Source organism: Pristis pectinata, chromosome 18 (genome assembly GCF_009764475.1).
Source record: "Pristis pectinata isolate sPriPec2 chromosome 18, sPriPec2.1.pri, whole genome shotgun sequence".
Lineage (NCBI taxonomy): Eukaryota > Metazoa > Chordata > Chondrichthyes > Rhinopristiformes > Pristidae > Pristis > Pristis pectinata.
The window spans coordinates 26,108,553-26,180,641 of record NC_067422.1 but is presented as its reverse complement, the minus strand read 5'-3'; positions in this window follow the sequence as shown (position 1 = coordinate 26,180,641).

Here is a 72,089-nt window from a genome sequence, read left to right as displayed (position 1 = left end):
ACGCTCATAACAATGCTGTCATGGATGTACCACAATATGTTTAACTAGCTGTCAGGCTGTGCCAGCCAAATAAGGAGATGAAAAAGAGCATGGAGGAATCTATCTTCACATTTTCACAGGAGGTTGTGTGGAGCTGGGAGATCAAAAGCTCCACTCTGGATGTTGTATGCAGTTCTATAGTGGAGATCGGCAGCAATCCCATTACACAGCACTTATAAACAGTCATGGCAGTGCAGACAGAGGTTACATAACATCTTACTGCTTCTATGCAGTCTGACCTTGATTGAGTTAGAGGTCTGTATTCTCCATCATGCGATATACCATCAGCAAGCAACTTTATGTCTTTAAGGAGCAGCAAGATGTCATTCATGAGCAGATGGTTAGAATCATGGAGTAATACAGCATGGAAACAGGCCCTTCAGTCCAACTCACCCATGATGACCCAGTTAGTCCTGTTTGCTTGCATTTGGCCTGTATCCCTCTAAAACTTTCTTATCTGCATACTTATCCAAATGTCTTTTAAATTTTGTTATTGTGCCTGCCTCAACTACTTTCTCTGGCAGCTCATTCCATATACTGGCCATTCCATATATGGACATAGGAATGCCAGCCACGAACAGCACACAGGTCTGCAGGAGGAAAAGGGCTTTGCAGGTGAGTATCAAGGTGTTCTCCTTGATTGGAGAGAAGATGCACATCAGCAAATTGCTGCCCTGGGAATTTGCTTCTCTTCTGCTGGAGCTGCGAAATGCTCCCCCCCACCCCCCCGCCCCCCACACTCGCACACCTCTTCACTGTGTGCAAAGTCTGCTCAGATTGCACGGAGCTAACTCTGCTTCCAGCAGATGCTTAAAACACGATGTCTGTCTGTCGGCTCAGCTCCAGGTCTGGCGGTTGAAGCAATTGGACAGATCCAAGTGCCGACGGGTCCATGCATCATTATCTACCCAGTCCTCTGACAGCTCAGCTTGTGTGCAGATTCAGCACGAGCTTGTGTCACCTCCCACATGGCCCACAACCATGGACAGCCATCTGAAGACAATTTAAGGTTAGAGTTTCTCATCGATTATCAAGGATGTATGTGTGGATTCCAAGGGAATGAGAGCTGTCTTCCAGCAGCCAAAGTGCAGCCACAAAAAAGGACTCTGAGAATCAATAATAGTACTTGGAGACCCACACACAATGTTGACAGTTGCGGCAGTCACTAAGTGTGAAATGTTGGAGTCAAATCTCATGATTTTATATTTATGAATTATTTTATGTTGCCTTGTTGTTAATGATTCCCAATACTGTTTAAATGCATCATAATTTAGGGCAAATTACCTCCGTCTTTGTGCAGAGATAAGTGATGCCATTGTGGCAACTGCTGACATTTCTGCCGACCTTCATGAAGAAAGATTGCTAATGTCATGGATGTCTAGTTACTGTGCTCAAAAAGAGTATTTAAGATTAAGATTTCCTTGTTAGTCACATGTACATTGAAACATACAGTGAAATGCATCTTTTGCGTAGAATGTTCTGGGGGCAGCCCGCAAGTGTCGCTACGTTTCCTGTGCCAACATAGCATGCCCACAATTTCCTAACCTGTACATCTTTGGAATGTGGGAGGAAACCAGAGTACCCAGAGGAAACCCATGCAGTCACGAGGAGAACATGCAAGCTCCTTACAGACAGCAGCCGGAATTGAAGCCGGGTCACTGGTGCTGTAATTGTGTCACACTAACTGCTACACTACCGTGCCTTTTTGCCACTTGCTTGCCACCAGGCACTGGGTGATGCTTTATCCCCATAAATTAGAGCCTCACTGCAATGAAACATGTGTCTATGAAATATTCAGACTCAGGTTTTAGTTGCCATGTCATTATGGCAATGATTGTATACAGCCTCTGATTCGGAAAATATCTCACTATTAGCGAATGCCTTACAAGTCATAGAAACAATGCCTTACTCCTCTAATGGAAAAGGAGGCTATTGCTGTCTATCTGAGAGTTCCCCTGATTGTCTTCCTCTTACTCCAGCTACTCTGCAGGCTTGGCATCTTGACCCTGATACTCTGCATCTGCATGTTGCTTTTCCCTGGCACTGTCTGCTGTCTTCAGTTGGCTCAGTTTGCAGCATGCAACACATTGCAGTGAAGTCTCTGCAACTGGTGATGTACAAAATGCAGGCAATGAAATCTCATATTTAGAAGATTAATTATGTGTTTTCAACAACAATAACGGCATAGTATCAGGGTCCAGCTGTTGCAGTAGACATGAATATTGTTGTGAGAAGCCAAAAAAGTAGAAGTTCCCCCAGAATCCTTCTAGTGAAGTGTTGCCAGGTGTCACAACTGAGGAAGCCATGGAATGAGTATCTAAGAAAATACAGTCTGTCTGTTCATCTCTGTGGTGTTTGAAAGGTGATTGAACATTCAGCATTTAGCTATGTAACTACTGCACTCAGGTCTCCTGGTAACAAAAGAGTTTTCCTTTAAGCAAAAAAATCAGTAAACTAGAGTGGTGTACTTCGAGTTGTACTGAGATTGTGCCACAATGGTCTTGGTGCACCTTTCTGCCCAGGAAGGCCTGCAATGGAATGGAAATGGTTGCTGTACAGGTGGTGACAACACTACATGTAGGTCTGACATTCTGGCATGAAGTAATATCCAGAAATGCATGGTTCAATTTCACAATGATCAGTGGCTCAATCTTCTCAGGTAAAATAGTCTTCTTGTGATTAGCACAGATCTGAATCAAACAAGTTTCTCAGCTATAGAAATCAATACACAAGTTATTTTCTGAGACTTAGCTTTCAAAATAAGTGGAATGTGAGATTAAAGGATGACATAGAAAAGCAAGAAGCTCTACTATCTGAGTGCATTAGAAAGAGCATGTTAGGTAACACGATAGTTAATTTCAAAGAGGAGACAGAAACTGTGGTGTCCTGACAGCTGAAAGGTTTGAGAATACATTTAAATCTAAGCCTTTTCAGATATGAATGGACAAGGTTTATTGGTGGGGTTGAAATGGGGAAACCCAATGTCAGGATACTTATTGCACACATAAAACCAGTCCATGCAAGATTATACTGATGTCCATGTGCAGCACTGACAACTTCCTCGAACAATTTAGTTGTGGATGGTCTGAAGATAAAGATAAATGTGAGCAAGTTGCTCATGAGCGAAGTAACTGCTTCCTTTTACAAGTCAACATTAAGCTCACTGTCTGGAACAGGCCTCCCACATGTTTAAGTAGATGCAAGCACAAGCCTTAGATACACTGTCTGTAGTATACCAAGTTGTTTACATGTGTTGCAGATGTTGCTATATTTTATGCTGCGTCAAACTGTGTCTAACCAAAGCTCACTGGAAAGAGTCAACATGAAGTGTTTACATTTGGTTAAATGTTATAAAGATACTTTGCATTTATAAAAGTGTAATGCAAGCTCTCTGCATAAACATAGCCGTCACCTTCAGGAAAAACAAAATACTGCTGGTTATAAATAGCTTTTAAATGTTCAGCATTGGCATGAAGTGAAAAGCCATATCTGTGTTTTGTGTATGAATAAATTTAAAGCTTTCGGTATGAGGTCAGATTAACAAGTAAGGGTGATACACTCTTTCCAGGACTTGTGTGCACTCCCTGAATATGCTTTATAGTTGGGGCATCATCATATTCTAAGGCAAGAAGCAATACCAACCCTGCCTCTTTGATGTAATAAATGTGATTAGCAATATAAATCCAATCATTTGATCTCTTTCACTGCGCTGAATTAATTCATCTCAACAATTAAATCCCACAACTGGATGGGACAAGATTAGCTAAAATTTCTAATTCTGATCATTGACTGGTGATTGACTGTATTCAAAAAATGATTTTGTGTCCAATTTAGTTAAGGACCAGATTGCATTAGATTGTGATGTGCAACATGAATTAACAGCCCATCAGCATGACTCAAATGCAAATGAGTCAGTGAGATTATCAAATATATTAGTTAGCCTTTGCCCTTCTATTCCCTTGAAAGCATATGAACAACAAAAATGAATATTAGCAATCAAACTTTGTCTAGCAAACATTTCACTTATTGGTTTCAACTGTTTATTGATTTTGTAGTGCACTATTATTCTTTCTCCTTATCTGTACTCCATTCTTTACATATAACACACTATCTTATTTTGCTTTAGAGGGATGTTTTGTCTCTTGATGATAACTGATTAGTACTCTGCACTCATAGTTTGTATCATCATCTGATTCTCCATTATTCCGAGCAAACTAGTTTGTGGTCCATGTTCTGTAATAACATTGCAGCATTGTCACTCGCATCCATTGATGCCTTTAGAAAATGATCAACATCTGAGTGAATTCAATGGGAGCATTGCATTATCAAGAATAGTCATTTTTAAGGCAATAATAATTGTAGAATTATTCAAAGTATCATAAGGCTATTTTCACAAAATTAACTATTTTATTTCATAAATTTATACACACAGCTCATAAGAGGACAGAGTCTCAGGCAATGTGGTTTCAACTAATGCATTCCTGACTGTAGACAGTATCATCTCATTTTAAAAAATCAAAATAGAGACTATATAATATGCAAAACAAAATTATATTGGGTAATGTGTGGAGGTCCTACAGCAGATTAACATGCAAGTGCGGTGTGCATTTAGGAAGGCAAATGGTTTGTTGGCAATGTAGAGTCATAGAGATGTACAGCACAGAAACAGGCCCTTGCAGTATAAGAATAAAGGAGACATTGCAATTACATCGATTCTTGGTGAAGCTACACATGGAGGATTGTATATTTGCCTCTAGTACACAGTAGTACACTGAAGGTTCACTAGATTGATTTCTGGGACCGTTAGATTGTCCAATAAGGAGGGTTTGAGAAGATCATGTCTGGAATTAGAATGAGATGTTATCTCTTTGAAATATGCATAATTCTTATTGGGGAAACACTGGGAGGAAGTGAGCCTCGATGAACGAGGGTTAAAGATCATTGACCTCTTAGAACCAAGCTGAGGGGAATTGTCTTCACTCAAAGTGTTGTTCATCCCTGTATTTTCTGCTACAGACAGAATCATCGTTAAGTATATTCAGTTCGGTGACTGATAGTTTTTTGGATACAAAGTGATTTCAAGAGATTTGGGGATATTGTGGGAAGGTAGAGTTAAGGCAGATCTGTCATGTTCTAATTGAATGCCAATGCAGGCTCAAAGGTATACCAGGCATATTTCTGCTCCTATGTCTTATGTTCTTCATGTGTTGTGATGTACAGAAAGTATAGATCAATCATATGTTTAGCTCCATAACTGAATATCATAGTAAGTTCTAAAAATCCAATGGTTTAAATAATACAAAAGAAACACATGTATATTTTTACACATTTTGCTCCCTGGTTTCTGAATACAATAGTGATCTTTAAGAGAAAGTTATGATGGAAATGGAAAGCACTTTTTTTTGGGTAACTGTCAACTGATTTCACTAAGAGAACATGTGAAATGGTTTGGACAGGAACTCCAGTCAATAAACAAATACAATAGTCTTACATGAGTGCAAACATGTTAGTGAGTCGCTACAGTAAAGATCACTCTTGTTTATCCATTGTCATCACAGACAGAGTAAGTCATTGGGTCAAGTGTTGTGTGTAAATGGAGGTCCCTTGAGCTTCGCAGTATAAAAGAATGGAGGAAGCTATTCAAACTGAAACATCAAATCCTCATTTCCTGTAGAACTTTAAATAAAAGAGTCTCATTGGTAAGAACAAACAAGTGAAGAGTTAAACTAAGAAAGCAATTGCAACAACTGTTTATATTTAAAAAGACAGAGCTACTATTGATTTGAACTTAGTAAATACCTGACTTGACAAGGATTCCCTTCCAAGGACAGAATTGAACACCACTCTCTCTGTCACATGGTTACAATAGAATTCAGATTCCAACACAAAATAGTCTCCATTTATTCATACTCTCATTTTTTTATCAGTCAGAAATTGCTATTTGACAGCTCACAGAATTCTTCGTAAAATGTATTAAAACCATATAAATTTGTAAATTTCATTAAGAAATTATTAGCTGTTCTCATCCAACAACCAGTTAGGTAGAAGTATCGCTAGATCATCATCCAGAGGCCTGAACCTTTGATCCATCGACATGAATCTCAATCAGCTAGAGAATTTGAATTCATGTACTTAAATCTGGAATAAAAATGCTGGTATCTGTCATCATAACTGTGAAACTAACTAATAGTTGCAAAAGTCCATCTGGTTTACGAATCACCTTCAGAGAATTAAACCTGGCCTCTGTACCCAGTCTGACCCATACACAACTCCAGACACACCAACACACTTTTAACTGCCTCCTGAGGGACTGTTAAGGATGGACAATAAAAGTCAGTTTTGCCAGCGATGCTAATAGGCCGTAAGTGAACGAGTAATTATTTCTATTTATGTAATGCTTTTAACATACAAATATCCATAGTGTTTCAGAGGAGCATTAACAATTAAACAAATGATAGTGACTTGTTTTAGAGTAGACAGCCATAAGCTGGGTCAAACCAGAACTGCTTTAAGAGGAAACAGCAAAATAAAGAAGTGAAAACATTCAGACAAATAGTTGCAGAGCATAGGGACTTGGCAGCAGTGGAGAGATTATATTGGGAATGAGCAGGAGGCTAGAAATAGAGGGAGCACAGATAACTTAGTTAGAGGAGGAATTTAGAGAGTGGGAGAGGTAAGATCAATGAGTAATTTGAAAATAAGGATGACAATTTTAAATTTGAAACATTCCTTATCAGGGAGCCAAAGTTGATCAGTACGTATAGGATATGTATTTCAAACATATTCTGTGACAAAACCTCTGGAGCATATGGCTGCTTTTCTTTTTCCATCTTGGTTTCTTGTAACAAATTGTTAAGATACATAAATCTCTCGATTTGACTTAAGCACTTCAATAATATAATTTAAACATTTTATTTAAAGTAAAAGTTGATCCCAACTTATCAAAATGTATTTTAATTATTTAACAAATGCTATTGTGTTATGTTTCAATTGCAACATATTTAAGCACTGGGAGAATCCATTTTTAATTGCATTGTTCTGGTATTCTACAGCTGTGCTGTCCAAACATGTAAATGAAGCAACATTTAATTTAATAGGTAGTATTGAGTACATGGGAATGCAATGATGTCAACTAACTTGTAACATCCATAAACTGATTCACAAGGCGTTGCTATGGCAGCTCAAGTCCACTATCAATAAATAAAATGTTTTAAAACTGTCAGTGCTAGTTGTAAATAATAGAATAAATTGACTTCTTGTATGTAATAAACTTTGATTTTTTAAAAGGTAAGCCACTGAGGATGTGTTCCTCTGTGTAACGGTGTCCCTATGTTATACAGCACATTGTAACTTCATCACATTTGCTTACCTTCACAAAAAGGTAGAAAGGAGGAGGTGACGATATACTGACTGAGTGTGAGAATAGCTGGGGGAAGAGAAGGTCTCGTGTGACATCCTGTGCTAAACACTGTGAATTTCTACACTTGCTGTGAGTAATTCAGTTCGCAAGCCCGAGTATTTAGGTTGTGCTTAAATAGGTTAGTTAAAACAAAGTTAAATAACAGGAGGGAAGCTCTGGTCAGCTTTTAAGCACTTGCAACAAATTACACACATTTAGCAATAACTTGAAGAATCTAAGTTCTAAGAATGGCTGTCAAGCTCATAAAATTACTCCACCTTTTACTTTGTTCCATTATATATTCCCTGAATGTCTACTGGTCACCAGACTCCTGGGTCATTGGTGAGCTTTTCCACCATAGCTTGCAGTCTAATCAGATGCTGTCAGTAGATTGAGTTCACAAGCTGCTTTCCATGTAAAAGATAACAATCAAGGAAGAAAACCCAGCTTTATTTTCTCTGACCCTCACCCAAGTACAGAGGCCATTACGCCCTTGTAATAATTGTCAAGATTAGGAATTTTAAAAAATAGCTTTTCTTTTTCTAGGGGACAGAGGTCTAAAAATTCTTAGTGCCATTTCCTTAATATGTAAATTAATTATTTCTAGAATGGAATGCAAGTTCTGAATCTAATCTCAGCCTTCTGGAAGTTTGTGTGTAAATTGTACTTGTGCTAAATTTGCAATTTCTGTACCAGACATGTAAGGAATAGTGCAACCAGCTTTTCAAAACTGAATAGTGAGACACAAAATATTTTAAGAGAGTTGGGTTGTAGTTCTACAGATTTGGTTTGGGTTAACCATAGCCACACAGGCGTTCTAGGACACAGGAGGTTCTGTAAACATAGAGGGCCTCACAGAAAGGAATTGACACAACCCTGGACAACAAGTTCTATGAAATACTAATTTGTGGGCAGGAAAATGGAGCAGCTAGTAGAATTGCTGTCTCACAGCTCCAGTGATCTGGTTCAATCCTGACCTTTGGTACTGTGTGGAGTTTGCACATTCTCCCTATGACCACATAGGTTTTGCCCTGGTGGTCTGTTTTTTTCCACATCCCAAAGATGTGTGGGTCGGTAGATTAATTAGCCATTGTACATTTCTCCAAGTAGATGCAGAGTAGAATCTGGGAGGAGTTGATGGGAATGTGTAGAGAGTAGATTATAGGGAAGTTTAGAAGGTTATGGGCCAAATGCTGGCAAATAGGACTAGCCTGGATTGGCATCTTGGTCAGCATGGACCCGTTGGGCTGAAGGGCCCGTTTCTGTGCTGTATGACTCTCAGATTCTATGGGGGAAATGCAATTGTAGAGAAGCAGGAATTGATCCTGGAGTAGGTATAGACACAATGGGCCTCCAATGTTGCAAGGAAATTTGAAACTATGTTTAAAAATAATAGTACTTTTTCCTCAAACTCTACTGAAAATGATGATTAAAACTGGCCGGGTAGAGGCAGTTACTTATGTTGCAGGATGACCAGGTTTCATACTCTAGAGATGAGTGATTGGATCCCAATAGTTTTGACAGAAGAAAAGTTTCAACCAACGCTGCTTACAGTGAGTGACCAGCCACAATATCAAAGCAGACTGGGCATTCATTTAAAGACAGAAGTGAGCTCTTCCCTGCAACCTGGAACAAATCCAAAAGCTGTTGATATCTCCCCAGCATTTATGCCAGGAAAATCTCAACAGGATGGAGTTCCATCTGTGGACAACATGGAGTGTCTGGTGGTAGAGTGCATTGAAAAATATGGTGTCAGTTGTCAGTGAATATGTTCAGGACTCATGTTTGACTATGTACGTACAAACTTGTGGGCATTTTAACAATGATGACTCTGTTTGGAGTTGCCAGAATTGACCAGTAAAGGCTGGGTCAATACGTTGCTTCAGGAATGTCTGTGGGTCATGGATTAATGCAGTACAGGATGCCCATTCAGTTTATATTTGCCCTTAGAACCAGAAGGAGACCACAACAACTCTTTTGTTGCTTCCATTCCTTGTACAGGGTATATAGAACTTATACCCTATGAGGTATAAGTTCTATTATTTATTTCTTAAATAATAGAACTTATACCTCATCTACACAATTCAGGACTATTAAATAGGTTCCTCTTAACATTCCCTGCATCTAATTTACGAACCTCTTCCCTCTGAGTCCGATATTTGTAGTTTAGTTAAAATAAATTTTAACATTTTCCTTTTTAGCCTCTTCGGCATTTTGTATGTCTCTAGAAAATTGCTTCCTACGTGGCTCCATTTAAAAGCTGTAAACCCCACATTCCTCTGGTCTTTTCTCACAGTTGTCAAAGTCTCCTTTGAACTAGTTTGAATGACTGCCTCTGTCTTGCATCATCTTCCTTTACAAGCCAGCTGAGCCGAGAGACAGCCTGAAGCCAAAAAGTCAGGACGTTTTATGAGTGAGGTCTATTGCATGCTAGAATGCACCTTGGACACAAATATAACTTGATCGCTGAGAAAGATTATTTTACCCCTCTTACTTCTTCATTGGGAGCTTAAAACTTCAATACTTTATGGTTCCAAGCAGGAAATCAGGTAGCTCTATTTCACTCCTTAGACTCCAGCTTCGCATTATTAAAACATTAACTCATGATTTCTTTCTAAAAGGGAAATCTATTCCCTTAAAATACTTTACATTATTCAATGCATGCCATTACATTTTAATAATAAATTGCAAAATAATCAGAGAAATGAAAAAAGGTGGTAGGATTCAGGCATGCATACATTGAATGGGAACTGTAGATGTAGTGCTCACACTCATGACAGTGAAGTTCCAGATGAAGGCTATGGTACAGAGTGGGTTGAAAGTCACCTAATCACATCCTGTAATCCAGATATAGCTGCTCCAGTCCAAACTGATTTAGATTATTGACCCCCATTAAGCATGCCTGAACTAAATTAACTGGAGGCACAAACATTCATTAAAAATGAATGATCATACTTACATCTGCAATCACTACCACACCATCCAGAGTAGTTCAAGCTGCAATGAATTAAACCATGAAAGATTGCTGTGCAAATTTTAGTTCTGCATTGGAGCAAAGTAATCAGTTTCCAAGCTTTGCTGCACTAAGTAAGGGTGAATTGTATTATCGTTATAACACAACTCTATAGATCCACCCTTTAAATAGTAAGCTGCCGAATATGTTGAATGTCCTGTAGCATGGTGTAGCAGTTATTATGGACAAGAAAATAATGGCCCAAATTTGTAATAGAAAAACCAACAGGAGGGTTAGCACTCAGTCTTATTGAAGAGTGAGTGATAGTATCTTCCTGCAACTGTACCTGAGCAGTTAACTGGAGAAACTATTGTGTTATGATATGAAATACAAGCAGTAAATTCTGGAAATATTCAATAGGTCAGGCAGCATTTGTGGGAGGAGAACCAGTTAATGTTTCTAGTCCAGGGCCCTTCATTAGAACTGGGAAAGAGAGAAAAATAAGTTAATTTTCAGCAGTTGACAGAGAATTGGGTAGAACAAAGGGAATATCTCTGGTGGAGTGAGTCCAAATGGTTAATGAGGGCAGATACAAGCACATTATGCGTCTTTCGCTGTGTAACATGTTGTTGATGACAAGGCTGTTGAACATGTCCAGGAGGCCTGACTATACAGAAAGAATAAGAAAAATTGAACCAAAATGATGATAAGCAGAAATGGTCAGTTCTGATACAGACAGAAATAAAGAGTGAGTTACTTGGGCAGGCTCGGTAGTATAGCAGTTAGCGTAACGCTATTACAGCACCAGCGACCCGGGTTCAATTCCAACTGCTGTCTATAAGGAGTTTGCATGTTCTCTCCGTGTTTGTGTAGATTTCCTTTGGGTGCTCTGGCTCCATCCCACATTCCAAAGACATACGGGTTAGGAAGGTGTGGGCATGCCGTGTCGTTGCCGGAAGCATGGTGACACTTGTGGGCTGCCCCCAGAACACTCTAAGCAAAGATGCATTTCATTGTGTGTTTCGATGTACGTGTGATTAATAAAGATATCTTATCTTATCTTATCTTATCTTATCTTATCTTATCTTATCTTAATGTTGGAGAACTTGATATTAAGTCTGGAAGACAGCAACATTATAAGAATTGAGCCTTGTTGTAATAGTACAGGAGGTCACAGATAGATAGGTCAAAGTGGGAGTGGGATGGTCAATTAAAGTGGCAGGCAACAAAAAGCTCAGCATCACTCCACCAGACTGAATGCATGTGAAGTGCTCCACAAAGTGATTCCCCCAATTAATGTTGGATTTTTTAATTTGGAGGAGACCACATTGTGAAAATTGAATGCAGCTCACTAGATTGGAATTAGTGCAAGTAAATCAGAGCTTAACCCGGAAGGACTGTTTGGGTCCCTGAATGGTGGGAGGGAAGAGGTGAAAGGACACACATTGCATCTCCTAAGCTTGCATGGGAAAGTGCCATAAGATGGGTATTGGTTGAGGGTGGAAGAGCAGACTAGGAAGTCACGAAGAGAACAATGTCTTTGAAATGCTGAATAGGGAGGGGAGGGAATTATGTGTCTGGTGATGGAATCTTGTTGAATCTGGCAGTAATTGTAAAGGATGATCCACTGATTGTGAAGGCTGGTGGGATGGAAGGTAAGGACCAGGGGAACTCTGTTCTTGCTCTGTCCAAGAAAAGAGGTGGTGAGAACAGAGGTGCAGGAAATAGATGAGATACTTCCTCCCAACCTACCTCTTGTAAGGATTACATTCCATTATCCCAATTCCCCTGCCTCCATCAAAGCGTCTTCCTTCTTCCTTCCTTCCTACCATGGTGGACAGAACCATTGGATGCATCTCATCTATTTCCTGCACCTCTGTTCTCACCACCTCTCTTCTTGGACAGAGCAAGAACAGAGTTCCCCTGGTCCTTACCTTCCATCCCACCAGCCTCCACAATCAGTGGATCATCCTTTACAATTACATTTTGGTGTCAGTCTCAGGATTTGCTGAATCTTGGTCAAGACAGCTGTGGGCTTATAATGGATGTTTGGGGCTAACCTATTCCCTGTGATTGAAACAGAGAGATCCAGAAAGGGAAGGGAAGAATCAGAATTGGACCATGTCAAAGTGAGAGTAAGGTGGAAATTGACAGCAAATGTAGTGAAATTTTCAAATTATGAGCAAGTGCAGGAAGCAGTATTGATGTAGTCATTGATGTACCATAGAAAGAATTCAGGGACTAGGCCTGAATTGTACTGAAAATGAAGACTGTTCCATGTATTCCACAAAAAGACAGATGTGGCTTGGGCCCATGTGAGTGCCCATAGCTATATCTTTATAATTATACAGTTAGCAAACGTGACAAAGAAATTTTAAGTTCACCCACTCCAATGAATTTGAATTTTTATCTGAATTATGCATCTTAATTTCTGATGAACAACTTTTCTAGTGCAAAAAATAACATTTACTAGTTTCACATTTTTCACTGTACCTTAGTACAGGTAACAATAATAACCAATTTACCAATTTACTAATATCATTTCCTCCCTTCTGAATTACTGTTGGAAGTTTTAAAAGATTAAAACATTGCTTTTAACTCATCTCTTTTATATCTCTCTTAATCTGATCTTTCACTACCTCTTTTACATTCTCTGCAGATCTTACATTGAACACTCTAGACATAGCTTACATTCTTTTTTTGGCCCCATACACCTCATTAGATAAGATAAGATATCGTTATTAGTCACATGTATATTGAAACACACAGTGAAATACATCTTTTGCATAGAATGTTCTGGGGGCAGCCCGCAAGTGTCGCCACGTTTCCGGCGCCAACATAGCATTCCCACAACTTCCTAACCCGTATGTCTTTGGAATATGGGAGGAAATCCGAGCACCCAGAGGAAACCCATGCAGACACGGGGAGAACGTACAAACTGCTTACAGACAATGGCCAGAATTAAGCCCGGGTCACAGGCGCTGTAATAGTGTTACGGATCCTTCAATCTGTTCAATTAAGTGGGTACACAGTTGCTTGTCTTGTGCACGTAGATCCCAGATCATCTGTAGATCTGTAGTTGTGAAGTGGATTTTTATCACTGAACCCTCCAGAGCAAAACCCAACAAAAAGTCCATGAGCACACATAATAATAACATATAGCTAATTTCATTCATCATTGATCACAAAATCCAAGTCAAATTTCTTTAGAACAAAGATAGAAATGAGCAGGGCCTTTATTGTTGTTTAAATGTTGGTATGATTCAAGGGAGGTCAATGCTATTTTTCAAAAAGAGAGCAGCTCCCCTAAATGATTGCCACCCATTTGCCACAAGGAATCCAATGACAACCGATCTTTCATGAGAACGCAGAATAAGATAAAACCTTTGGACTTGTTACAGAGTCTAGGAGAGTCGGACTTCATCACCCAATCTGGTGATTTTGTAGCTAATTTCCCTGCAGTTCCGGCAACTGTGTTCCGATCATAAATATAAACTGAAGGTTTGGCAGGGGTTCTGGTTTCTGCGACCATATATTTCATTCATAGGTCAATTGGAGCCATTCCTGTCCAGGCCCTGGGTCAATTCCTCATCAGAACACACACCACCTACATTATCAACTTTCTCATCAGTGCTGGACTGGCATGCCCACTGATTTGAACCATGGGCCTTACTGCAAGAGGCAAATCTTCCCTAATTAAAGGACAATGAAACTGAAACTTCCTGGAACATGTCACAGCAAAGAGTCGACAGCTTTACAACACCACTGAAGGGAGCAGCTGAAAAATTCAACATTTTGATCTGATCAGTGGTGACAGACGTGGGTGACAGCTTCTTTTATGGCAGAGGAAATGTATTAAATGTGGGAAATTACACATAAAGTTGATAAGGATCTTAGCTTGACACAGACAATTAGTTGGTGTTTACAGGAATACAAATTGATAGATCAAAGACCCTCAATTTATATGTTGTGGCAGCTTTTCTAATCACTGAGAGTATTTGTATTCTATGCTTGTGAAATGGATCACTTATAGTTCTGAATAATTGTCCATTGGAGTATCCACTTGGTATCTTAATTTCTGCTTCATCAGGAACATATCTACTAGAGAACTTTATTAATCCAATGTTTTTATTTTGAGGTTGTCCAAGAGAAACTTTGATGGAAATTCTGGCAAAACAAAATCTGCAAGAGTGGAGAAAGTAGTGGCAGCCAAATGCTGTTATGGTGTGCTCAATGTACCAGAGCAAATCTTTGTATATTACAGTCAACAAAATTGGGTATTATTATTGCAGCACCTTAATGTAATAGACATGCTAAGGTGCATCAGGCTAAGCAATTAGTTCAGATATCCAACAGGCTGACCAACAAGATGCCTTATGGAGGTTCTTAAACTTGGTGATAAAGTAGTTAAGACTGATGTTTACAAAGTAAAGGTTTGGAGGTTCACAAGAATGATCCTGGGAATGAAAGGCTTACCTTATGAGGAGCATTTGATTGCTCTGGACCTGTATTTGATGGAGTTCAGAAGGATGAAGGGGAAAACCTATTGAATCCTGAAAGGCCTGGATTGAGTGGATGTGGAGAGGATGTTTCCATTAGTAGGAGAATCTAGAATCTGGGGGGCACAACCTCAAAATAAAGGGATGTACCTTTAGAAGTGAGATGAAGAGGATTTTTTCAGCCAGAAGGTAGTGAGTCTGTGGAATTCTTTGCCACAGAAGGCTGCGGAGGCCAAGTCATTGGGTGTATTTAAAGCAGAGATTGATAGATTCTTGATTGGTAAGGGGACTAATGGTTACAGGAAGAAGGCGGGAGAATGGGTTTGAGGAAAAAAACAGCCATGATTGAATGGTGGAGAAGATCTTGTTGCAGAATTATAAAGGAGCCGAATCAAATCATTGATCTTTCTGTTGTTCAGTTAGAAAAAAGTGTTTGCTTATCCTTGACTTGATTTTAGACAAGGAATCACAGTGTCTGTCCTGGAGTCAGGGGTACTGATGTTTGGCTGGAGCTCTGATTAATGTCCCATACATGAAGTCTGACTGAATGAAAAACATAATGTACCCTTGGAGCAGCAGGGTAAAAGATAGGGTGGGAGATGGATTATGGAGGCCTTTATGGGTAAAAGACCCTTGTTAGGGATATACTTGTAATATTAACTCTTGTGTGAGATTCACAAGGACTGTAACTGTTATTAAAACAACATTGTGATTAGAATTTCAGCTTTCCCGTTAATTCTGCATATTATCATCCAATAATTCTACACATGCATCAAAGATATTGAGAGTGACTATTGCAATAGCTGATAGAGACTTGCAAGTTCAACTTTAATCTGAAGTCTTTAGATAAATATGGTCTTACTTGTATCATTGGTGAAGAAAGCATGTGTGGGATTGTGTTTCCAACTTGTGACAGGAACAGCTTTAAAGTTTGCTTTTGTACCACTTATAATAGAACAATGTAGACAGCTTCAGATAAATTAAAACAGAGAGAGCCATTGGTCCAACAGCTGAAATGACTTGTTAAAGCTTTTGTAGCGTTGAAGAATTTTGGCTTGTAGCAACAAATCCTTGCTGACAGTCCTCTTGAAGTGATGCTCTTGGCTGTTTTTCACTTGAACTCGGTGATAACAGTGAAATGGCAGCAGCAACAATGATGTTCCCCCGAACACTCCCAAGAAAAAGTTATATAATTACTGTTATTCATAACAAAATTTCCCTCAAAACCTATCTGGCACATTTCCAATATGGTGTTAAATAGCCTTCTTCCTTCTCATGCTACAGTAACAATTCTTAAAAAGCTTATGGTTGATGAAATTTCACCCAACAAAAATATTTCCTTGTGCTTTTTAAAAGTTAATTTCTTCTCATCTGTTTCTTATACCCATTCCAGGCCCCAAGAACTTCTTGAGAAATTGTCCAGGGAAGTAGCATGAGTTCATTTATTCTCCGTTTAGGAGCCAAAGTGTTTCTGGTTGGGACCTCCCTAACTGATACAGTTGATATTGTGAGTTGTTGAACTAATCTCCTGGCCCAGATGTGCACAGTATGATGCACCCACACTTAAAACATTGCTGTGTCCCACCAAAGTAAAATGCTCCTTCTTCAAGTCCAGATTCGCCAAGAAAAGATCAGTCCAGTGTGCTTTTCCTCTAATTTGATTCCTGTTAAATTGATGGTTGAAGTTTACCTTCTATAAATGTATTTTTAACTTTCATGAAAGTGTTAGATTATTGGGCATAAACCACAGAGCAGAAAATAGATAGTAAGAAACATAAAAGATAATTCCAGCTTCCATTAATCATAATTCTCAGTAACAAATTGGAACCCAATCTGAGCTTCTGAACTTCATTGTGATAATAAGAAATAATAAATGATCTTTCATTTTAGGATGTAATTGATGACATGATAATATCTTATGATACAAGTCTCTGCACAAAACCAAGTCTACTAAATGCTCAGACATTGACTCAACCAATGTTCACACAGTTGGAAAAAAAAGACTAAAAGATGAATTGCCACAATACTATTTATGACCCTCTAGTACCTCTGAATCCTTATGCCCAGCCACACAGCTTGTTAAATAAATCATAGATTTGTGAACTAGTTTCAGATTTTTATGCATTTTTGTGAGGGGTATTGGCTCAAATCACCCTTACCAGATATGGAGTGTAATGATGGGTCTCAGGCAGTTGTATGAGCACAAACAATTTAAAGAAAATGATAGCTTTGAGTTCAGGCTAGAAATCTTCTATCTCCACCTCAAAATTGAAGTGGATTATAATTGCAGTTTATGTTAGAGCTGTTCCTTTGGTGAATAATATTGATTTCAACAGTAAATTATAGGGCTAGGATGCAGCTTTAATGTGTTAGGTCTCCTTCAAAGGCTATTAAAATAACTTAAATGATTTAATATTATTTCTTCATAAATACAAAGATCATACTCCCATTATTATTGTCCTATGCATGATGAGAGCAAATCTTTTTTAAAGACACAAACAACAATGTAAAATAGAAAGAACAAAGTGGTGTAGAAAATGGACAGCAGAAAGGTAAGAAGCTGCAAGTGGTCACTGGATAAAATGCTCAACTTCAAAGCTCCTGACTAAAGGGCATTTGGTAGCAATCATGTGAAACACAGTCTGTTGACTGCTATTTATGGCTTGGGTTTCAATCCTGCTATCTGATACCTTTTTAGCAATGCTGGTATTGGTGATAACATACAGCTGTTACAGACTGCACTGGCCTGCAACAAGCAGCATCTCAGTGGAACAGGAAATACAGTAGACCCACTTCATAAGGCTGCCTTTGGGAGTCATTCATAAAGTGTGTTATAGAGGGACTGTTTTATATGGCTTCTTGTTAGTGTGGGAAGAATATCAATGCATGCTATTAAAGGCCATGGTATATGAGAGAATTTTAGAAAAGGGGATTCACTAGGTGTAAATATATACCTTCTGTGAGAACTCTTGAATAAAAGTTTTTTATTTTCATCAGCAATTAGTTATTTTCTTAACAATGCTGTTCAAATTGTCTCTGCTTTTTTAATTGTTCAGGATAAGGGCCATCAGTTTGCATTCCAGCTTGTCTTTCATGAGCTGAGCATGATCTTTTCCTTTCCTCTTGTGTGGAAAACCTTGGGCTGTTATGACCTTATGACCAGAGCTTGAAGTTTTCATTTTTGATTTTGGTTCATTTCAGGGTTTATTTTTCAGTTTTTATTATTACTGGCTAAAATCAGATAATTTCATTTTTTAAAAAAGAGATGGATTGACATTTGGTCTCAATGCAGCACCATTAAATCAAAATTGTTTATAACGACAACACATGTGGATTATGAGGTGATAATAATGTGTATTTATTTCATTGTTTTATCTTATAAACACTTTAATGCTTAAAACATATAAAAGCTAAAATATAGATATAATAATATGAAAATAAATACCTAACATACACCCAAATATAAAAACCACCATTAAAGTGCAGATGTCACATTTAAGATTCAAAGGCTCCATTGTAGTAAATTGTGGAAGATATAAAGACATGAAAAATAGGAACAGGTAAAGACCATACAGCCCTTGATCCTGATCCTCCATCCAATTATATCTAATCTTGTCTTCAAATCTATTTTCCTATCTGTAACCTGTAAACTTTGGTTCTTTAACATTGGGAACGAATCTGCACACATCGAACTCCTTGTTTTGCAGTCCCTAGAGTTATTTCCAAACTCTCCCACTTGTTCAATTTGTGATTATATGCTGAAGAATGTTGCTCGAAGGAAGAGGACTGCCCTGAGATTTCTAGAATGGGGACAATCTTCTTATGAGGAGAGATTGAGCAGATTGGGCTATAGTCTCTAGAGGTTAGAAAAATGATAGGTAAACTTGATAAAACATTATAAAATTTTTAGTCTCTTGAGAAAATAGATACAGGAATGATGTTTCTCCTAGCTCAGAGACCTAGAATGAAAACCCACAGTCTCAAAGTAAGAAGACAACCATTTAGGATTGTGATGAGAAGCATCTTCTTCACCTAGAAGGTGGTGAATCTTTGGAATTCTTTACAGAAGAGGACTGTGGAGACTGAGTCACTGAGTATATTCAATGAGTATCAAGTAGCACTGGGTCGCTGGATGTACATTGACCTGAGTATACACACAGGAAAGGTCAAGTTTAATGAAGATTCTCACACCTGCCAACTCTGCATATAAGTCTTCAGGTGTAGCTGGTGCTACTGTTCACAGTTTCCTGAATACCCCTTTCCAGTAATTTTATAGTTCCCATAGAGGTGGATGATCTTGTCCTATTTGTGACTGACCATTAAGGTGTCACCCAGTCTTCACGTTACAATACTGCTTTAACATTCATGATTTTCCAATTTCTTCAGCTCTTTTTCTGCTTGTGTTTTGAGGACATATGGAACAGGTTTAGATCTACAATATGTTGGTTTTGTATCTGGCTTGATGTGAATATGGGCCTTGTGTCCCTTAATGTTGCTGCAAAAATTTTTGACCAAACCTGTGATACACATCAGGAGTCTGCTCAAACCTGGGCACACTGTGTTAAGGCTGAATATTTGTTTCCGGTCAAGCTTGAGTGCTGTCATTCAATCTCTTCCTAAAAAGTTGATTCAGCATGTGTAATCAGCCACAGTTTTAGATCATTTAACTTGTGGACTGTTGTGCAGTGATTGTACTCATTTCAAGGTAATGACCATTTGCTATTATATTCTCCATGGTGTATATAGTATTTAAAGCATATCCTTTGTGGCTGATGGGACAATTATGGACTGCCACCGTTTGCACTCATTATGCTTCAATAACATGTAGCTGAGCTTACAGCTGTTATAAAAAAACTATCCTGAACTGATATGGTTGAGCTGAACAGTTAACCTGATAACAATGGCAGATGTTCCCACTAAAATCACTATTAGTGCCTTCATGTCTCAGGCCCAATGAAGAATACATTGCCACTGCTGTTGACTTGCACTGATGGAAATGCTCTCGTGTCTGTTGATGCCATTACCATACTAATAATGACTTTACATGCCAGGTCAACTAAATAGTTGCTGATCATTCAGGCAGTTGGCTGTGAGTGCCAAACTTATAGCTTTCAGACAACTCCCATTAAAACATCATTCAATGAGACATTGATTGTGTTGTGAGATGCTAGCAAGTAAACTAATGTTGATTAGGGATCTGACTTTATCACTACCAACAGAATGGCCTTTTTACATTCCCAAGTAGCCTTGCTTTGTGCACTGTCACCTTGAGCCACAATATCTATGATATTTTTAGCACAGGAAATGTTGTCATTTACACCAAACAAACGTAGGACATCTCCCATATTTTGTCACATTCATACATTTTGTCAATATACCCAGATTGGCCTACAATTTTCTATGTGCTGTATTTCACCTTCTGAGCTGTTGGCTCACCCTTCAGACTTGGTATGGTTTCCTTATGTGAGGTTTCTGACACACCCAATGATATGGTCATATTGTTTCCACCCAATCATTTTGCTTCGTACAGTCTGAATTCCACAGGATCCCATGCAAGTCATCAATATGAAGTCTGGTTCCTGGTGAAACCATAGTATGGTGCACTTTATTCAAGGATGCTGGAACTTAAACAAGGTGAGACAGTTTATTCAACCCACTGTTAGCTACAGATGGTACAGCCCATATAACAATAACACCATCAAGGACATAATAGATAACATTTGCATCCACTGCAGTTTTCCAACATCTTTTATCCAATTTCCACTTTAAAGTAGGAATCTCATTGAAGTGAGAAATGGAATCGGTATTGCAAAAGAGTATATTACTCTTAAGAATATTGAGTATTGGTATTGGTTTATTATTGTCACTTGTACCGAGGTACAGTGAAAAACTTGTCTTGCATACCGATCGTACAGGTCCATTCATTGCACAGTGCAGTTACATTGAGTTAGTACAGAGTGCATTGAGGTAATGCAGGTAAAAACAATAACAGTACAGAGTAAAGTGTCACAAGTACAGAGGAAGTGCAGTGCAGGCAAACAATAAGGTTCAAGATCACAAGGTAGATCGTGAGGCCAGAGTCCATCTCATCATATAAGGAAACCATTCAGTAGTCTTATCACAGTGGGATAGAAGCTGTCCTTGAGCCTGGTGGTTTGTGCCCTCAGGCTCCTGTATCTTCTACCTGATGGAAGAGGAGAGAAGAGAGAATGACCGGGTGGGTGGGGTCTTTGATTATACTGGCTGCTTCACCAAGGCAACAAGAGGTAAAGACAGAGTCCAAGGAGGGGAGGCTGATTTCCATGACGCACAGGGCTGTGTCCACAACTCTCTGCAGTTTCTTGCGGTCCTGGGCAGAGCAGTTGCCATACCAAGCCATGATGCATCCAGATATGATGCTTTCTATGGTGCATCAATAAAAGTTGGTGAGTGTCAAAGGGGACATACCTTTGCATTGTTTATTAGTGATTTCGAACCACATCCCTAAGACCTTCATTGAATTCATGATCTCATGCTATGTGTGACACATTATTTTCTTGCATGCAAGAAGAAACGTTGAGCCCGGTTTTCAGCCCTGTGTAAAATAATGGATTGGATTTAATTGATACTATTAAAAATGCACATTGACTCCAATATTAGAAGCAAACAGGCTTGACCTGTATTTATATGCATATTCACCTGTAGTTGAAATATTATTAATCAAATGAGATGCTTGTGCATTGAAGCATTCTTAGTGCCCAATTAAAAAAATTCTATTTGTATAGCTGCTTGACCCCAGTGTATTGCAACCTGAAGAATTTCATTGGTAAAGTTTTCCATTTGGTTCGACAGACTCGGTCAAAAGTTAACCAGTGCTTCCTTGGCATACAATCCCCATGAGACCAAGTTCTGAGTGTGATCTATTCAGAATATTTTCCACTTAAATATTCATCTATGTTCTATAGCTGGAATAGCCCATTAAAATACTGTTTTCTTTCTCATTGGGAAACTGAATCAATACTGAATCAAGTACAGCAGGAAGTCTGAAAAATTCTCACAACGCTGTGGCTAAGGTGGAGATATTTCACCTTAATTATCTACATTTTGCATGTTGTGAAGAGCAGGAAAGAGGATTATATTGCTGATTAACTGCATGCTGGTCACAATTGCACAAAAATCTTCTGATTGGTATTTTGTTCCAGGTAGCTCTGCCCAGTGTCAGATCAGACACAAGCTTTATTCCTTCGGTGCTTCCAAATAGTATGTGGCAGATTGCCATGAAATAAAGAATATTATTCAAATTAATTTATGCTGAAGTGAAAACTAAATTGAATGGAAGATTATGATAATATTTATAAAAGATGTCTGTTTTAACCATGCAATGATATTATGGGAGCTTTAGTTTAAGGAACTGCATGGAAATATTGTGTATTACTCAAAATAACTGGCTGTATGTACCCTGCTGGAAAGCATGTGGATTATGAATTTGAAACAAGGAAAAGCTAAACAGAATAAGCTTAGTTCCTTCTTCCAAAATCTCACTCACAAGGAATAGCATACTACATCTGAGTTAAAATAAAAGGAATAACTTTTTCCTTCCTGAAATAATTTTTTTTGTGCATTAAACTACTAAAACATACAATTTCTATTGTGTGCATCAAAAATATAGCATGATTGTCAGACTGCATCTGTGACAGACGGTGGGACAATCAATGCAAGGAGGTAAACTCACATTCTCACTACCCTACCAGACGCTGACCTATAATGGATGAGTAACTGTTGAGTTGTTCTTGTAGAGGCTAAGTTCTGTTGTGTGGTACTACCATTGATCTGAATAAAATGACCCATAACTGATCTACCAGTTCAATACTGGATATCTATGATATGATATGGGCCATTCCACTACATTCAGTACTTCATAATCAGACATATTCATCACTCTACAATTAACATCAATCCAGAAGACTAGTAATAAAAACTCAAATCACTGTGGGTGCTGGAAGTAAAAAAAAATAGAAATGCTCCCCAGGTCAGGCAGCATCTTAGAGGAAAGGAACAAAGTAACATTTGAGATCAAAGACCTTTCGTTCAGCCTGGAAAAAGTTAAAAGGTAAGACATGTTTTAAGATGCAACAAAGGGGAAATGGGAAGGAGAGAATACAAGAGAATATCTGTGTTAAGGTGGAAGGCAGTAGATATTAAATGATACAAGAGGTAACAGTGAATGAGAAGTAGTAACAGAACAAAACAGGGGACAACAGATCAGTCTGGAGTGATGTAAATGCAGAATAATTAACTAAAATCACCAGAGGAAGTTGACATGAATGTGGAAATATGAAATAAAATCGCTGGAAATGCTAGTCTTCAAAAAGTGTTGAACTTTACATTGAGTAGGAAAGGCTGCTTGTTGAGCCAAGGGATGAAGTACTGTTCCCTGAGCTTACATTAGGCTTCATTGGAACAGTGTAGAAAGCTAACGGTAGAGGAGTCAAAGGGAACGTGAAACAGAGAATTAAAGTAACAGGTTACTGAAAGGTCAGGGTCACACAGGGTTTTTATGTAAACTAGTCACCCATCTGCATTTAGTCTCCTCCATGTAGAAGAAGTCACAGCAGTGAAACCAAAATATAAAGTACAAGTAAATGGCGACCTGATGTGGAAAAAGTGTTTGGGACACTGGGTAGTGATAATGATGACCACCAAAATTCACTCATGGTGTCTTCCCACACAAACAGGAAATGTAGCACCTACCCTTTTATCTTCTTCCTTCCCAGTGTCGAGGCCCCAAATTTTCACTTGCCATAGCCTTGCAGATGTTTCTCCTTCAAGTCTGAAAGGAGAAACATTTCATAACTTTCAAAACAGCACAGTTTTGAAAATTATCAATGAAAACTGAATGGGGAGGCCTCCACTGTCTCAGAAAATGTCGCTGCAGGGCAGGGCAGGGCTTCAGGTAAGACTGAAGCTCAGGGTCCTAAGGCCCCCTCTCCCTTGCATCCTTCTTGACCTATTCCTGCTCCCCCTACCAGGAACACTTGGCAGTGAAGTGCCAACCATTCGACTTTCTGCAGGAATTCTCCACCGTCATTCTGACTGCAGTCTACATCTCACCTCAGGCAGAAATCAAGCTAGCACTTGAGGAACTAAGTGCTGTAGTCAACAAGAATGAAAGGGGCATACCCCGACGCCTGCCACATCATGGCAGGAGACTTTAATCAGGCTAGCTGGATTCTGAATACTGGAGGATTCAACACACTTGACCATTGCTATGCCACCAACAAAATGCCTCCCCCTCCCCTCCCCCTTCCCCCTTCCCCCTTCTCCCCTCCCCTCCACACCCTCACTCCTGCCACTCCCTCCTCCATCCCCTCCACCCCACTCCTCCTCACCTCCTCCCCCTCCCCTCCACCCCTCCTCACCCCCTCCACCTCCACATCCCTCCCCCTGTCACACCCTCCTCCTCCTCATCTCTCCCCTCTCACTCCCTCCCCCCTCCCCTACCCCATCCTCCACCTCCCTCCCCCTCCCCCTCCCTCTCCCCTCCTCCTCCTCCCCCTCCCCTTCCCCCTCCCCACTTCCCCTTCCTGTCCCCCTTCCCCCTCCTCTCCTCCTCCCCCTCACCTTCCCTTCCTCACCCCTCCCACCCTTCCTCCAACCAGATGCTCCCCAACCAGAAACCCTCCACTGAGGGGAGATCTGATAGTTCAAGGGTTCGTCATTGGACCTAAATGAATATGCCACAATCATCACCGACTTCCTAAGGACATGCACGACGATTGCATACCCACAAAAACATTCCAAGTCTTCCCCAACTGGAAGCCCTGGATGAACCAGGAGATTTGTAATCTACTGAGGGCTAGATCTGTGGCATTTAGGACTGGTGACCCAGAGTCATACAAGAAGCCCAGGTACAACCTCCGGAAGGCCATTGTGGGTGCAAAGAGGAAATTTCAGACTAAACTGGAATCACGGATGGACACTCAACAGCTTGCATAATAGAAGTTCCTACAAGACAAGATCAGGTAGCATAAATGGCAATGACCCAGATGACCTCAATGCCTTTTATGCACATTTTGATAGAGAGGACTATGACACACCCTCACAAGCCCCCACACCTCTGGACGGCCCTGTAATTTCAATCTCTGAGGCCGACATCCAGGAATCCTTCAAGAGGGTGAATCCACGAAAGGCATCTTGATTCATCTCTTGAAGGATGCCTGGATGCCTGGTGATCTGCCTCCATGACTACCATCCGGTAGTGCTTACATCAACCGTAATGAAGTGCTTCGAGAAGTTGGTTATGGTACGAATCAGCTCCTGTGCCAGACATAACCTGGATCCACTCCAATTTTCCTGCCACCACAACAGGTCAACAGCAGATGTAATTTCTTTGGCTCTTCACTCTACTCTGGATCATCTGGACAACAGGAACTAATATGTCAGGCTGCTGTTCATTGACTACAGCTTGGTGTTCAACACAATCATCCCATCCAAACATCATCAAGCTTCAAGACCTGGACTTCTGTACCTTCCTCTGCAACTGGATCCTCAAATTCCTCATTGGCAGAACTCAAACAGTGAGGATTGGTAACAACCTCTCCTCCTTGCTGATCATCAACATAGGTGCACCTCAAGGCTGTGAGATTAGTCCCCTGCTCTTCTCTCCATACACACATGACTATGTGGTTAAGTGTAGCTCCAATGCCATCTTCCAGTTTGCCAACAATACTTGAATCCGATTATCAGAACAAGATAGGACACCTGGGTGAGAGGTGCCGCAACGACAACTTCTCACTCAACTTCAACAGAACTAAAGAGCTGATTGATGACTTCAGGAAAGGGAAGGAGAGCAAACATGCACCAGTCCACATTGGGGGATTGCCAGTGGAGAGAGTCAGCAGCTTTAAATTCCTGGATGTTAACATATCAGATGACCTGTCCTGGGCCCAGCACGTAGATGCAATCACAAGGAAAGCACACCAGAGTCTTTACTTTTGTCGGAGGTTAAGGAGGTTCAGCTTGTCACCAAACACTCCAACAAACTTCTACTAATGTACTGTTGAAAGTGTCCTGACTGGTTGCATCATGGTCTGGTGTGACAATTCAAATGCGCAAGAACGTAAGAAGCTGCAGAGAGTCATGGACACTATCCAGTACATCACGGGCACATCCCTCCCCACCATCGGGAGTATCTACAGGAGGCACAGCCTCAAGAAGGCAACATCCATCATCAAAGATCCCCACCATCCGGGCCATCCCATCTTTTCGCAGCTACCATCAGACAGAAAGTGCAAAAGCCTGAAGTCCCACACCACCAGGTTCAAGAACAGCTACTTCCCTACAACCATTTGGTTCTTGAATCAACCTGCACAATCCTAATCAGTACAGTTTAGTTACACTATGATCACCTTGATCACTTTGCACTAAAATGGACTGTTTTGTTTATCTAATTGTGTTCTTCCTTGTAAAAATTGTGCATAATATATGCTTAATTTATGTTTTTCTCATGAATACTGCTTATATGATGTAATGTGCCTGTGATGCTGCTGCAAGTAAATTTTTCATTGCATCTGTGCATAAAATGCACTTGTGCATATAACAATAAACTTGGCTTGAAATGTTTCCATCATCCTTTCAGTTCATCCCAGTTCACAGCAACTAGTATGAAAGAAAAATGCCCTCGAGCTTGTTAAGAGGTTGACTGCTTCCTTATAAAAATATAACCTAATACCAAATTGATGTGCAAGTCATTAGTTTATTAAAAAATAACACAGGTAGGCCTCACTGCCCTGATTGTTGTGTCTTTAATTGTATTTTCCATATTGAAGACCTAGTGTTGTTTAGTTTCACATTGGAATATCTTTGTGAATGTGCTTTGTGTTAATTCCTTGTCCATGGTTTAAATAACATTGCCAAAAACCAACATTAATAACTATGTTAAAAAAACAGAGAGGAAATTAACGTGATTATGCTTATAATGAATACTAAAAATACCATGGTGAGGAAATTCAACACCTGAATGTCTGATATTAAAAAATAAATTTAAAGTGTAATATAACATAAATTTAGCAGCAAGGCAAGGTGTTAGGAAGGAGTCTCAATGCTTCATCACAATGCAGCTACTTTCAAATTACTATGTTTCTTGAGGGACCTTGTCAATGGGCATTTAGGGATGCTGCCTCTATCAGAGCAGTGAATATTGTTGTCCTTCCTTACTCATCTTTTATAGGAATGTCTTGGCTTGAGCAATTTTTAGCTGGAGGTTACTAAGTTTTTGCCAATGACTTCTAACCATAAAATTTTATACAATCCCAGATTATTGATTTTGGGGATTTATCACTCTTATATGCTTTGCTAAAGGTAATGGTATTTATTGAATTAGTTATTTTGTAGAGGAGCTGGACTGTATTACAAAATTGGACATCTAATAACGACATTCCCACATCTCAGTGGTGCAATGCCCCGTATGATCAATCAAGGTGGGGAATATGCTCATATTTGTGTGGTCAACTTCTAAATCTTTTATTAAATCATAAAATCTGTCAGATCTAGGGAAAGCAAACAATCCTCCCCAGACCACAAAGAAGCATAATTCAATGATGTCTAAGAAATGCACGAAACCATCTGGTTTTTGCACTGCTATTTATTCAGGTCTTGTTATTTATGATTTACAAGTTCATTGTTTAATGGTGAGTTTTAAAGATTGTAATTAACTTGCCCCAAATTAGAAGCAATGTGAAAAATATGACCTGTGCAACATTCCACAACCATATATAGATTAGAAGCAGTGCATCATCAGGCAAAGGGTCTTGGACCAGAAACATTAACTGTATTTCTCTTTCCACAGATGCTGCTCCACCTGCCGAGTATTTCCAGCATATTTTGTTTTTATTTCAGAGTTACTCTTCCTAATCTGCATATTAGGAAGAACTGATAATTCGGAGGCAGAAACGTCATCCTCACTGATGCATAATAATTGCTATCGAATAGTTTCCAATTATTCCTGCTTGCAGAAAGTAATGATTTGCAGTATTACAGTCGTACTGAATCTGCCTCTATTTGGAAGAATCACTTTTACAAACTTGAGCAGTGTAGCTTATTTTACTTTGCCTTTCTAATGCAGCAACATTGAAATTAGATGCATTAGACTTGAAACTGGATTTCAACCATTTCTGGTATGTTGAGTAGATGCTGCATTTTGCCCTTATGCCAAATCAAGGATCATCCAAAATAATTTGGAAATTGGATCATCCTTGCTTTAAGAAATCACTGTTGTGGTTTTCTGTCTGTGAGACGTGGTAGAACATGACTTATGCATTTGCAGATGGCAGCTGCTACCAGAGCTAACAGCTGCTATCTTGTACTTGTGTCCTCTGCTGGGACACATGACCAAGCCTCCAGGGTGCACTCACCATCGCAGGCTCATAGGCAACAGAGAGGGAGGAGGAAAATTGTGGAGGAGAGATGGGAAGTTGTGAGGAGAGAGAAGGTAGCAAGAGGAAATTAAGGGGAAAGGATTAACGAGTAATAAATTCACCATGCCATGGCATGGCCCAATCAGGCCCTCATGCTATGGTTGGGCTGCTTGTTGCCACAGCAATCACTAGGATCATAGATCAAAGTGTAGTGCTGCAATCTTTATCAGTGCTGTCTGCAAAAAGGCAGCACATGCGTGTCAATGAGGAGGACTCATTGATTAATAAAAATGATGCTCCTGTGGCGGCCCTTTCATTCACATATGGTTTGTGACTTGCAGCATGATTTACTCCTTATTTCACTGAGAGTGAAGCTTCTAGTCCAATTTCTGTCAATGAGTGAGAAATGAATGCTGTGCACATTGACAATGCCAGCATATGAACAAAGTACAATGGAGAAATAATACCAGTGTTAGGGTAAATCACAACAGGTAGTATCCCTTCCAATTTCCCAATGGCTGGGATTTACACCAGAAATGAACCAATACATTAAAACCTGCAAAAGACACTTTCCATGCATGATTTATACATAAAACAGTCCAAATGAATTTTATCTAATCTAATTTTTGGGCTGTTGTTTTCTTAAACTCAGCAAAGAAAACACATCAACACTGAGCCTTTTCATATTGCATGGCTGATTACCTCCCAGGTGGTGTACCTGAAGAAAAGGAACACTTCCCTTAATCAATACATAATTAAATAAACATTTGCTTGGAAAAGTTAATGACTTAGGACAGTTTAGCATATGTTATTATATTCTTTTAAATATGTAGAAGAGGTTTGGGAACTTGGAGACTAGAATGATTCATATATACTGAATTCACACAATTGACACAATCACACAAAGGTAGCTAACTACGTTCATTGTCATTGGCGTGAGTTTGAGATGGGAATATCAGAAATGGAGGAAAAATGACACTGACTTCATGAGTACAACCATGTGCACTTTAAGGCAGAAATGCAGAAATTTCCAAGTCATCCACAGCTAGTTGTCTTTCAGCCTTCCCGAGTATAGTTGTTAAAAATCATTGAGCTCTTCGGATAACTGCAAACCCTTGTCCCTGTAAATATAATGAAAATATTACACCTTGTTGAATGGAGCGTAACCGAATTTTATAACAGCATTCAAAGCCGTGATGAATACCGAACACTTTCTCTGACTCTACTAAAACTAATATTGTGTGACATATACTTGAAATTTCAAAAATTTTAATTTTAAAAAATTGCATACTTTTATATGATATTTCAGATCCCACATTAATTTTGCTTATTTTTGTACTTTTTTATGCTTTACAAAGTGCATGAAATGTTAAGTTAAAATTTTAAATTTCCTAGCTAAATGTTTGTTAATTTCATTTCACAGCTGACAAATTTTAGATCCATAAAACTGTCAGGCGTTATCCAGCAAATTCTTGGGCATGGTATAAAGCTAATGACCTTCCAAGGAGATAAAAGAACAAATTAAAGTTTGCATTATGCAGTTATGACAGGCAGAGAATATCCCAAAAACTGTATACCCAAAGTATAAACTATTAAAATGCAGACAAATGTGGTAGATATTTAACAAGAGCAAGAATTCAAAGTTTGTTCTCATGGTCTTGACAAAACAACTGGGAAAATTAGTCTTTATTCAGTAATGTCTTAGGAGTACTTGTATGGAAAGACAGGGCATTATTTTGCAATCCTATCCAAAAATAGAGATGTGGAGGTTCAATCACTAAGTGCTGATTTTTTCATACATGACGTGTTTGATTTGATACAAAACTGATGGTGAAATACAATTAGAATTTGCGTTCATGAGAAGTTAATCTTCTTGCCTCTGTGCAGTTGGTAAAACTTTGCACATTGTCCACTGGATATGCAGCAGCAACATTAAAAGGCATGCAACACATGATTAAGCTTAATGCTGTAACTTTGGAGTTTGGGCTCACACCTCAGGAGCTGCATTTATCTCAACATCCAGAGAAGGCCTTAAAAGGAGGGTGAAGGTGTAATGTACCGCGCTGATGCTACAAAAAGCTAATTTTCATGGCATTTGTACCCTGTGTATGACAATAAACTTGAACTTAAACTTAATTTAAGGTCTTCTCAAATGTACGTTAGAGATTCCATCATTTCCAAAGCCACTGACAGGAGTCCACCCTGGAATCCTCACCAATGAACCAGAGGTTCAAAGAAATTGAGAATTTGTAGCTGACCAGGGTGATCTCCTGGGTGCCCATCTTGTTCATCAAGATGACAATTGTCTGTTGGATGTGCATGGTGTGCACTCCCTTCTCTGAGTGGTCACTCCTGATTCAAGCAACCTGTTCCAAGCCCATAACTTGAAACAATAGCTCTCGCTGAGAACTGCTCTTATAAAATCTCCCACCACGATAATGAAGTATCATAATGCTACATTTACACTTTTTACCCAAACCTTGAAATGATGTGGTATTATAACACATAATCACCCAAAAGGTGTGGGATTTGCCATGCCAATGCACATGACTCTTGTACATTATGTGTGTAAGAAAATTAATTCTGACAAAGTCCCCCTTTTCCATACACGATACAATTTCTAACCCAGGACCTCCAACACTGCAGCATCCCATCAGTACTGCTCTGATAGTTATTTACATGATATGCCCAAGTCTTGGACTGCAGCTTGAACTCATAACTTCGGAGTGAGGACTGCTACCAGCTGGAACTTGGCAAGCAGTGGATTAAGCTCTGATGATTTCTTTCTGCCCTATGAAGATTAATTAAAAACATTAATATTTGATGCTTTCACATTATAAGTGAAAATGTAAAGAATGAACTGCTGTTTTGCATCCTAAGTTTTCCCGCATGATTGATATTTTAGGCAACCCACTCAAGAGTCAGACTGTCTGGTGTAAAGCTGAATGGGTTGCAGCCCATTCTCTGCCTCACTCAATCAGTGATAGAATGATGCTCAGTTTCATATTAGTTCCCTTCCTATTAATTACTTTCCACTGAGACAAACTGAAAGTTAACACAAGATTCTAAGAAAATAAAAGCCACACAGTCATAAACATTTTAAGTAAAGTTCCAAAAAATAGTTTTTGCAAATTAAATGTAAACCACATCGTTTGTAATCTCAACATCCTCTGCAACTCCAAGGTGAGCTTCCAAACTTTGAGTGCATTCTATCACAAAGACTGCAAAGACTTCCATCATTGTCTGAGTCCAGCTGTTGGTTGTTCATGGCTTTATCCTCTCAAGAACTAATCTTTCTTTCCATTCTTCAAGCTCCATGAATGGCACCTTATCTGACACTCTGTCACCCTTATTCTATCTGCCTCATGTTCTGCTTGTTTATCAATCCTTTCCTTGTTATTGACTCACAGTTTGTTAATACCTCCAATTGAAAATTCTTATTTAAATCATAATTTTATCTCAGTAGCCTCTTCTAGATATACTTAAGGTGGAAATAGATGAATATTTAAAAGATCAAGGAATTAAGAATTATGGGGAACCGGCATAGAAGGGCAGCTGTAACAGCATAGATCATCCATGATTACAGCAGGCATGGTGGTGTAGCAGTATTACAGCGCCAGTGACCCAGGTTCAATTCTGGCCACTGTCTGTAAGAAGTTTGTATGTTCTCGCCATGTCAGCATGGGTTTCCTCTGGGTGCTCCGGTTTCCTCCCACATTCCAAAGACGTACAGGTTAGGAAGTTGTGGGCATGCTATGTTGGCACTGGAAGCATGGCGACACTTGCAGGCTGCCCCCAGAACACTCTACACAAAACATGCACTTCACTGTGTGTTTCAATGTACATGTGACTGATAAAGTTATCTTATCTTATCTATATTGAACAGTAGGGCAGGCTTAAGGGTCGAGTGGCCTACTCCTGTTCCTATTTTCTTACGTTCTAGTGTTACAACCATAGGACTCTTCATTCCTCCAACTCTGAACTTTTTTTCCTACCCTAACTCGCTTTGACCTATGACTAGTGGCTGTTCCTTGAGATACCAATAACTTAGATTCTTATATTCCTTGCATTAACTATTTGCCTTGTCACCATCACCATGGTTCTTATTAAGACCTGCCTGTCACTAACTTACTTCCTTTCTCAGAATCCATTTTTAATCTTTTACACTTCTTTGTCCACCCCAGATTTTTTTTCTACATTAAATGCACTTCAAAAATGCAATTTGTTTTTAAGTTCCCAGCTCAAATGGAGACCTTCAAGCTCCATGCAGTGCTCTCTTCCACTTTCCTCTGTCCAAAACCAACATTGCTGTGGTCAGAAACCTACACTGAATAACCCAAGGCAGAGGGGGAATACCTTATAAACCATTTCTTTCATCAGAGATGGAGAGATGAAACAACCCCAAACATCTGCAAAAATAGGAATCGCTATCCCATTGGGAATGAGGAGAGAGCAGAGTACATCTGCTTCTGGTGGCACTGTTTAATGCTAAAATATTACTATTGTGACACTGTAGCTCTTTGATACAGAGAGTTTCCATTGTTAAATGAAATGTCCCATGATCCAAACTTCTTGCAGTAGTTTGGCAACTGGTTGGAACTAATCCAGATGTGATAGAATTCAACGTGCACTGAGAAAAAAAAGGCTCATATTTACACATACTACATATGTACTTAACATAGAACATAGAACAGTACAGCAGAGGAACAGGACCTTTCGCTACAATTTCTGTGTCGATCAAGTTGACAATCCAAACTAATCCCATCTCCCTGCACACGGTCCATATCTCCAGTCCTCTAGGGCCTCACCTGTGGCTAAAGAAGATACAAAGATCTCTGTCAAGGCCTCTGAAATCTCCTCTCTTGCCTCAATAACCTGGAATAGATACTATCAGGCCCTGAGGACTTATCCACCTTGATGTTCTTCGAGACCCCAAACACCTCAGCCTTCTTGATTTCAGCATGCCCTCGAATAAAGGCATACCCCTCCCTGATCTTGATATCCTCCATGTCCTTCTCTTTAGTGAATATTGATGTGAAGTATTTGTTAAGTATCTTGCCCACTTTTTTATGACTAAAGGCATAAATTTCCTCCTTTGTCCTTATGCTTACCTATTACTTGCCACTGTGTTAGGAAAGACAGAACTGTTAGCGTCTTTTAGCAAAAACTTCTAATAGAAGATTGGTTTAGTAGTAAGATAGCCTTACATGAAATTAATCTCAGAAAATAAGTTGAATCTGCTGTGTTTCTAGCCCTTAGTCAAGATGGACAATCATTTTTGGTTTAAGCAGATGGGAATCATTGAAATTCTTTTTTGGAGACACTGCAACTTATCACATTTGACTAAATTGTTACCAGCCATTGAGAGAAATCAAACTGCTGCATGATTTAATGAACAAGTATGCTTGCAAAAATACTGTGTCAATATTTCCCGTTCCATAATGAAAACAGAAAATTCTGGAAACACTCAGCTAATCAGGCAGCACTTGGAGAAAAAGAAACACCTTGTCAGAACTGTGAAAGAGAGAAAATAAATTTGTTTTAAGTTGCAGAGTGGGTGTGGGATGGATAGCATGAAGGGAATTTTTCTGTTAGGGTGAGAATAAGCTCTTAGTGAAGGATAAGCTGTTAATGCAGTCATCCAGTTGATATGTCAATGAAGAAATTAGGGAACATTAACCAAGGAACATTAAAGCTATGAAATAAGGACAGATAGAGAGGGAGAACCCAAGAAAAAGTAATGTAACAGCTGTGAAATGCAGAGCTGAAGCAAGTACCAGCAGGTCAGATCATGTTAATGGAGAGAGTAAAATTGAGACAATATGTCAGATTGATGACCAACTGCAGAATTGGCAGTTCAGATGTAAATGGAGAAAGTGAGTACCTGAAGTTGTTAAATTCAATAATGTGCATACATCTGGGCTGCAACAGGCTCAGATGTTCGGAGTACCTGTGTTCAGTCCATAAGGTCACCCCAAATTTACTGTAACCTGCCACTTTAATTCTCCATCCCACTCTCATTCTGACCTACCTGTCTGCACCAACTGCACTGTTATAATGAAGCCCAATACAAGATTGAAGAACAGTGCTTCATCTTCTATAAATCTTTTTCCTTTAACCAAAACATCTTACAGTAAAGGTTAACATACCATTTGCTTTCATCTTGCTGCTCTTGCATGGTTGCGATCAATGACTGGTGTGCAAGGAAACCCATGTCTCTTTGTACATCAGCATTTTCCAGTACATCACTACTTAAGTAATACTCTGTCTTCCTGTCTTCCTACCCAAGTAGATAATTTCACATTTATCCTAACTATACTGCATCTGTCATACACCTGTCCATTTGCTCAACTTGTTTAAATGACCCTACTCTTTGCATCTTCCTGACAACTCACAATCCCACCCTGGTGAAGATGCTGGTGAATCTGTCAGTAGACTCTGCTGCTGGATTCTGCAAGGAATCAAATGACAGTGCATAATCTTGTAGAATTGGACGTGTTGCAAGATCTTCACACTTATTCATTTGAACAGAAAGAACTGGAAGAATAAAAGATATATATTTTAAATGTGTTTATAATATTTTAATTACTTAAGAATCCTCTGTTTTAATGTCTTTTTATTTTTTTTTGCATTTTAATTAATAGTTTTAGAGTCATAGAGTCAGAGTCATACAATATAGAAACAGGCCATTTGGCCAACCATGTCCACACCAACCAGTGGACACCCATGTGTATTCATTCCATCTTCTAGCACATGACCCATAGATTTCAATGCCGAGGTGATTCACATGCTCATCTGGACACTTCTTAATTGCTGTCAGCGACTCTGCTTCCACCCCTCTCTCAAGCAGTGTATCCCAGGTACTCACCACTCTCTGGGTGAAAAAGATCCCTCTCAGACCCCTTACCCTATATCTATTATTTGTTTATTTCTGTGTTAATATTTTTTGAATGCTTTTGAATATCATGGATGTTCAAATGCATTGAAAATCTTTACGACTTTGCTAGATGCCAAAGGTGGATGTTGTGGCTTTGCCACCTGTAAATGTATTCCATTGACTGTTTATTTCCTTCCATAGATGCTCCAGCATTTTGTGTGTGTTGTTCCAGATTCCAGCATCTGCAGAATCTCTTGTGTCTCAGGAGGACATGTCCTCCAGTCCCAAAGAGAGAAAAAGAACAAACTGAGTTAATATCACAAATGGATGACTGCTACAGACAGAGAAATCAAGTCACCTGAAATTATAGAAATCAATATTGAGTCTACAAGGCTGCAATGTGCTCAGACAGAAAATGTGCCGTTCCTCAGTTTATGTGTCAATGTAGGAGGCCACAGCCCGATAGACCAGAGTGGGAGTGGGTTGGGGTAGTGAAGTGGCAGACAACAGGAAGCTCAGGGTCATCCCTGCAGACTGAACACAGGTGTTCCGCAAAACAATCACAGTCTCTGTTGGGTATCTCCAATGTAGAGGATTTCACACTATGAACAACAGCCGCAGTGCACCAGATTGGAAGAAGTGCAAGTGAATCGCTGTTTCACCTGGAAAGACTCTTTAGGTCCCTGGATGTTGGGAAGGGAAGAGTTAAAGTGTTGTGTCACTAGCAGTTGCAAGGGAAAGTGCTGTAAGAAGCTGGGTGGCTGGTGGGAATGGGAGAGTGGACCAGGGAATCATGAAGTGAACCGTCCCTGTGAAATATTGAAACTTTCCTTCTTTTTCTGGATCTCTCTGTCCCCATCTCAGGGGATGGCTAGCTATTAACATCCATTACAAGCCTACCGACTCCCACAACTATCTCAACTACTCTTTGTACCACCATGCCTCTTGCAAGGACTCTGTTCCATTCTTCCAGTTCCTCCATCTCCATCGTATTTGCTCCAATGATGAGACTTTCCGTACATTTGCCTCTGAAATGTCTTTCTTCTTCCTGAACCATGTCTTTCCCTCTACCAGTGTTGACAAAGCCCTTGACCACATTTCATCCATTTCCCACACTTCTGCTCTCACCCTCATCTTCCGTCTGGGCACGTTATAGCTTTCTGGACTTAATATTGATTTTTACAACTTCAGGTGATTTGATTTCTTGCTCTGTATCAGTGATATTAACTTGTGTTGATAATATCTGTGATATTAACTTAGCGTGTTTTTTTTTCTCCCTGGGAGTGGAGGACATTCTCAGCCTGATCTGCTGGGCATGTCCTCCTGTTCTGCATTTTCCAACTCCCACATTCCTTTGTCTAGGTTATTTTATCTGCATTTGCACTCTCTAATTGCTCCTATTCACTCACTGATTTGATAACCTTGTTCACATCTTATCCCCATGGATTCCCTGGTTTCACCCTGTCAGAGACATCCCCCTTCCCCATCCTCCCTATAGCTTAACAATCTGCTTTTGTCTCCTTTTCAGTTCTGAAAAATGGTCTCTAACCTGAAACATTGACTCTGTTTCTCTTCCCACTGATGCTGTCTAACCTGCAGAGTATTTCCAGCACTTTTTGCTTTTGTTTTGTGTTCAAATCTCTGGACGATTGGTGGTTCTCAAAGGCACAATTTTGCACATCACAAGTTCTTGCAGACCTACACGAGGGACATCATGAGAAAAGGCAATCATGAGCTAAAATTTAGGTCTCGTGTAGACAAAATGGTATATAGTGCATTTCCAAAGACCAAGTGGGAATTCAACTGACAAAATCAAATATTTCTGAATATCACCCTGTATACTGATTTAGGAAAGAATACTGATTTAAAATAATTGTAGTACATTATTTTTTCTGAGTGTCCTTGAAAGGATACAATGGTACATTGCAGACAGAAACACAGTTTCATTATGAATTCTAATGGCCTGTGTTACTTTACAGCAGTTGGGTTACTTTATGTTTAAAATGATAGCATTTAATTTTATGTGATATCATCTCATTAAAAGGTTAAATGTTTCCCATGGGTAATATCCTTCCATCTTTAACTAACCAAAACATCAGACTAACTTTCCAAAAACAGTATCACATAAAGTCACATAAAGAATGTGAAATAAGACCAAATATGACACCACATAGGAGCCACAGAGGAATCTCTTCGGAAATCTTTTGAGATGCATTCCTGGACATAGTCATTGTATGCCACCTCAGGTTTTTGCCAAACATGCATTTGTTTAAGCAGAGAGATTAGGACACAAATGGTGTGCTAATTATAATACATTCAATGCAGTGACAAATATGTAAGTATGGAAATAAACAGAGTTTCACAAAATAATCCCTCTTCCTGTTGGGGGAAAAAGCTAAATGTTGTTTTAAACTTTAAACTCAAACTAATCATTGCTACTCTCTTTGATCTCTTCAGTGTTCGAAACTATTTACCTGCTCTTCTCACAGGCAACCTCAGTGATTACCCAGTTCAGAAATGACCCTCAGTTTCTATCACCCCAGATAATCCACATCTCCTGTATGTAGTCAACCAAAGCTTAAAAATATGAAAAAAAGGCTTCAAATTAAAACTTCTCAATTCCATTACCCTCCACATTAACGACTACTCCAAAAATTTTTTGCATACATACCGACCTCAATGTGTTCATCTGTGTTGATAATCAATTTTGCCTTGAAGAAAACGATACTGCACATAAATGTGTTTCAGATTATCAACACATCTACATCAAATAGTAACCCTCAGTTCCACTGCGATGCACTTAGTTCACAAGCCATTTATGGTTAAGAGCCATTCTTTATTTATCAGGATGCAACACTCAACCCATATGGTGACCATAGGGATAAACCTGCAGGATAGGGATAGACCCTCTGATTCAGGTTCGGACCTTTATTTTGTATAAAACATAAACTAATCTGAATTTGAGATGCAGACTTCATTAACAGTAGGTAAAACAAATGAGCGTTGGGGAGGGAAAGGAACTGAATCGAGGAGAATGGAAGATAAAGGCTTTCCCAGAGCCCGGAATGACGAGCAGAAAATGATGTTACACTTAACTGACACCATGAAGGTGCAGTTTTAAATGATTTTAATATGTGAACAAACAAAAATCTCCAATTTCAGGAATACACTATCCATTAAAATTAATCTACAAATCATCAAGTAATTTTGTACGTTCTCCCCGTGTCTATGTGGGTTTCCTCCGGATGCTCCGGTTTCCTCCAACATTCCAAAGACGTACGGGTTAGGAATTTGTGGGCATGCTGTGTTGGTGGCGACACTTGCGGGCTGCCCCCAGAACACTCTAAGCAAAAGATGTATTTCACTGCGTGTTTCAATGTCCATGTGACAAATAAAAGAGATCTTAATCTTAATCTTAGTACTTTTAGTTTGTGATGTCGGATATCAAGGGAAGAATATTGAGGCTTAAGTATATATTTGACACATTAATGTAGACGTGGCATTGTACAGTGCTCTTTGACACTGGTATTGTGCTTTCAAGCACATTTTACTTAAAGGGACAGATCCCCAAAATCAAAATGGCTATATTTTGTTTCAAAGTTATATTATTTTAAGCAAAAATAAAAATTGCTAGAAACACCCTGAAGATCAGGCAGCACCTGTGGAAGAAGGAATAGAGTTCATGTTTCAGGTTGAAGACCCCTCATCAAAAATGTGGTAAATCATTCCGATGAATGGTCTTTGACCTGAAACATGAACTTTGTTTCTCCTTCCACTGACACTGCCTGACCTTCTGAGTGCTTCCAGCATTTTCTGTTTTTATTTAAGACTTCTAACATCTGCAGTTCTTTGATTCTGTTTTATTTTAGATTAGGTTTAAATCAAACTTTGTTTCAGTTAGATTGCATACAGGGTACCTGAAATGTAAAGTCCTAGAATCCAAACCTGAACATTTTCTGTAACAACATCCAATGGTTCTGTTTGAAGAGAGATGACAATCACAAAAAAAATTCAAACTTTTCTTAAGATTTTGATAATTATACAGAAGGTTTCAAAACTTCCATGAGTAAATTTTCACTGCGAGGTACCATTGACTTTATTTAGTATTTCACGAACACTCATGTTCACTCTGATTCAAACTAAAGATAAGTTTTTAGAAGAGTAACTTTTTTTGGACTAGCAACATTTGGTCTGCATATAAGGAAGGAAAAAAGAGACCAAATGAATGGGATTAAAATGAGGTTGACAAGATGGACATGAATCTTAATATTTTCTTTCACTACAAATGTAATAAAATGATGTAACTGTTCAGAATGCAGGAATCTGAGAAATCATCATTACACCCTCCAACCCACAAGAGGTTGGTGATCATCCTAATGCACATTTCTTCTTGGTTTAAAAGGAAGTGATGGCTGTATATATCAATGTTTGAAAAAATGGGGAGAAACAAAGGACTGCAGATGCTGGAATCTAGATGAAAAACACAATGATGCTGGAGGAACTCAGCAGGCCAGGCAGCATCTGTGAAGAAAAGCAGGTGGTCAACGTTTCAGGTCAGGACCCTTCTTCAGGACTTTTTCATCTAGATTCCAGCATCTGCAGTCCTTTGTTTCTCTAGCATTACTGCTCCACTACAAAGTATCTTCAAGGATGCCCACTTTGAAGAAGTTTTCTTCAGCAGTCCTGAAGAAGGGTCCTGACCCGAAACGTTGACTGCCTGCTTTTCTCCACAGATGCTGCCTGGCCTGCTGAGTTGCTTCAGCATCTTCATGTTTTGAAAAAATGGGGACCAGGTTATAACAACAGACAAAATGCTGGAGGAACTCAACAGGCCAGGCAGAAGGAAATGGACAGTCAACATTTTAGGTTAAGACCCTTCATCTGGACTGGTTGTAACTGGATTCAGGACCAGGTATGGCATGGAGAGGGGTTAGGAGTTTTCATGATTAATGTGGATCTGAAGATTCTTCAGCATTGGTGTTTTGTCTCATGTTTTAACTCAGTGCATCAGAAATAGTTACTACGGTTGAGAATATTGAACAGCATACATTCAAATTATGATGTCACCCACCCCCCACAGTAGGGAAATATTACCAGTTGTCTTTTTCAGAATTCTACTTTTGTGAATTTGCAAAGTGCAGTTTATGCATCATAGCTGATGACTTTCCCAAACACAGACATGTTAGTGACATTATGTATCACGTGCAATGAAGTTAAGATGATAAAAAATAATCAAAATAGAATAAGTAGTTCCCAAGTTAAAATAACATTATTTTATCCAAAATATTTGTTCTGATAAATTTTTGCTTCAGTGGACATAAAAATAGAGAAAAGTGTAAAATGAGCTGCTGAACTGGTGTCTTATTTTGCACACTCTCCCAAGATTGAAATGGTCCTTCATTAAATGAAGAAAATGAGCCATGCAACGGATTAGTGTTGCATTAACAAAGTCTCCAAAACCTTGAGTTACACAACCTACATTTTTCAATTTCTTTCACTTCTCCTCCCTCTTTGACCATATTTTGTAAATAATTTTCTCCAATGTTTTGTCTCCACACATATTCCATTCCAATGGGAAGAGTGAGACAAAACACAATTATTCCTATTATTGAAGCTTTTAATTGCACAGAGAGGAGGTTATTTAGGAAGCAATTCAGATATCCAGGGAGTGAACACTTCCATGAGAAACTCCAGTAAGAAATGGGTACTTCTGAAAACTATGACCATCTTCTTTTGCACCAGCCATACCACCGTCCCTCTCCAGTCCTCCAGCACCCTCCACTGCCCACCCTTCCTCCAATTAACCATTGGATTAGCTTTACCAGTGTCTTGTTGTCAAGGCTGCATATCTTCTGGCTTTCTTGTATCTATGTCTGGATGAAGGCTGCAATGAGGTCTGAAGTTTGGCTCAGCAGAACCCAAACTGAGTATTTGTGGGCAGTTTATTGCTGTGTCTTGTTCTTCTCCTTCTTCACTGATACCTTGGGATCAAGGGTCATTTACTTTCATGATGTTTTTGTGGTTTTCTACAGAACCTAACATGGGAACCAGCAGTATATTCCTTCCACTGCTTACAAGGGGTCTCTGTCTGCTCCCTATGCATGGCCCTGAGGTTCTCAATACCTTCCAGAATACTCCTTCGGAATACATCACGGTAAGGTAGATTGGGGGATCAAGAGTTCATCTTTATTGTATGAGAGATCTGTTCAAATGTAGAAGCTGTCTTGAGTCTTGTCGTACACACTTTCAAGCTTTTGTGTCTTCTGCCTGATGGGAGAGGGGAGAAGAGAGAATGATCAGAGTGGGAGGGGTCCTTGATTATGTTAGCTGCTTTGGGAAGTGTAGATGGAGTCAATAGAAAGGAGGCTGGTTGGTGTGATGGACTGGGTTAAAAGCATTGCAAAATTTCTGTTACAAAGGTTTCAGTTATATTACAAAGTTTATGACATCACTCTAGCTACTAAAGGCCAATATTCTAAAAAGCCCAATAAATTGGCCAATTACAAGTTCTCAACATATTAATTATCTTTTCTCCACTCCACTTCGAGCAGTGGAACTAAGGATGGGAATGATAAGGGAGTCGTGCAGCACAACACCAACAGGATAACAGAGTGCATCAATAGGGCATTTTCACTCATACCTTCAATGTGCCTTAACCTAATGTGACACAAATTTAATTTTTAAAGCCTACTTTCTGAATTAGTTAAACAGAAAAATGCATTTTGTGAAAATGCATACTGAATTTTTGTGAACTAAAGTTCCTACATTGCGTTTTCATTCAGAATGGAGAGTAGAGTGAGATTCCTATGTCTTGGTAGTGTTGCTGATGTAAATGTGCAACATAAGGTCAGGGGTCAGCCAGGCCCCCACATCTGCAGCTTTGTACAAGCCTCACCTCTGAGCGCCTCAAAGTGTGTAGCCGGGCAATAGCTAATGTGCATTAGCAAGACAAAAGTTTGGGGAGGAGAGGAGAGGAGATGAGCTTTAATTTAGTGAAGATTTATGAGGCCTCATGAAATCAGGCTGAACCACCCATTTTCTATATCATTTACTCAGATCTAAAGAGAAGGTTTTTGTTTTTGGAGATAGTCATTTAGAATTAACTGCCAACAAATCTTCAGAAAATAAAAGATGTTGATTGAAGTTGAACATTTCAAAAGTTCAAGCTCTTAAGGTTGAAATAAAAAATCTCAAAATATTGCAATGCATTAACTCCTATTTAATTTAGCTTCTCATGCTTTATTTTCACTTAACCTCAATTTATGTTATAACAACTGTTTGCATTAAGATTACTGCTGGCTGTAACTGACTCACTGTAGGTACATTACCTGTAATATATGGGATTTATTTAAGCTTTCAGCCAATCATCTTGGCATAAAAGATTCTAAATTTTATAATATATCTACAGAAGAAAAACAAGTTAAGGAAGCCGTACAATTGCAGCCAACAGACTATTGCCTGGCACATTATTTGTGGAGATTAATGTAATGCTGTGCTCTTAACATCAATATGTTGAAAGCATTTAGCAATTCATTCACATTTTCTCCAGGTTCACAGTATCAAGCTAACTATTGCTTTGCAGTGTTGGTGAATGCTTCTGATGGTTAATTCTATTTTTAAGAACTGTAGAACTGTTTTTTCCTGAAACCAGAAAGAAACTGTGTGTCATTATTCAAACAATTGGTCATCTCATCAGGTACAATTTATTAACTACCCCTAATAAGTGTGAATTGTGAAAATAAACATTTTGTTTCATATAGTGACATTTATATTACAAAAGACGTTCTGCTCAGAGTCAGAAGGTCAGGGAGTCTGTGACAGATTATGGGCTTCCCTTAAGCCAATGCTCCAAAAGACAGATTATTTCTTCTGAAGCCTATGGCAAAAGTTTATATGACCCCATGACATCCGTAAAGCACACCTGGACACTAGCCAGCTTGGAGAAGTCAAACCTGTTAAAATCTAAATAGCTCTGAGTAACTAAGACTTTTAGACGGTCCTGTTTGTGCCAACATTAATAATAATAATGGGACCTCAGGATAGAAATACTCAAAAGCAGAACAATAGGTTTCAAACATCAATGGAAGCAGAACCCTCTGATCTAGAATATTGATCCCACGTAGGTTTTCCAAAGGCTGCGATGAATAAATACACTTTTTAACAAACCATTTAATGTTGCATTAAATTCTTGTTTAATTTCATAACAATCCAGACAAAATTGGAGAAAATTTTCTCAAGATATATGAATTGCAGCTAGCATTATGGTAAATGTTGCAACTTGACAAACTCAGGGTGGATTTTGAATAAAGTTAATAATGTTTGATACAAGTTTGTGATATGCCAGTTGCAAGAAAGATTCAGAGAGCAGAATGAAGATCTGAGCTCTATATTTTGAACAGACTGAAACATCTGTGGCTGTGGGCAGATCAGAGCACGAGAGCATTATGGAGGTTTGATTGCCCAGTTACATTCACAAACATCATTTATCATCCTGGACAACTTGACGGTAACGTATCAAGTTCCTTCTCTTATCTCAAACCAACTAAGTGTTCAAAGTTGGGCCAGTTGTGTGTGTGAACATGAATAATGTGAGCAGTGTCTTTGAAATTGGATGTTATTAAGATGTCAATGGTCTTAAAATCTGCGAAGAAAGTGGATAAAAAAAGACCTTAATAGATATTGAATTGACAAGTAAAAATGTGGCATATCTTTAATAAAATAAATGTCTTGGGGATAGATTTCTATTTTTTAAGAATTTTACACAACTGTTTTCCCTGAAGCCAGAAAAAAGCCTTGAATGTCATAAGTTGAATAATCTGTCATCTTTCCAGATATAATTTATTCATTGCACCTCATGAGTTACATTGTGCAGTTTTACCAGCCCAATCGTAGCACGGTTGGCTGAATCAGTGCAAATGATCAGGGGAACTCCAGAAATGGAAACAGAAAATGTTGCAAATAGTTTGCAGGTCAGGTAGCACCTGTGAAGAGTGACACAGAGTAAATTCCAGGGCAAGTTACATCAAGCAAGATCAAATTTATGCAATCTTTAATGTTGGTTTAGCACTTGTTTGCCTGAAGCTGATATCGCTCAAGTCTTCAGATCAAAATAATGAGGGAAGCAGGTTTCTGCCTATTGCATCTCTCTGAGGAAGGTCTTCAAACAGACATATTTTGAAGGTTCCTTCATGTTAGAAAATGGTTAATATATTTGCAAAATTACAGTTGTACATCTCTCAGATTAAGAAGTAGTTTAGTACAGTTTTCTCCATCATTTTCAATGATTCACATCAGTGGACTAAGAGGTGGATGACCAGAGACTCTCGGTAAAAATTTGTTTTGTGATAGAGTCATAGAGTCTTACAGCACGGAAACAGGCCCATCGGCCCAACTTGTCCATACCAACTGTGTTGCCCAGCAAGCTAGTCCTATCTTCCCGTGTTTGGCCCATAGATATATAGCTGAACTTTAACTGGAAATATATATTACAAATATATTTGCATAATTGAGATTAATTTGTAAATGTTTTATTATTGTCACATGTACTGAGATAGAGTGAAAAGTTTTGTTTGCATGCCATCCAGGCAGATCATTCCAAACATTAGTACATTGAGGTAATACAAAAGATGACTTTTACAAACTAAACTTACAATGTTCCCAGAGTCCCACATTATTGAAAAGCAGCTGATAGCTCTTCACTTGACAAAGGTTCCACTTAGTTGTGAGTCTGAAAACTTCTTCAGAATTAAATATTAAATGTTCATAGTAACCATTCCCCAATGACAAACTAACATTTAAATCAATCATTCTAATAATCATTGTAGACAATTTTAGTGCCAGGTAAAGTTCAAATGATGACACTCTCACCCTTCAGTCAGAAAGTTGTGGCTTTATTAAGTCTCACCCAGGAAACCTGAGCACAGAAATCCAGGCTGCAGTGCAGAACTGAGGGAGAACTGCGCCGTTGGGAATAGCATCCTGCTGATGAGATGTTAAAATAAGGCCCAATCTGTTCTCTCAGGTGGATGGAAAATATCCCAGAGCGTCATTTTGAAGTTTCATGTCCAGATCAATATATATCACTCACTCAGAGGTAACAAAAATAGAAGTTTATAAATTCAACTGATAACAGCTTTGACTAACAATTAAAAATCAACTCTTTCTCAGAGAGAAACACATTTCCATCTTGTATTACAGCAGTCTGGAAGTTTGACCAGGCACTCTGAATTTCTTGAGAAACAAAGGACTGCAGAAGCTGGAATCTAGATGAAAAACATTATGATGCTGGAGGAACACAGCAGGTCAGGCAGCACACATGGAGAAAAGCAGATGGTCACCGTTTCGGGTCAGGACCCTTCTTCAGGACTGCAGATAGGAAAAAGGGAAGCCCAATATATAGAAGGGAAAAGCAGAGCGGTGATAGGTGGACAAAAGAGGGGAGGCGGGGTGGGCACAGGGAGGTGATAGGTAGATGCAGGTAAGAGACAGTGATAGGCAGGTGTGGGGGAGGGGGGAACAGATCCACTGGATGATGGGTCAAAGGTAAGGAGGAAAAAAGGGTAGATAAAAGAGACATAGGCTAGGAAAGGGAAGAAAAGAAGAGGCATTGTGGAGTTGGGGAGGGGGGAGGAGGTTGAGGGAATTACCTAAAGTGGGAGAATTCAATGTTCATGCCGTTAGACTGCAAGGTTTCAAGACAGAAAATGAGGTGCTGTTCCTCCAATCTATGCTTGGAATTCTCTTGGCAGTGAAGGAGGCCGAGGACGTGTCATATCTGTGATAGTGTGGGAGGGGGAGTTGAAGTGACTGGCAACGGGGAGATGCAGGTTGCGGTAACGGACAGAGCACAGGTGTTCTGCGAAATGGTTTTTCTATCAGTTTCACACTTGATTAAGTCACTACCTGTGTAATGCTCCTTCTGGAGGATTCTGGGTGAACTTACACTAAATTTTCCTGGGAATGAGAACCACATTTTCCTAATACTTCATGGATTATCTAACTCTTTCTCCATTAGACCCACACCAACTAACCCCACCACCTCACTCCTCCCCCTCCTCACCCACCATCACATTTTGGTCACTGGTCACAGTGGAAATTTGCAGGGAGCTACCACAACCTAACTGGTCACTAGAGCCAAGCTGCAGCACCCATTTGAGTACATCAAGATTTCTAGGCCCAGTAGTTGGAGTCGTATCTCACACAAGGGAAGATGGTTGTGTTTGTCAGAGGTCGGTCATCCCAGGAGTTCCTCAGGGCAGTGTCCTAGGCTCAACTATCTTCAGCTACTTCATCGGTGACCCGCCTTCCACTATCAGGTCAGAAGTGGGGATATTCACTGATGATTACCCAATGTTTGGTTCAATTTGGAATCCTCAGCAAGTGAAACAGCCCATGCTTGCCTCCTGCAAGACCTAAGTAACATTCAGGGATGGAGTGATAAGTGGCAAGGAACATCCCTGCCAAAAAATGTTCCAGGCAATGATTATCTGCAACAAAAGAAGAGTCTAAAACCCTACCTTTGGCTTTCAATGGCATTACCCATCAGCAGATATCCCACCATCAACATCCAGGATGGGTCACCAGAAAGTCAAAAGCACCAGCCACATAAATACTATGGTTACAAGAGCAGGTCAGGGGCTGTGTAAGCTGCTGTCAGTGTCTCACCTTCTGATGTACCAACGTCAACAAGATACAGATGAGAACATTGGAATATTCTCCACTTTTCTGGATGAATGCAATGTCAACAACTCTCAAGAAGCTCAGCACCATCTGGGACAAAGATGTTCACTCAATTGGTTCTCCATCAATCACCCAAATTGTTTACTCCCTCCACCACTGGTGCATAATGGCTGCAATGTTTACCATCAACAAAATGCACTGCAATTACTCATCCAGACTACCCTGCCAGAGCCTCCCAAACCCACAACCTAGCAAAGGACATCACACCATGTATTGTCCATCCCTAATTATCCTTGAGAAGATGGTGTTAAGCCACCTTCTTGAACATTGCAGTCCTTCTGTTGAAGGTACTCCCATAGTGCTATTGGATCGGAAATTCCCTGCCAAAAAACATGCCAGGTAATGACTATCTCCAACAAAAAAGAGTCTAAAAACCTGCCTTTGGCTCTCAATGGTATTGCCACCACCTGCAAAGTTCCTTCCAATCCTCATACTCCATTCCTGACTTTAAGTATAGAGAAACAAGCAACTGCAGATGCTGGAATCTGGAGCAAAAGAAACAACTAATAAATAATAAATGAACAATTACAGCAGCTTATTTTGCTCCTGACTTTAAGTATATCATCATTTCTTCATCAGTGCCTGTTCTAGATCCCAGAATTTCTGATCCAATAGCACAATGGGAGTACCTTCACCAGGAGGACTGCAATGTTCAAGAAGGTGGCTCACCACCATCTTCTCAAGGATAATTAGGGATGGACAATAAATAGCAGTCTTATCAGCAATGCCCAGATCCTGAAAATGAATTAAAAACCATGTATCTTATTGTTGTAGTGTTTGTGGGAGCTTGCTATGTGTGAAATTGGCTGTCATTTTTCCTACACTTCAATGTTGACTATGTTCCCAAAGTACGACATGGGCTGTAAATTTTTGGGACTAGCTGAGCAGGATGTGAAAGATGTTTCTTTACTTCTGTAAAATTCTTCAACCTTCTTTCCCTATCCACATTCACCATTTCGAAGTCACATGACTGAGGCAATGTAAGACCAGCCTATGAGCCCATGAAGAATTATTGATGAAAATCCAATACATATGACACACTTCTTCACTATCTCTATGTGTTATGTTGCTTGTTTTTATAAGATTAATTGGCATTAAAAGTTGTAGATCATGGCCATCCGAGTGAATAGACTCAACATCTGTGAAATGTGTAAATGTACCATCCAAGAACCTACACAATGAATCAAGTTGCAGTCTCACAAGCTGTGTGAATGACCCAATGGCAAAGCATTACCTATGGTGTCACTTTGATCAATATTTGTTTACTTTGGAGGAACATATGGTACAACTTGACCAACTGCCCATTAGTTGTTCGTCAATCTCTGTCAGTGGTGGCACGGTTTCAGCCTTCAGATAACAGATAAGATTTTCATTGAGATCATTGCAAATAACGTCAGTATTACATGTGTTTAGGCTGTAGTTTAGTGAGATAGGTCTGCTTATATTCCCCTGTAGACAAATGGTTCCTTTTGATTAACATGATAAAAGTGTAAACAACCTTTAAGTTAGATTTTCAAATTTAAACAACCAAACTCTTGATTATATACTTGGACAATATTATGATGAGGACCATGTAATTTCATTGGGTCTGGAGCTAGTCGAAAGTGCAGCACAAGATCTGCGATCAGGTGAAAGGAGAGCTAAGAAATTGTGTCCAGTATATCTGGATACTTAAGAAGAAACCCAGTCCGATGGCTTTAAAACAAGGTGAATTTGGAGGAGAACCAAAGGTGAAATGAGTTTATTTTTCACTTAAGCAAGAGATTAGGATTGTTCTCACTATCCCACTAGCCAAATTCTTCACTTGGCCTCGTTACTCCCATTATCTGTTACAGGGTCTTCACCATTCACTTTCATTCATTGTTCTCCAGCCACATCCCTTTCCCCTGAACCCTACTTCTTTGTCTGCCCCTGTGAAGTTCTCTCTATCAACACTCTCTGATCTTCCCCCTCTGTTCACCACAACTCCAGATACTGATTTATTCTACATAGCTACCCTCCATCTCTGTTGCCTTGGTTCCCATTAAAACCGTAACATTGTCTCTTTCAGACCTCTACTTAAAGTATTGTGTGCAATTCTGGTCGCCACACTATAGGAAGGATGTGGTTGTGCTGGAGAAGTGGCAGAAGAGATTCATCAGGATATTGTCTGGATTGAAGGGCTTTAGTTATGGATAGATTGGGCTTGTTTTCCCTCGAGCAAAGGAGGCTGAAGGGTGACTTGAGAGAGATATATAAAGTTATGTGAGGGTAGATAGTTAGAATCTTTTTCCCATGGTAGAGGTATCAAAAACAAGAGGGCATGCATATAAGAAGAAAGGAAGAAGATTTAAAATGGACTGGAGGGGAAAGATTTTTACACAGAGAGTGATTGATATTTGGAACTCACACCTGGAGGAGGTGGTTAAATCAGATACAATCACTATGTTTAAGAGATATTTAGATAGACAATTGACAAAGCAAGGCATAGACCAAATTGGATTCCTGTAGATGGGCAAAAAGGTTGGCATGGACATGCTGGGCTGAAGGGCCCGCTTCATGCTGTGCAGCTCCATGATGCTCTGGAATCTCACTGCTTACTTTACAAACCACGCTCCGAATTTACCTCCCATGGGGATTGGTCTACACCTAACACTTCCCTTGTTGGGTAGCATGGAGAAGGACCACAGGCTCCATGTGGAAGGAAGCAAGGAAGGACTCATCACTCAAGACATTGTCCACCCTGGGTTTACAGAGAACCATTATTAAAATCCTCTGAGGAGCATTGGTTAACTTCATTGAGACAAGTCTCACAGAGATCTGAAAATTTCTATGTTCTCAAACATATGCATGTGTGCACGCACACACGCACACACACACACACACACACACACACATGCACACATGCATCTGGACTGCTCTGCCTATGGAGGTCAAGGCCATGGTCACTTCCAACTTCTGAACCTTAAGTTAATTCCAGGCTGCTGTCACTGATCTCTGACAATAGTTTGTTGCTCACTGTTGCATTAGGGAGGTTAGCCAAGGAAAGATAAACAAGGAAAGGAGGTTTCATTTACTTTTTCTTCAACTTATAGGAGCAGGCAGAGTGGACATGGGGAGCTTGTATCATTGCAGGCTTCCTTGAAGTAGGGGTATCTATAGATTGAATTCATTTTGTATTATTCCTTTATAAATATGTCCCCGGCATCCTCTCTTTGGAGCCTTGACTGTTCCCTATAGGATCTCTATGATCATCTTGTGAAGAGACCATGACCCCTACATGCACTACTTTCCACCAGCCCTGTCCAATTTACTCCGAACACTTGGAATCACTCTTCCCACCTTTACAGTGATCACTCTTGAAGTAGCATCACTGCCAGGACCTGACAGAGTGCATCTTCTTAATGTGCATATTTAAGTGTGGTTCGCAAGGACCCAGCTGTGAGGCTAAGTCCCAGCAACTTTCAGATCGTACGATGGATCGGTGTGTCAGCATGCAGAAACCAATGGAATCCATTTACCTTGTGCAAAATTAATGGATTTTGGCCTTGTCCATGTAACGCCAGTAAAAGTAAGAAAGGAATTTTTAGAATATCTGGTTTCCATTTCTCAAAATAAGATCAAGATATTTATTTATTAGTCACATGTACATCGAAACACACAGTGAAATGCATTACTGAGAATGTGCTGGGGGATGCCTTACTCACAATTTTTCACAACAACTACATTGTGGGACAATAGAAGACCTTTGGTGAAGTCTGAACCAGAGCAATGCATTTTAGTGTGCATTTTGGCTACTTAGACATTTTTTTAAATTTTTTGCAAGAAATCTCCTGAAACCTATAATAATCTGAGAGAACTTGACAGGATAGATGTTTTAGGAGTGTTTCCTTCAATGGGAAGCACGAACTGGAAACCTAAGGTATTGGAAAGAATTTCCATTTAGGAATTTCAGATTAAACTCAATTCAGGATAAATGGATGACACCTAAATTAGGGATGAGGAATAATTTATTCTCAACCAGCTCCACAAAGCAGGCCACATTGATCAGCTGCCTTTCACCAGACTCCCAAGGCAAATGTTCAACTCTGAACTTCTGAGGCAACAAGAGATTTCCAGGAGAACTTAAAAAATGCTACAGACATTCTCAAAGTCTCTGTATAACATTCTCACTGACTGCTGGGTATCCCTGACCTGTGGTTTATCAATGTGAAGGAAGGACATTCAAGGAGGCATTTAGCACTTGAGTATCTACTATGAGAGCATGCACTGCTATGCGTCAAATGAAGAAGGCACACAGAACTTGCTCAGAAAACCACCAACCCATCCCTTTAAAACTCTAACTGCCCTACCTGTGGCAGTCTATTGATTGCACATAGGACTGTTTAGTCACCTCAGATTCTACAGAACTGGCATAGGAGCAAGTCATCCTTAATCCCAAGGAACTACTTAAGTATAAGCACCATCCTTTTAATGCCAAATTAAAACTGAATTTCAGTGAAACAAAATTACTTTGTTGTTGTTTTTACTTTTACATAAGTGTTAACATCACCACAGCAAATCTATTCAAATCCACCCATTGTCAAAGAGAAGAGGTATTATTTGGTCCTGTCAATTAGCTGTAAACCAAAACAGTCTATTAATAGGGATGGAGTTACTGACAATGACTGGCTTCCAGGGGTGGCGTGGACAAGAGGATGTGAAGTGGGGGTGGAGTAGTTGAAAGTGCAGAAGGTAGTTCTGAAAAAAAGGCTATAAAGGATGAAAGAGCAATCTTCATTCAAGCTTCGATTTTGTTTTACCATTATGTCTTTGTCCCTGTCCAAATTACCTAATTAGCAATTCTAATAGATTGGCCTTAGAAAACCAATAAACTTCACTCACTTTAGGCTCTGAACGAACCAACCATTTAGGATACGGATTCTGAGAAAGCGAGTGTGTAGAGCTATTAGACAATAAGCAAGTACTCTTGGGATCAAGCTATTCATTCAATGAGGTTTAACGTTTTTATGAAGAGAAATGTTGTCATCATTAACAAATTCTTAAGAGAACGAGATGGAAGAAATGGACTTCTTCAGCAAACATTGAGGGTAAATAGAACAGCAAATGAAGACAATTGCTACTTGTTATGTTCTTCAACAGGAACTCTTCTTGTTTGTTTGAGACATAATTACTTATTTATTATATACCTCAGCAGCAAATGATTCTGATACAGCCCCTGTGTCTATGGATCATAGACAACATTAATTGTACTAGTTTTGCCCTCTGATGGAACATGGTGAAATACATCAATTTTGTGTTGCTGAAACACTATTTTCATTCAATCTCCATATAATCAAAATCCATTTTATCCAACATGTAATTCCATGTAGTTCACAATATAGAATATCTATATCTATATTGTATTTCACAAATTATTAGTGAGATGCCTTGTTCCTCCTCCGTGCTGCAGCTCATATCACTGAACTCACAAGCTAGATTAATGCCGAAAGGTGACATGAGAATCACCTTGTATAACCTTCTTAGTACCAACTGCAGTTAAGAATGAATATATTGATGAAATCAGTTTTTTTCATTTGGAATATTCAAAAATTTGATTTAAATCTAAAATTTTAAGTTTGCTAATTCTCCATTGAAGTAGATAATATCCATCCACAAAATGTCAATGAACTAGGTACATTCTAGCAAAAGCCACTGAGCATGCTATTGTCTCCAAGTTATCTGCCAATCTCCCTCACAACTTTCTATTGAACTTCATAAGTTATGTGTCCGTGCTCCAATGGCCCTCACACAATATCCCTGAAGGCTTTAGTAAGATCTTTCATTCAGAAACCTTTGTAAACTTCATCCAAATCTCTGCTCCCACATCTCATCTTCAAATAAGTTTTGTTGGTCCAGTATTTGTGTTGTCTACTTTCCCGTCTTTGCAACTTCCTTCAGTCCTAAACTTGCCCAAACCTCTCGGACCTTCAGTTGGGCAATCCCTCTTTATTCCCTCACTTTTCCACTGTTAGTGCCTTCACCCTCACCTACCTAGGCTTCAGTCTCTAACATTCCTTCCCTAAAATCCCTTACCTCTCTTCATTTAATGTACTTCTTAAAACCTACCTCTTTGATTAAGTTTTTGGTTAGTCCTTCTAGTATTTAGTCTTAACTTAAAAATTGACTTTTGTAGTCTGTATAACAACGTTCATAAAGAATTTGGCTACATAAATGGAAGTTGTTCTCCTTGGAACTTCTTGGCCCATTGTTGGTTTCCTGAGAATGAGTTTATCATCATGAGCAAGTGTTGCTTCCACTTACAATCTCGAAACTTATGCTAAAAAAATCTCATCCACCACATTTGGAAATTTTTGCATGTGTAACACTTCAGATTTAAATGAAGGAGAGCGACACTGGTTCTACAATTGCCCCCTCCTCTCAGTGAAGTTTTTCCAGGATTGTTGTGAACTGGTCAATTTAAGTTTGGGAATAACAGGGGCAGAATCAAGAGCTGGGAAAACACATTTGTGTACATGTGCAAAATGCTGCCCTGGTAAGTGTGTGTGACCTGCAGCCAACAATAGGATTTGGTGGCTTTGTTTCACGTTCTTGAAGCCATCTACCTCAGTCACTGGTGTCACAATGTTGCATTATCCTTTAGAGTCACAGAGTAGTGCAGCACGGAAACAGGCCCTTTGGCCCAACTCATCCACGGCAATCAAAGTGCCCATCTAAGCTAGTCCCATTTGCCTGCGTTTGGCCCATATCCCTCTAAACCTTTCCCTATCTATGTACCTGTCCAAATGTCTTTTAAAAATTGTTATTGTATATGCCTCAAATGCTTCCTCTGGCAGCTTTTTCCATATATAGTATGCACCACCTTCTGTGTAAACAAGTTGCTTCTCATGTCCCTTTTAAATCTTTCCCCCTCACCTTAAACAAATGTCCTCTAGTTTTTGATTCCCTTTCGCAGGGAAAAAGACTCTGTGCCCCTCATGATTTTATCCACCTCCATAAGGTCACCCCTCAGTCTCCTACGCTCCAAGAAATAAAGTGCTACCCTAACCAAACTCTCCCTATAACTCATGCCCAGGAGCCCTGGCAAAATTCTCATAAAGCTTCTTTGCACTCTGTCCTATTTAATGACATCCTTCCTATAACAGGGTAATCAAAACTGTACACAATACTCCAGGTCCAGCCACACTAATGTCTTACACAACTGCAACATAACCTCCCAGCTCCCATCATCAATGCCCTGACTGATGAAGGCCACCGTGCCAAACGCCTTCTTCACTACCTGTGATGCCATTTTCAAGGAACTATATACTTGTACACCAATGTTCCTTTGTTCTGCAACACTTCAGCTGATCTCTGGAAAGTTTGTGCATTGAGCTGAATATAATTGAATCTTGATTGCCCTCATTTTGTATTGGACTCTCTACACCTTCATCTTATTGAAGTCAAGGATTGCTGTGCATCTCAACTCATTGGTAGGACTTCAAATTGGAACATTTCAGAGCTTCCTTTGGCTTCTCCTAACCTGTACACCTCAACCTGTCTCCAATAGTTTAGGCTCCTAAAACTCAAGCTTGGTGTCATCAAAATAGTACTTGTTTTCCCTTTGTGATTTGGCAAAGAATCTTTGTGATGTCCTTTATCCTAACATTCTCATTTGACAAGATGACTGTTCCAGACAAAAGTTTGGCGACAAACCATTGTGACACATTGCAATGGGTTGCTGTCTTATATTTAATGCTTGTTGACCTATTCCCACCGATATTCCTACTGATTATTTTCCTTCTGGTTATCCATGAGGAGGGCTGTGATTTTGCTCTGTGTTCCTGCATTTATCACCAACTAAAGGACATCCTGGGATAAATTTTCCAGGAGGAAATATGATTGCAGGATTGGTGTCATTCTTCTGCATTTACAGATGAGGTGTTATATGTGCAAAAATTCCAAATACAATGGATGAGCCTTTAACTTCTCATTTTGGCCCTCCCTCGCAACTTAGCTGTTGGGTGAGTGAAAAGTGCTCCATCTGGTGGCTAGTCTGCTGAAATTTAGCCATTTGACACAATCTGCCTTGTGTAACAGTCAGGGTTGAAATAAAATTGTAACTCAGCATTTGTGAAGCCTTACAATCTAGAGCTCTTGATCTCCCTGCTTCAAAAGTATATTTTCCAGTTAGAACGATGAATTAATCCAATAAGTGGATAACGTTCAGCAACGAAATGAAATAATTATTTGTAATTTGATAACAGGCATCAATGTTGCCAATTATCATCTGGGTCATTTAACCCTTTCACTTTATTCATTGTTATGTTTCAGTAACAATGAGCTCTTGTTTCTCTCCTTTTTCCATGCCAGCTGTCTTCATCTGCTTCCTTGCTTCAAGAAATATTAAGATGTATACTTGAAGTGAATTTCACTCTCTTATAGGTCTGTGTGTGTCAATTTATATATTTAAAATGTTTAGTTTGCTTGCTTCAAGCTTTGACAGTTGTGCTCTGCATCTTTCCACAGGATCAACAATCCAAGGCGTTCTATAGAAGACAACAAAATCTTGGCAAGAGAGGGATGGATAGAAAATGAAAACTAAAGTAAAGATGATAATAAATTTCTAGATTTTACCATGCTAAAATAGACAGCCACATTTTCTATCACATTTGTTTTTCCAGTGGAATTTTTAAATACATATTTAAATTTCATAAAGCAACAAATGCATTGCATTAACTCATGAACTATGAATTCATTGTAAGGCAGCAGTTTTATTGTAAGACAAATCACCTTAGAGGTTCTATTAGTGGTAATGTGTTTGAAAATGAATCACTGTTAACTTCCACTGTAAGTAGGATATAGCAATACATTTTGTCATTACATATGGTGGTGTTGTAGTTCTTTGGGTAATAATGCAATTACACATCAATAACTGTGCAAAAGCATTGTTATTCACAAGAGCTGAAGATGATATAGTAGCATTTTAACGAACATAAATTACTTTTGCTGACAGCAACATAAATGCTGAAGTGTTTGTTTTCCATATTCTAAGTGCTGTATAAAGAGGGAACAGTGGTAATGTCATAGAATGAGGCCATCTGACCCTGAAATTCCACTATATCTCAACAGTTTGTCAGTAAGGCATATGGCATGTTTTCCTTTATTAGTCGAGACATTGAGTTCAAGAGTCAGGAAGTTAAGTTGCAGCTTTATAAAAATTTGGTTTGGCCACAATTTGCATTCAATTCTGGTTGCCCTATTATAGGAAGGATGTGGACACATTGGAGAGGATGCAGAAGAGGTTTACCAGGATGCAGTCAGGATTAGAGGGAATGTGCTATAGGGAGAGGTTGGACAGGCTTGGATTGTGTTCTCTGGAGCAGCAGAAGCTGAGGGGAGACCTGATAGAACTTTATAAGATTATGAGAGGCATAGATCCAGTAGACAGGTGGTATAATTTTTCCAGGGTTGAAATATCTGATGCTAGAGGACATGCATTTAAGGTGAGAGGGGGTAAGTTCAAAGGAGATGTGTGGGACAAAATATTTTACACAAAGAGTGGTGGGTGTGCGGAATGTGCTGCCAGGGGTGGTATTGGAGGCAAATATGATAGAGGCCTTTAAAAGGCTCTTAGAGAGGTACGTCAATGTGCAGAGAATGGAAGGATATAGACATTGTATAGGCAGAAGGGGTTAGTTAGGTGTTTAATTACTAATGTCAAAGTCAAAGCCAAAGCCGAGGTTATTGTCATATGCATAAGTACATGTGTGCACAGGTGCAGTGAAAAACTTACTTGCAGCAGCATCACAGGCACATTGCATCAGATGAATATAAGCAGCATTCACACAGCATTCATAATTTAATTAGTCTGCCACAACATAGTGGGCCAAAGGGCCTGTTCCTCTGCTGTACTGTTCTATTTTCTAAGAATTCAGAAATAGCGGCATTTCCCACCTTGGTCTGAATCTCCCCTCTCTGTATCCTCACTATTTACAATGCAGCCTTTTGATCAAACCACTACTACTCACCAAAGAAGAAGTAAGCCAAAAGCTGATGATAACGATATTCTCCAAGTCAGAACAGAAGATAGAGCATATTTGACACTGAAGATGTGTCTTGGTGGAAAATGGTTGAACAAGAAAAAATGGTAAACACCAGTTTTGAAAAGCTTAGCATTCATTTTTTTTAAACAGCCTTTATCATACTTCTAAATCACATACTCTCTTGTACTTGTTACAGTGGAATGGTGTTGGTTTTCAGCCTCAGTGTGGTGCGGTGAAATAGACCACCTTTCATGTCTAAGAGCATTAGCAGGACAATCAGAAGTGACAAGCTGCATTTATATAACACTTTTAACACAGTAAAACATCCCAAGGCGTTTAACAGGGAGCTCCATCAGACAAACAAAACTGACACTGAGCCAAAACGGGAGATATTAGGATGGCTGACTAAAAGCTTGATCAAAGAGGTAGGTTATAAGGGACGTCTCAAGTGAGGAGGGAAGAGGTGAGCTTCAGGGAGAGAATTCCAGAGCATAGAGCTGAGGCTGAAGGAATGTAGACCCATGCTAGGGCAAAAGGAGAGACTGATGAACAATCATCTGAATCATGATAGAAACCGAAGTGAGGGAGTTCAAACAAATTCAGAGTTGGTGATTTGTTCATTAACATAGGATCATTTTCACCTGCATAAAATGAGTGTGCTAAATGATTTCCTCTTTGCATCTGCAAGCCATTTGGCCATCAGTGCACAGCTTTGCTGGGATGTTAACAGACTGAGGAGAGGCAATTGAAAGCAGAAACATATATAAATAAGTCTATATGAATATATAAATTGCCACAAAACAACAAATTTCACGACACATAAGTCAGTGATAATAAATCTGATTCTGAAATAAGCACATGCCATTATTTCATTCTGGGCCTGTGAAAGTAACATTGAAAATAAATTGCTGCCCGCAACCAAATGGTGAATGTTTCTAAGCAGTTACAAGCATCAGGATACAACATAAGGTAGATTAACTCCATGACTTAATGTCAGATAAAATTTTATAAGCAAAAACGAAATTTGGCCCCAAGACAATTTTTCAGTTTGCCACTTGAGCTGGAAGCAATTTAGATTCACCCTGCCTACTGCTCTGACTTGGCCCAGCTTTGGCCTGGGTTCAGCGAAATGCGTGAGATGGTGATACTTGGATACTTTGTGCATTTTTATGCAATTGCCATCCAAGTTGCAACCTGCCTTTTTTCAGAGGATTTGTAAGAGTTAATGGCACAGAGAAAGCTATACCTTTAATCCTTAATATTGGTTCGTACAAGGGAAAAGATTATGCTTTATTCCTTTAAAGCACCTTTTAGGTTATTAGACCTCACCTTAACTACTCAAAAGACATTGAGCACACCAATGAAAAGGGTTAACAGTTGTAAATACTATCATTCAGTGAGAATCTGATAAGATAATACAAACAAAGCAGAATGACAAGGATGAAGTGTATCCAAATCATCTGTGGTTTTGTCCTCTGTGCACTGCCTGAGAGTGAAGCTTATACTCATGATCTTGTTTTATTGAGTTTTGACAGGCTTTCTAACAATTCAATAATGCAAGATTGCAGATGAGGTTACCTACAATCAGGTTACTCTCAGATTTCGAATACAAAGTAAGGACAGCTATATTTTAGAATATGCGAATGCACCAGTGCTTGTTTGCAAGAGAGTTCACCTTGAAAAGAACTCTACTGGTAATGATAACATAGAGGACAAAAGCTGAACAAATATTGGGTGGTTATGGCATTAAAACACAGCATCAAAAGATAAACATTACTCTAGATTAATGCATTTGTAAATTCCTTAGATTACAGAAATATTGTCTGATTTCCCACACACAGTTCAATGTGAATATTGTAAAATAGAATTATGAGTATTCTTTCATATTGAGTACTGATTTAAGCTGTAGGATGAGTACAAAAATTCATTAAGCTAGTGAGTGGAGCTGGTCGATTTATGGAGCGTGGAATAACCGTTCGTAGGTACAGTGAATTCACATGCAGGTTGCTATGCCTGTTAAATTGGTTGGACATACTGATCAACAGTGTCCTGGATTGAAATACTGAACAAAATGTATCACTGTTAGCTCAGGGAAAATATGGCGTGGTGTGGATTGAGGCTGCTGTTAAGATGGGATACATGTTATGTGGCAGAAACAGAACTGAATAGACACAATCAGGCAAACATCGTATGGTGGATGCAGTGGGCACAGGGGCCAGCAATGATGATGCAGTAATATTTAGCAGATGAAGGATGAATAAGATAAGATTTCTTTATTAGTCACATGTACATCGAAACACACAGTGAAATACATCCTTTTGCATAAAGTGTTCTGGGGGTAGCCCACAAGTGTCGCCATGCTTCTATCGCCAACATAGCATGCCCACAGCTTCCTAACCTGTACGTCTTTGGAATGTGGGAGGAAACCGGAGCACCCAGAGGAAACTCATGCAGGGGAGAATGTACAAACTCCTTACAGACAGTGGCCGGATTTGAACTCAGGTCGCTGGCGCTGTAAAGCGTTATGCTAATCGCTACACTACCGTGCTGAAAGATGGGTCTGTGTCATTGACGCTTACAGGAAGGAGCACTGCAAGTTATATAAGTGATTAGTGGAGGCTTATGAAATACAGCAAACCAAACAGAGAAAGTACCTCAAAGCTGCATGGTTGGGGGAACAGTGCTGGGTGAATTCAAACAGTGATCTAGAAAGGAATGAATGAATCAAAGTGGAGAAGGATTAACTGAGGAACAGTAATATATCAGGTAAAATTTGTATTTTTCCTTGGCTATGAAGTGCATTGGCAGTCTGAGAGTGTGAACATTCTATATTAAAGTAAGTTCTGTTCCTACTGCACTGTGGATCATCGCTGTGATTTTGCAAAATCTCAAGGTAGAATTGATCATTCAACACTTGGGAGAAGTCAGCCAAAAATATCAATAGAGACTAGAATTTTAGCTTTGGTCTGAATTTGCTTGGTTTTGTCCTTTCCTCCTCCAAAACATTGATTAATATTACATTTCCTTAAGCGCTAACAGCTTTCTGCTACTTGATGCACACAAACGTCCTTCGTACGTGTCTGAACAGTGAACATCTCAAAGCCACAATCACATTCAGGATTAGTGCTGCACCCAATCCTCTGCTCACACTGCATGCCCCAATGTGTTTTGCAAAATAATTAGAATGGAATCTTGGCTGAATTTGTCTGCAATGTTGTTTCAAGCTTGGTCGCTTATGGTGCCTCTCCCCCCTTAGTCAACATTAATTGACATTTCAGGATCCAGTGAGAATCAACCACATTGGAGGTTGGGACTTTGGTAAGGAGAGCAGAGTGCCGTTACTGACTCAGTCATTCTAAGTTGACAGTTCCATAGTCACCACAAATAATACTGGCTTTTTAATTCCAGATTTATTCTAGGTGACCACAGGATTTTCTCTAGATGCTCCAGTTTCCTCCCACACCTTTGCTCTGCACCTCTACCCAGCCCTCTACTCTATCCACAAAGTATCTGCCGTAAATTGCCCGTAGTGTCTAGATGAGTGGTGGAATCTAGGAGGAAGTTGATGGGAATGTGGGAAGAATAAAATGGGTTGGGGTTGGATTAATGTGAAAATGTGAGCTTGATGGTTGATGTGGGCTCAGTGTTTCTGTTGTATTTCTCCAAAGAATCTATGACTCTAAAAGACAGAACAGGGAAACTATTGGAGACATACGACGATGCAGATGCTGGAATCCTGAGCAAAAAATGATCTGCTGACAAAACTCAGCAGGTCTGGCAGCATCTTTGGAAGGAGCAAAAATCTGTGGAAGAACTCAGCAGGAAGATGCCAAGTGTTGTAAGTGTTGTAGATGGCAATAAGAGCCTAAAATAATAATCTCCTGCACTGAGGAAAAAACATGTGTAAGGTGAGTTGGAAAATTGTTTCTACAAGTAATGCCCAATGAAGGCAATATCAAAGTCCAGCAAGTTGTCAGGAAGAGTCATGCAGGGACAGAGGCAAAGTGAGATTCAGAGTACCCACTGAGGACAATATACTTGGTGCATAAGGAATTCAACTCTGAGGAAGGAACACTCGTTGAATGGATCTACACAAAGATGTAGTTGCAAGAGCAACAATGACATTTTAATTCAACCTGGGAGCAACACAGAATGTCTATTTGAAGCAGGCCATCAACCTCGAGGTGGTGCATTTGAAATTAATCATGTCCTATCAATGTGCAACAAGACTACACTGAAGCCCCATGGGAGATGCTCTCAGAAGGTGATGAGCCCAAAGGATCAAGACAGATATGGGGTGTTCTTCATTGTAGTGGATCAGAAAGAAATCATATTCACACATGAAAGCTGTGCAGTACAGCAGATGAGACTGATAAATGTGCCATGACAGAATCATGATTGCATTGATGCCAGCAATCACTTCAGTCATACAATTTGCAGATGAATATGTGTATGTCAATCACAGACCAGGGAAACAAGAAGTGCAGAAAAGATGTAGGAAGACAGCTGGAGGCAGTAAAAAGAAGACAAGCATACTACAACAAAAGATGTTCTCAAGACCATCCACTGCTTAGAATTGGAGATGCAATGAGAATGAAGCCCACATCAGACTGCAGGTGACAATAGTAACTCAGCACGGACAATATTGCAGATAATTTGAGGTCAAGATGGAGAAAGGCATCCCATATCCATAGGACCAGTTTTCAAAGGACATTCAATTAACTCAAGTATCTGGAGGACCTTGTACTAAAGTGAGGCAGAGATTGGACAATTACTTTAGATGTTTGCTATTCTTTCACTACTAAAGGAAGCATGTAACATGTACGGAATATGCAATATTCCTTTATATCATCTTAAGTACTGTGCTATGTAATCAACTGCTCACCATGTATATATTGTAACAAGGTTTAACGCAAAATATATTAAGATAGTTTCTGTCTGCCTCTGGGGAGAAGCTGCCTGCCTGTGTGGAGATAAGCACTCTGCAGAGAAATATTGCCTATTTCTCTATGTTCTTTGTTTAATAATTTGATTTAAGTAATCAGCTATCCTCCACCATTCTAATAAGTGAATGAGAGAAAGATACTGAGACACACCACACTTCAGGTATGAAGGATTAAGTGTTCTATTATCCCATCATCTATTTCCTCCCTTTTATGTTGCTCATAAAGCCATTTACTCCTCATTTGGCAACAATTAACAGGAAGAGCAATATCCAAAGCTCTCCTGTGTGGAAATATACCTCACTTGATCACTTTCGTGGCAGGTCACAGGCATAAGCAAACTGCCCAGTGAAATAGTTAAATGCTAAGTCTGTTTTGGGAATTGAATGGATCTTTTTCGAATTTGTGATTTAGGTTCCAGCTTTCTGTGAGGCAGACATTGTGAAATGGATGCTAAATCCATGGAGTATTGGTGTTCTGGACTTCTAGCACGATATATACATGATTGAGCCACATCTGTCACATAAGAAAATAAAACATAATATAATGAGCAGACTTGGCATTAGATCTTGGAAATAATCAAAAATGCTGCTTCCCCTGGGATTTGGATTGAAGTGTTTGTAACAGCCAGATACACATCCATGCAGAAACTGTTCGGGACCTGTCTGCTTACTCTGGTTTCATTACTATATTGACTATGCAAGATTTAACATGCAAACATTTCACCAACCACTCCTTTGTTTAAAGACACATTAAAGCTACATAAGTTTTTTGTTTGCAGAAGGTCTAAAGTGAATAAAAAGTTATGTTTGTGCTCACTGTTTTAGTACTGCGTTTTCTTTAGCCAACTCCCTCAAACACCACATGAAAATAACAGATTTTCTTTTACATTTTAACCTGTAAAGCATCATTTCGACTAGTCACTTCTGCTAACAAAGTTTAGATGACAGTATTTATAAAAGACAACAATTTCAGATGCAGAATAACCAAAGGAATATAGAAGCTGTGTATGCTATCGAACCTCTTTAGTAAATATACAGGGAAAAAAGAATTCCTGTGACAGAAAAATCTCATTAAGAAAGTAAAACTCCAGAGTACAAATGCAAAAAAAGGAACAATATGCAAAATAGGCTTAGGATTAAAAAAAAGTAATCGGGCTATATGGGCCTACAGAATGGACATTGAATCTTTAATTTTGGGTGAAACAGAGTACTGCAGTGAGAAAGAATTTTTTACTCTCAGCAGGAAGCCTTCGGAGTACATGGACACAAACTAATCAGAGTGATACAGGGTGACCAACAAGCAGAAACTCCATCGTCAATGGAATTTAGGGAAAATGTTAAAATACGAGAGGGAAAATGGGTTTAAAAATGCAAATTCTGTAATTTCTTTACGTGTGCAGGTCAGGGTTTGTCTATTGCTTTTGGAAGAGACTGTAGTTGAGACAGAGGCTTTGTATCCTATTCAGTGGAATGAAAGAACCCAAGAGTCCGAATGGAGGGAACAAACTTTTGAGGGTCAGTGCGGTCAGGCCTGGATAAATGTGTGGTATTGTTTGTATTAAGGAGATGCTCCCAGCAGGGAGTCCCTGGACCACAGCTCACAACATTGAAGCTGTATTTGTTCAACACTCTAATAACCTAAAGTGTAGTTGGTAAAATAGTAAACTGTTAACAAAGGAAAATACTCAACACAAGGACTTTGCATATATATTTAATGTGGCAAAATATCAGTGGTGACTGCCTTGTTTAAATAAATACATATCGAAATAGAGCATGGTAAGTAAAAGGAAATGAAAACTTAACAGGAGTGACAAAGGACACCACATTCCATTGGAAAAAAGACAATCTGGGTCATTGAAGCTGAGAATGGAAACAGTCTTCACATAATGTTTGAAAACAGCCCTTTGTTTGTTTGATGCTGGCACAAGCGTCGAGCTATGGCCCTTACTTCATCTGACAATTCATTGTGTTTTTCAGGGGCATTGATGAAAAAGGAATGCTGTTGGGTGTTTCAGAAAGGGAGATGGGCAAACATGAAATCAAAGTGGAAAAGCTGCACAAAAGCAGAAAATAAAGATAATTCGTTAGTCGTGTCTCCATCGTTCTCCTGCAAATCTCGCTCCAAAAAATTGAGGGCAACAGTTCCCAAAGCTTCAAAAGTAACTGTTGATAAAAGAGTTTGTTTCCAAATCCAGACCTGTCGAGGAATGAGGCTGTAAACAAGGAATTATGGCAAAATGCAAATGTTTTATTGGGCAAAGATACCCAGACTAAATGGACCATTATGTGTCCAACTATGGCTTTACTGTGTGTAATTGAGGGTTTTCACTCTGTTCATTTCTTTTCTCCCTGCAAGTCAATCACTCATTCATGATTCAAGGTGGCTAACACTGGAATTGCTGTGTAATGCCATCGATCCCGTTATCTATTTGATTCCATTACTGGCACCCAATTTAGGATCGGTGTCTGCGCTTCTAGTGGACCAATCACTGGTGAAATTAACTACATTCAGAATTATCAGATTATTCTTAAGAATTAATTACAGGTGTTCCTGGTATCTAGGTGAAAATTTACTCCTTTTCCCTCAACCTGTCTACTTAGTTGCAAATAAACTATTGATTTCTGTCAAGGTGTCTTGAATCTTTGCTTTCGTTAGTGTGATTTCTGTCAACATACAGCATATTGGAAGAATTTTTCTTTAATATCATTTTAATTGCTGGCCCTTGAGGGGAAGAGCTGGTGCAGGAGGTCACAGACAGTGCACAAGTATTGAAGATAAGCTTGCACTGGACAGTACACTGACACAATGAAATATTTTATCTTCACTGAGTCATGAGCATAAATCAGATAATGGTTGAATAGCCATCCATTATACACCCATTCTGATTCATAAATAAAAGAAAATAGGATGAGTTGTTAGGCACCCAATTCACTGCCATTCATCATGTACTGGTGCCAAATATGTTGCTGTCAGTTTGTGAGGGGTTAAACAATATAAAGGAAAGAATTGACCAGACTGCTATAAGAATTAAATTATTTGATTTTTCCTTTGGAATTGCATTCCGCTGGAATGGCAGGAAAAGAAATTAGAGAGGAAGTGGCCTCAAGAAGAGCTGCCTGTGTTTATATAAGAGGCTAAGCACAGAGAGATACTTCAAGAGGCTTCAGTGAGGCAGTATCAACTGAAGCAGATCACCAAGCCAGAGGAGATGTAGGTGAAAGCAGTGGGCTTTAACAAAACTATTAAAGAGATAAAGGCATTTAATGAATTGCAGTCCCGAATGACTGAAAGCATTGATGATAAAGATCAAGCAAAGGAGGTGTGGTAAGTCAGCATGGTAGCACATGGAGGGATAGCAGGTGGCGAGGACTTGGTGCAATGTATATGGAGGAAAGTTTTGCATCAATTGATTTTTAATTGTTTGGAGGCTGAAACTTTTTAAGGAAAGGGAGGGAAGAATTATTTAAGATGAAGGCATGGATCAGACTCTCAATTAAATTGGTTATGATGCTAAGAGTGGTTCAATCTGGTTTAGTCTGATGGAAGAGTTAGCGAGGAGAATCTGATTAGAGTAGAGAGTAAAAGGCTTCATGTACATAATATAAAAAGTAGTGTTAGTCCACCACTATTTAACTGTGGGAAACCATGTCTGACCAATGAATGTTGTACAAGCAGTCTGACCACATCAGTACTGCACAGGTGTATCTCCTTGCATTTCTGGAGTGGGAATTGAACCCACAACATGGAGGTGGAAGTATTATCAATTAAGCTACAAGTGATGGCAAGGTAGAATGGAGCAATGCCATGCACGTAGTCTTTAAGTAACACAACTCTCACAAGTGATGTGAAGGCATGCTTTTACATAAGTAGCCTACATTGTAGTCGGACCGTGCATGCATGAACAGAGATCTCATAAGTGTCATCCAGGCATGCTTTTCATGTTGTCTAACCTCACGGCACATGCCTGGGCTCCTCTGTATGTTAGTGTGTCTGACACATGAAGGGCCTGGAAGAGAAACACAAATTCCGTGCAACACACACTAAGTCCACAATTTCTTTATGCATTTTGTTTTTTGTTAAATTGTGTATAAAAAACATGGAAGCAAACAATATAAGTTCTAGGCAAGGGGAGCTCTAAAATTTTAATGAATGGAGTCAATATTTTAATAGTCATGTGGCTCTGTTACTTTTGCATTGTTTGGTCTGATCTATTCATTGCAAACATAGATCCAGCACCCTCTTAAAAACATAAAAATTAATTAAGCATCTAACACTTGTCAGAATGACTTTTATTACATGTGCTACTTTTAGATGTTCCTTTCTATTTTCCATGCCTCTCTTTTCTGCAGTTTTATTTTCTCCTCTCACCTTCTCATGGAAGCTGTATTCAGCTTCTCTAGATTCAACTGCAGAAATAAAACTGAGTCCTGGCTAGACATGAACTTATATATTAATTGACACTGGTCATTCTATATTATTTTGGGTAGTCTTTCTTGCAGAGTTACAGAAAATGTATGACAGAATGAGACCCTTCCTCCTATAATGATTCTATCTCTGCTTCCTCCTTCACCAGAAGCATCTACTTAATTTTGCTCCATTTAAATAGACCATTGATATCATTTTTCAGCTTTTGCTATGTACTGTTGAGCTGGACATGGCTTAATCGTTACTTTTGTGGTAATACATATCAAATCCCAACAATACTTTCTGTAAAATATATTTCTGCAACTATTTTCTCCTTAGGCTTTGTGCATCAATCCTGGGTCAATCATGTTTGAAAAGAAAAGGAAGGCTTGCACTTATATAGCATCTGTCACATTGTCCCCAAGTGCCTTACAGACAATGAAGTACATTCAAAGGTTGGTCACTGTTGTAATGTAGGAAATGTGGCAGTTAATTATCATGCGCAGAATTCCAACAATGAGGAGACATTGTGTTTGTAATGTTAAGTGAGGGATAAATATTGGACAGGGCATTCAGATTAACTTGCCTGTTCTTTAGAGGATCCCTTAAGGTCACAAGAAAATTTCATTGGTTTAATTCAGCAGTATCCATGACAGAGCAGCATTTACTCAGTACTACACTAGAGAATTTTGTATTCAGGTCTCTGGGTGGGGATTTGAACCCACAACCTGGAGGTGACATTGCTACCAACTAAGCCACAGCTAATATCAGATGCCATGTGTTTGCAGGTAATTTAATCACAACTTTATCCTCTCTTCACATTATGGAAATACATATCAAATGCATATACAAATAAATGGTGATCAAGAGCAAGAAACTTGATTCATTTTCACCTGACTAATTAAAGGAATAAAAACCCTTTGTTGATCTGGTGCTCAGGTAAAGATCAGCGTAGTCTGGGAGTACAGGATCTTCCAGCTGCACATGTCTGAACTGAATGATCCATGGGTTTGAAGGAAAGACATCAATTAAGAAGACCTTATTTAGGAGAAAAAATGATGATTACTTTGGCTTGAATAGAATCATCTTTAGAGTCCTGTTATCCTTTTTACCTTGATTGCAGGTCCAATTCCAAACACTTTGTTGCAAAGCCTGCACCTTAAGTACCAGAGAAAGGTCTACTTATTGAGGATAAACTTGGCAGATTAGCAAAGCTCTAGTGATTATCTCAACCTTAAACTATTCTGATTCAAAAATCAAAGTTGATGATTTGTGAATGGACTGAACTTCTTCCATTTCTTGTGTTTCCACTAACAGATATGGTTGGCTTTCAAACTGTGCTTGAAAGTAAGGAGTTTGACATCAAAACATTGTTTTAATTTCTTTATGGCAAATGGTCTTTTTAAAATTCAATTCCTTCAAACACTGATGGATTGCTTGAAATGACTGTGTATCAGGTGCCCTCATGTGGTTTTGTCTGGTATAGCTAGTTTGCATTTTTATTACAGTATTAATATTCTCCAAAATCCCTAATTTTTAAACTCAGTTTTCAGGAAGTAGGCATCACTGGCAAAGCCAGCATTTATTCTCTCTCACTAACTACCTTTGAGAAGATGGAGGTGAGCCACTTTCTTGATTCCTGCAGTGCTTTTGGTGAAATTAGTCCCACTGTGCTGTTGGAAAGGGTGTTCTAGGATTTAGACTCAGTGATGATTAAGAAAGAGTAATATATTTCCAAGAAAGGATGGTGCGTAACTTGGACAGAAATCTATAAGTGGTAGAATTACCATGCACCTGAAGCCCTTGTCCTCATTGGTGATAGCACTCATGGATTTGAGAGGGGCCGTTGGAGCAGCCCAGGCCTGTAAATGCAGTGCATTTTGAAGATGGTGTACACTGCAGCCACTGAAAGCCAGTGGTGGGGGGAATGCCTGCTTAGGGTGATGGATGAGGTGCCAGTCCAGCTGGATGCCTTATCCTGGATGACGTCATGCTTCTTTTGTGTTGTTGGAGCTGCAACCATCAAGGCAAGTGGAGTGTGTTCTATCACATTTCTGATGTGTTTTGGAGGAAGTCAATTTATAGGTAAACATCTTGTTATGTTTCTCTTTGGCAGGATATTTATTTAGTCTCAAAATGCATTTGCACCATGATACCCTGTTACATGATCTCATTGCCCTTTCTTCCATGGTGATCTCTTGCATGAAGGATCAGAGGAAAGGACCCAATTTGTGGTCATTATGTTGCTGTGCATGCCTGTGATCTATTATGTTTAACCTGAGTGTAAATGGCAAATTTACATGACCCCAGAGTCCACACAAAATGTAAATGGAGCCAAAGGGGCAGCCAGCCAGTGTAATGGGCACAAACTGCCCAGGATGGTTCATTTAAAGCCTCTCCCTTGAGAGATGTAAAATGAATCACCAGCATTGAATAAAATCACTGAAGCATTGAGCTAAAGCTGCTGCTATCATGATCATCAGAGCCCCAATGTAAAATCAGCTTTAATTATATTCCATGTCACCACAGTGAGAAGCTTTATATAAAATAATCCCGGTGCTGAAATAGCAAGTGATATCAGAGTCATTCACAGTTCTTAGCATTTGGACAGATAGAAAATGATGCACTCAGAGTGGAAATTCAGCATTTTAAAATGCTTTCAGGAGAGGATTATTTTATATTTGTAAAGGAGAATTATTAAGGCTGGAGGGCTTAGGGGGGTGAGACCATGGAGGAATTTGAATGCCTTGGTGGAAGTCTTGCTGGGTGCCATTTTCTAGAATGCACTGCTGAAGTTATGTGGTTGTACCCGGTAGTTTTGTTTTACATTGAGAGGTACACGATGCTTGGGTATTAATGCTAAAATATTTTCATTACCATCAGATCTGTTTACCTGCTAAAAGCTGGACTGCTGCTGAAAGGAGTGTCATGTGCTGTGTAACTAATATTTGCTTTCATAGTGTTAGTATGCAGATAATGGCCATTAAGTTTGGAAGGATAACTAATTCAGGATATAAATGAGCCCAATATTTCTTTTATGTTAAATCTAGAGAAGCTAAATACAGAATATAGGGGATAAAGCTGAACTTGCACATCACCTCAGTTAAGCTGTATTACAGCACTGAGAGGCATCTCTGTAGATCATCAAATCAATAGGAAAATTATATTTTGGATTCATTCAGATACTATCAAAGGTAAGAGGACATAGTTATGAAGAGAGAAAAGAGAAAGTATAGAATCATTTTCCACTTAAGTAATGATGGTCCAAGGGCAACCTGACATATCTTCAAAGATTATAAGGGCCTTTGACAATATAAACAGTTAAGAATTGTTTCTTCTGGTTGGGAAGATTGCAACAATTTGAGCAAATTTAAGATAATGAAGAAAAATTAATAAATAGCTTAGAGAAAAACCTTCACCCAAAAACTGGGTAAAAGTTCAAAGTTCCTGGCTCAAATTACTGTTGAAGCAAAGGCTAGAAATACATTTTTGAAGGAAATTTTACTTGCTTGAAAAAGCAGGAGGGGGGATTAGATTGGTTCAAGCAAAGAACTAATGTCAGTATTTGGACATGAACCAAATCATTTGTTTCCAAGCTGCAACTTTGAGGAGTCCTATCAATTTGAATACAAAGTAATGCTGTGATATTTATACTGCTGACATCACTGAGATTATTTGGTTCCCAAATATGTTTCCTACCTATCTCTCATTGGTACTGAGCTCAATCAAAAAGATTACCCTCCAGTGGTTCATCCTTTATGTGCACCCTGACCATGAGTTTGCTGACCACATTAGTACCTGTTCCACCAAAGGTCTGAGCTTTGAATTCACCGCTCCTGTTTAAATTGTCTTTATGTTTTTCCCCTCCATATCTCAGCCATATAAACAAACAGCTCCGTGATTTCCCCAGTTCTCTGACATTTTGCATATACCCCACTGCCTTTGCCCCATGATTGATGTCTGTCCTTTCAGCTGCCCATGCCCTAAGCTCTCAATTTTTCTCTCTGCATCTTTTCATCTTTGCACACAGTCTCTCTTCTAACCGCCTGCTTTGAATCCAGCTCCTTAATCAAACTTTCATCTTCTCTTCTAAAACCTGCTTCTTTGGCTCAGAACACCAGAACACAAAAAAATAAGAGCAGGAGTAAGCCACCCGGACTCTCAAGCCTGCCCCGCCATTTAATATGATTATGGCTGATCTATGCTGGACTCAACTCCTCTTCTGTGCCACTTCCCCATAACCCTTAATTCCCCAATCTTTCAAATATTTATCTCCACCTTAAAAATATTCATATAATTTATGTTTATTTAAGTCTTTGTTAACTTATGTTTGTCATGTTTCTGATGTACTGAGCTGTTGCCACAAAAAGCTAATTGTCATGGCACTTATACACTGTGTATGCATGCCAATGACAATAAACTTGAGCTTGAATGAATGATTTGGCCACACTCCCAGGGGCAGAGAATTCCAGAGATCCACCATCCTCTAAGAGAAGAAGTTTCTATGCACCTCAGTTTTCAGTGACCTACCCCTTACTTTGGAGCTAGGTCTCCTTACTCATGACTTGCCCACTGGTGAAAGCATCTCAATATCTACCCTGACAAGTCCCCTTAGGATCTGATATGTTGGAATAAGGTCTAAACTCTAAAGAATACAAACCGAAACTCTCTAGCCTCTCGATAGGACAACCCTTTTATCCCAGGAACTACCCTGGTGAATCTCCTTCAGACTGTCTCCAATGCTACCAAATCCCCTTTATGGGTAAGATAAAAGATAAGATTTAAGATCTCTTTATTAGTTACATGTACATCAAAACACACAGTGAAATGCGTCTTTTGCGTAGAGTGTTCTGGGGACAGCCTGCAAGTGTCATCATGTTTATGGCGCCAACATAGCATGCCCACAACTTCCTAACCCGTATGTCTTTGGAACGCGGGAGGAAACCGGAGCACCCGGAGGAAACCCACACAGACATGGGGAGAACATACAAATTCCTTACAGACAGCAGCCAGAATTGAACCCAGGTCGCTGGTGCTCTAATAGATTTACGCTAACCGTGACACTGCCGTACCTCTCCACCACCTGTACACCACCTTTGCCTGCAAAGGGGACCAAAACTGTGCACAATGTTCCTGGTGTGGTCTCACCAACACCCGGTACATTTATTGGTATTGGTTTATTATTGTCAATTGTACCGAGGTACAGTGAAAAACTTGTCTTGCATACCGATCGTACAGGTCAGTTCATTACACAGTGCAGTTACATTGAGTTAGAACAGAGTGCTTGATGTAGTACAGGTAAAAACAATAACAGTACAGAGTAAAGTGTCACAGCTACAGAGAAAGTGCAGTGCAATAAGGTGCAAGTTCACAACAAGGTAGATCGTGAAGTCATAGTCCATCTCATTGTATAAGGGAACCGTTCAATGGTCTTATCACAGTGATAAGAAGCTGTTCTTAAGTCTGGTGGTACGTGCCCTTGGGCTCCTGTATCTTCTACTTGATGGAAGAGGAGAGAAGAGAGAATGACCCGGGTGGGTAGGGTCTTTGATTATGCTGGCTGCTTCACCAAGACAACAAGAGGTAAAGACAGAGTCCAAGGAGGGGAGGCTGGTGTCCATGATGTGCTGGGATGTGTCCATAACTCTCTGCAGTTTCTTGCGGTCCTGGGCAGGGCAGTTGCCATACCAAGCCATGATACATCCAGATAGGATGCTTTCTATGGTGCATCGATAAAAGTTGATGAGTGCCAAAGGGGACAAATCAAGTTTCTTTAGCCTCCTGAAGAAGTAGAGGTGCTGGTGAGCTTTCTTGGCCGTGGCATCTACGTGATTT